At 39.3% G+C, this 72,089-nt stretch overlaps 2 protein-coding genes across 4 annotated transcripts; one reads left to right on the forward strand and one right to left on the reverse strand.

The window, feature by feature from the left end:
- The first annotated feature begins 10,703 nt into the window (after nucleotides 1–10,703).
- Nucleotides 10,704–30,776, forward strand: LOC306873778 (dipeptidase 2-like). Of its 2 annotated transcripts, none has more exons than XM_079423263.1 (11): nucleotides 10,704–10,835; nucleotides 18,132–18,269; nucleotides 18,483–18,609; nucleotides 18,996–19,125; nucleotides 21,556–21,697; nucleotides 21,899–21,968; nucleotides 23,495–23,671; nucleotides 23,826–23,910; nucleotides 23,978–24,053; nucleotides 24,398–24,533; nucleotides 29,560–30,776. In XM_079423263.1, the coding sequence occupies exons 2-11, from the start codon at nucleotides 18,133–18,135 to the stop codon at nucleotides 29,746–29,748; spliced, it is 1,269 nt and encodes a 422-aa protein (XP_079279389.1). In that variant the 5' UTR covers nucleotides 10,704–10,835; nucleotide 18,132; the 3' UTR covers nucleotides 29,749–30,776. The 2 variants fall into 2 exon arrangements, with proteins under 2 accessions (XP_079279389.1, XP_079279390.1); XM_079423264.1 differs by having other exon boundaries at nucleotides 24,398–24,567; nucleotides 29,560–30,772.
- LOC306873763 (solute carrier family 12 member 4-like) lies at nucleotides 30,523–52,134 on the reverse strand. Of its 2 annotated transcripts, none has more exons than XM_079423244.1 (24): nucleotides 51,871–52,134; nucleotides 42,308–42,405; nucleotides 41,935–42,066; nucleotides 41,683–41,829; nucleotides 40,928–40,982; nucleotides 40,666–40,796; nucleotides 40,330–40,571; nucleotides 39,863–40,077; nucleotides 39,497–39,661; nucleotides 38,917–39,015; nucleotides 38,679–38,736; nucleotides 38,414–38,588; nucleotides 37,911–38,029; nucleotides 37,376–37,474; nucleotides 37,046–37,165; nucleotides 36,813–36,917; nucleotides 35,752–35,920; nucleotides 35,347–35,542; nucleotides 35,085–35,254; nucleotides 34,759–34,890; nucleotides 34,548–34,655; nucleotides 33,701–33,888; nucleotides 33,263–33,396; nucleotides 30,523–31,614 (listed from the first exon to the last, which is right to left on the reverse strand). In XM_079423244.1, exons 1-24 carry the CDS (start codon nucleotides 52,007–52,009, stop codon nucleotides 31,523–31,525), a joined length of 3,288 nt encoding a protein of 1,095 aa, XP_079279370.1. In that variant the 5' UTR covers nucleotides 52,010–52,134; the 3' UTR covers nucleotides 30,523–31,522. The 2 variants fall into 2 exon arrangements, with proteins under 2 accessions (XP_079279370.1, XP_079279371.1); XM_079423245.1 differs by lacking the exon at nucleotides 51,871–52,134 and adding an exon at nucleotides 43,703–43,809 and having other exon boundaries at nucleotides 30,528–31,614.
- Nucleotides 52,135–72,089: the final 19,955 nt, after the last annotated feature.

A 72,089-nucleotide genomic window follows, 5' to 3' on the forward strand; every position in this document is an offset into this window, starting at 1 on the left:
TGTTGGCCCAGCTCTGCAAAGACCGTTTTGAATATGTAAGTAAAATATTTTCAGTTAATATCCAGATACCCAATACTCAGAGGGAGAACGTCTCGGTTACATAGGTAACCCTCGTTCCCTGAAGGAGGGAACGGAGATGTACGTCGGACTGACCGACGAATAGGAATCTCGCTAGAGAGGCCAATCTGCTTTGAATGGAACTAAAACGAGCCAATGCACATTGGCATGCAATCTTATGCAGCAGCTGCTCACCTCGCAGCGCGGGTATATAATGAGCAGCAGGTGCATTGCATCTTCAGGTTTTCGCTGAGGAGCCGAACAGGTAAGGCGGCAGCATCAGCGGGGTCCAGCGACTGTGGCGACGGGACGTACGTCTCCGTTCCCTCCTTCAGGGAACGAGGGTTACCTATGTAACCGAGACGTTCCCATTCAGTCGGTCACGTTTGACGTACGTCGGACTGACCGACGAATAGGAATCCCTACCAAAGCGCCACAGGAGCTGCCCCCTTCCAGCGCTCTGTAGCAAGCCTCCTGAACCCCCTTGCTTAAGGACGGGGGGCCAGGGCCAACACAGAGAGTGTCGATCACTGCTGTTCACCAAAACCCATTCACTGAGACTAATGGATAACACTGGGAAAGGGTTTCCTTGGAAAGGACCGCTGCGGAACCACATCCTTCTCCGAAGGAGTTATGTGGAGAGTACATATGGACTAACCCCGTAGGATTGTACTACACATGGAATACTGGGGTGACTCCAACCCGACGAGAGGTGGGTTCTCCCAGAGGGAAAGACACGGGCTTCGTTTAGGAGCAACTCGTGGAATAACACACATGGGATCCCCGTAGGGTCACACATATGGAACCCAGCCTAAATCCAGTTCTCAAGGATACAATGGAGTAAAGGCCTGGCGCCAACGTTCCGCCATGTCTGGCTGCCGAAGGGTGATCGGAGGACTCAACAGGGTCTGCCTTGTAGGGACTCTCTGGAGCAATAAGCGCATGTAACGCAGCAAGCCGACACTAAGCCGAGACTTCTCCGTGCCTCTGACCTGAGGCGAGAACACGGGAGGAGACTGGCTCGACACGAAGGCTATAGAATCTAGCGAACGTGTTAGGTGTCGCCCAGCCCGCAGCTCTACAAATATCTGTCAGCGAGGCGCCACGAGCCAGCGCCCAGGAGGATGCCACGCCTCTCGTAGAGTGGGCATGCAACCTGAGCGGGCAGGGCACGCCTTGTGCTTGGTAAGCCAAGGTGATGGCGTCCACTACCCAGTGGGCCATCCTCTGCTTGGAGACAGCCTTTCCCTTCTGCTGGCCTCCGTAACAGACAAAGAGCTGGTCTGAGGTCCTGAGGCTTCGAGTTCTGTCTATGTACAGTCGCAAAGCACGAACTGGACAGAGCAAAGCCAAGGCTGGGTCTGCCTCCTCCGGGGGCAGCGCTTGCAGGCTCACTACCTGGTCCCTGAAGGGAGTGGTAGGAACCTTGGGAACATAGCCAAGCCGGGGTCTCAGTACCACGTGGCCGTCACCCAGCCAACTCTAGGCACGATTCGTCGACCGAAAATGCCTGCAGGTCCCCTACCCTCTTGATGGAGGCCAGTGCAACCAGCAACAAAGTCTTCATAGACAGAATCTTTAAGTCTGCTGACTGCAAAGGCTCAAAGGGAGCAATCTGGAGTGCTCGAAGCACCAGAGCAAGGTCCCAAGAGGGCAAGGAGGGGGGTCGAGGAGGATTTAACCGTCTCGCCCCCCTAAGGAACCTGACGACCAGGTCGTGCTTACCAACGGACTTACCATCGATGTGGTCGTGGCACGCGGAAATAGCGGCAGCATGAACTTTGAGGGTGGAGGGAGCCAGCCTACGCTCCAACCCTTGCTGCAAGAAAGAAAGCACGACACCGATCGAAGATCTTCGGGGGTCTTCTCGGCGAGAAGAACACCACTCGACAAACAGGTTCCACTTCAAGGCATAAGCACGTCTCATAGACGGTGCACGTGCCGAAGCGATGGTGTTAAGTACCTCAGGGGGTAAGTCACCTAGAACCTCCGTGTCCCGTCCCAGCTGGTGGCAGAGGCATCCGTGAAGACTACCGCATGCCGGGACACCTACTCTAGGGGCACTCCTGCCCGAAGAAACAAGGGGTCTGACCACGGGCTGAAGGTTTGGCGGCATTCCGGAGTGATTGCCACTCGGTACGTGCCGCGTTGCCACGCCCATCTCGGGACTCGGCCGTGAAGCCAGTGCTGAAGCGGTCTCATATGACGCAAACCGAACGGGGTTACTGCCGCTGCGGCTGCCATATGCCCCAGGAGCCTCTGAAAAAGTTTCAGTGGGACCGCTGTACTGCCCTTGAATGTATTCAGGCAGTTCAGTACCAACTGAGCACGTTCCTCTGTGAGGCGTGCTGACTGTTCGACCGAATCCAACTCCATACCGAGAAAAGAGATCCTCTGCACTGGGGCGAGTTTGCTCTTTTCCCAGTTGACCTGAAGGCCCAACTGGCTGAGGTGACTGAGCACCAAATCCCTGTGTTCGCATAACTGTTCCGGAGACTGAGCAAGAATGAGCCAGTCATCGAGATAGTCGAGGATGCGAACGCCCTGTTCTCTCATGGGAACAAGGGCTCCCTCCACGACTTTCATGAAGACGCGGGGAGACAGGGCCAGCCCGAAGGGCAGGACCTTGTACTGATATGCTCGACCCTCGAACGCAAAGCGCAGAAACGGCCTGTGTCGAGGAAGAATCGAGACATGAAAGTACGCGTCCTTCAGGTCGATCGCTGCGAACCAATCTTGGGGACGGATGCACTCGAAAATGCGTCTCTGCGTGAGCATTCTGAACGGTAGCCTGTGAAGGCTCCAATTCAAAACTCGCAGGTCCAAGATTGGTCGTAACCCCCCGCTTTTCTTGGGCACAATGAAGTAAGGGCTGTAAAACCCTGACCTCATATCGGCTGGAGGGACCGGCTCTATCGCGTCCTTCGCCAGTAGGACTACGATCTCCGCACGCAAGATGTGGGCATCGACAGCTTTCACTGAAGTGAAGTGGACACGTCAGAACTTGGGGGGACGCCGGGCGAACTGAATCGCATAGCCGAGCCTGATGGTCCGAATGAGCCAGCGAGACGGACTGGGGAGCGCTAACCAGGCTCGCAGAGACCGCACAAGCGGGACCAAAGGGACCGTAGGCGTACCCACAGTCAAGTCACCTTTATTTATATAGCGCTTTTTACAATGCAAATTGTGTCAAAGCAACTGCACAATATCAAAAAAGGAAAATAATGTGTCAATAAGTTTAAATAGTGTCTTTGCAATCAGGTCGATGATATCGCTGGAAATGAAGCGTCCCCAACTAAGCAAGCCAGAGGCGACAGCGGCAAGGAACCAAAACTCCATCGGTGACAGAATGGAGAAAAAAACTTGGGAAAAACCAGGCTCAGTCGGGGGGCAATTCTCCTCTGGCCAAACAAACCAGCAGTTCAATTCCAAACTGCAGCAAGTCAGATTGTAAGGGCTCAGCTGGTTCCAGTGGTCTTTCCCGATGGCTGTCTAAGTGGCGGGGTCCTCAATGGGGATCTGTCTCTGGCGCTCATCCAGGTGTCTGGCCTCCGCCTACGATCAGGGCCACATACGTCATCTCCCTGCGCTTACGACTGGCTCCACAGCGCCGCTTGGGTGGAGGCTGCTGCTGCGGCGCAGGAGCGGGGGCAGCCGCAGGGAGTCGCCCACGGCGACGAGCAGGCTGAGGTGCCGCCGGCGGTGGATTGGATGCAGCAGCGGACCGCCGTGGCAGGATGTGACTGATCGCATCAGACTGCTTCTGTATAGCCGAGAACTGCTGGGCGAAGTTCTCGACCGCGTCGCCGAAGAGGCCGGTCTGGGACACAGGGGAATTAAGGAATTTGTCGGTATCCCTCATGTCAGCCAGACACAGCCAGAGATGGCGTTCCTGGACCACCAAAGTGGACGTCGCACGACCCACTGACCGCGCCGTAACCTTCGTCGCCCGAAGCGCGAGGTCTGTCACGGCACGAAGTTCCTGAAGAACTTGCGGGTCATGGCCACCCTCGTGCAGGCCCCTCAGTGCCTTGGCCTGATGGACCTGCAACAACGCCATAGCGTGTAAGGCGGAAGCGGCTTTCCCACAGGCCCGGTAAGCCTTGCCGGTAAGGTCCGACGAGTGCTTACAGGCCCAGGAAGGGAGAGACGGCTCCCCCCGCCAGGTGGAATTAGGGCACAGCTGCATAGCAACAGCCTGCTCCACAGGAGGGATGCGCGTGTAACCCTTCGCCGCACCGCCATCAAGGGTGGTGAGGGAGGAGGACCCACCGGCACGGTTTCGGGCAGTAACAGGTGCCTTCCACGTACCGGTGAGTTCTTCATGAACCTCCGGGAAGAAAGGAACCGGGGTGGGTGGCTGAGAACCAGCTCATGCCACCCCGAGGAACCAATCGTCCAGCCTCGAGGGCTCGGGACACGGTGGAGGATTCCACACGAGACCGACCCTGTTGGCGGCCCGGGAAAGCATAGCCATCATTTCCGGGTCCGAATCGGGCACAGCTACCGTACCCGAAGGAGGCAACTGCGCCGACGCGTCATCTCCAGAAAAGTCTGACCCACCCTCCGATGCAGCTATCGACATCTGGTCATCGGGAGGAGGACCGCATCCAGAAACACACAAGTAGAATGTCATCTTTAAAAAGACGCAAGCTCTACTTGTGTAAGCTCTTTTAGGGACTTTGCTCTTTTAATCCGTGCTGAAGCACGCAGGGGAACGGCCGCGGCAACACAGACAGGGATTGTGCAGCCTGTCGTGTGCTCTGTCTCTCCGCGCGCTCTCACCAGCTGTAAAAACAGCTTTTACGCGCTCTTAGCGCACCGTTTTACCAGCCGTGAGAACGGCTTTTCAACTCCTTCCGCTCAAAAAAAGGCACAGACAAGAGAAGAAAAAGAGAGAACTCGACCCCGCTGCTGTGCTGTACGCCTGCACATACACAAAAGAGATCGTCCTGCAGAGACTCTTCTTAGATATCCCACTTCCAGCAGAGAACAACTGTTTGGCTCCGAAGCGAAAAGCTGAAGATGCAACGCACCTGCTGCTCATTATATACCCGCGCTGTGAGGTGAGCAGCTGCTGCATATGATTGCATGCCAATGTGCATTGGCTCGTTTTAGTTCCACTCGAAGCAGATAGGCCTCTCCAGCGAGATTCCTATTCGTCGGTCAGTCCGACGTACGTCGAACGTGACCGACTGAATGGGAAATTCAGTGCCTGGAAACTGTGGAAAACATAGATGACCTACCATGTGACCACCCAAGTCAGATCAATTTCAGGGTTAACATTATAAATAGCATTAGAGTCCTTGAATCCCTAGTGTGTTTACTAAAATAATTTTCAGTTTAGTTTAAGCATTAGACAAGATTATGATTTCAAAGTAAGTTTGAATGTGTGTGCATGTGGACCTGTTTGTATGTGTTTATCTTAAGTCTGTATGCATGTGAAAACAAGTCCTGTGTACAAATACTTAAAAAAATATTTTTTTTTACTGTGCCTTATGGTAACTGTGTGTATGTAATTCTTCGGTAAGTATTGCAAACGTGAGGTTCATCATCAACACACAAATAAACATTTGATCAATTTTAAACAGAAGGAAATTTGAATTTGTATGGTTGGTAGGCTTATTATTCATAAATAGAATTGTTTAGATTCATACATATTATTCTATGCATAAATAGAATAGAATTATTCATAAGTAAGTATTTGGTTTTAAGAGAAGCAAAGTATTGAAGTATAGACCCATAAGGTGACTGGAATGTCATTGTTCTATGCATTTATAGGATACATTATACCTTATATGAGCTTTAAGCCGAGTGCCTGCTATAAATGACATATCCCTTTGTTCAGGTACATAATTCACCTGTATGACCTGATCTGTGAAGGTTCCTGGGAAGATAAAGAGGCCTGTATTTATTACACAGACTTTTGTCATGGAGATGGGCATTCTTTTCCTAAATATGATGTATCATATCCACATGCTGGTGAGACAATCATGTTTATATACTTATTTAAAAAACAATTGATTATGAACCATTGAAAGAGGAATATTTAGTTGTTTAATTATTTTAGCACTTTTTTGTCTTTTGCCTTGTTTCTTTTTCAGCTCTATGGAAATAATTGGTTCTCTGTGGCTGATTTGATTATATTGAGACAGTTACGTTTCTTGTCTCAGGAAATGCAACGCAGGTTACGTCATCACAAAAACTACCTGCATATTTATGATGTTTTGGACAAGAGGTAAGTGTTATGGGACTTTTAAGCCTTCCTCACCATAGTTGGGTAAATGGGGTTGAATAAGAGACTACAGCAAAACATATGCTCCAACACCAAAAGAAAAAAAATCCCCACACCGCTCCAAATGTGTGAAAAAAAAATGCAGTCAGAAATGTTTAAAATTTACCATCCCGCTCAGCCACTGATTTATAAACACTGGCACTCATAGCAGTGTTAGTTTTTTTGTAATTTGGTGCCAAGGTAACATTATATATAGTGTAGTGTCATAAATGTATATTAAATAGAAAAAAGGAAACATTTCTAGGTTTATGATGTTTATAAATGTGGAAATGTCACAGTCTGTAAAAAGGTCCAATTAATAGTTAATAATTCTACTTAATGATACTGAATTTCCTGAAATGTCAGTTTAAGTTTCTCAAACTCGGTTTCTCCCTGTAGTGTATTATTATGCTGTATGCTGGTTTATTTTTGTACATAAGTAAGGTAACAGCTGTTATATGTGCCCTCTGTTTTGGCAATTGGCAGTAATGAAGTGAGAATGTCTCTTGGCAGGTTTTCTATGGCTACAATGGAAGAGCTGGCGTCTCATGATGACAGATGTACTATCTACTGGGAAAAGATGTACACACAGCACACAAACTGCCCTGTGGGCACTTTTTCCACAAGTATGAAAATTACCACATTACAGATAGAGAAGGATTTATTAGTCACAAGGAATTACTTATCCATCCTAGATGATGGCTAAGTCCTCTACAGTATGTGCAGTTGCTGACGCTCGCTAAAGCGTGCAATCACTTTCTTATGTGCACTGTTTTATCGGTTTCACTTTCGCTTTCGAAATCGATCACGTTCAGCAAGAAGGGGAGAGGGTGGAAAGTGGGGGGCACAGTAACTCGTTTGGGGGGACACGGCCCGCGAATGCATCCTGGCTTTACAGTTGAATTCACTCTTCTAATATGATTATTCTACTGAAGGCAGACGACTCGCAGGTAATAGAGTGAGAATTTACATTGTCCATATAAATAGTTTTCTGTTGAAATAGTTACATGTGTAGTCAACATGTAAGGGGAATGTTGAACAGAAACTCCATACCATGTCTGATCACCTCTCTTTGTTCCTGCTCCCCAAGTATACCCCAGTCATCAAACGTGTGAAACCTACAATAAGGACTGTTAAAATCTGGCTGGAAGGTGCTGACTCCACTCTTCAACATAAATTCCAGCACACAGACATGGAGTGAGTTTGCTGCCCAGGCCACCACAAACTCTCAGATTAACATTGACATTTATACCAACTCTGTCCTGGAGCACATCAACAGTTGTGTGAGCAGAGTGACCACACACAAAAAAATAAAAATTTTCCCCAATCAGAAGCCCTGGATGAACAGAGAGGTTCGCCTCCTGCTCAAAGCATGAGATGCAGCCTTCAGGTCTGGAGACCAGGAGGCTTACAGCTCAGCCAGAGCCAACCTGAGGAAGGGTATCTGCCAGGCCAAACTCACACACAAACAGAAGATTGAAGATCACTTCAATTCTTCAGACCCCCGGCGTATGTGGCAAGGCATACAATCTATCACAGATTACAAACCACCTAACTCTGTGCCCCCCTCCAGCTCTGCCTCCCTCCCAGACGAGCTCAACCACTTTTATGCTCGTTTTGATCAAAATAATAAGGAGATCTCACTCAAAGCTGAGCATCAACCCAGTGAACTGCCTCTCACACTCTCCACATCAGATGTCTACTCCACTCTGCGTAAGGTGAATGCACGGAAGGCAGCTGGCCCTGACGGAATGCCTGGTCGTGTGCTTAAAGCCTGTGCGGAGCAGCTAGCTGAGGTCTTCACGGACATTTTCAATCTGTCCCTGGCCCAAACATCTGTCCCCACTATCTTCAAAACCTCCACCATCGTACCAGTACCGAAACACTCCACTGCCTCGGTCCCTAATGACTTCCGTCCTGTTGCACTCACCCCCATCATTGCCAAGTGTTTTGAGAAACTGGTTGCATCCCACTTAAAATCCTGTCTCCGTGCTACACTAGATCCATTCCAATTTGCCTATCGCCACAATAGGTCAACAGAGGATGCCATCTCAACAGCACTTCACTCTGCCCTCACCCACCTGGACAGTCAAAACACACATGTGAGAATGCTGTTCATAGATTTCAGTTCTGCATTTAATACTGTAATCCCCTCCAAGCTGATCTCCAAGCTCAGCCAGCTTGGAATCAGCACACCCATCTGCAATTGGATTCTAGATTTTCTGACTAACTGACCTCAGTCCGTTAAGTTAGATAACCTCTCCTCCTCCATCATCACCCTGAACACCGGCGTGCCACAGGGCTGCGTACTGAGCCCTCTCCTGTACTCCCTCTTCACCCATGACTGTGTTCCTGTTTATGGCTCCAACACCATAATCAAATTTGCAGATGACACCACGGTGGTAGGTCTGATCAAGGATGACGATGAATCAGCCTACAGGGATGAGGTGCAGCACCTGGCTGTGGTGTGCCACCAACAATCTAGAACTAAACACCCAGAAGACAAAGGAGATCATTGTGGACTTCAGGCGGACTAGGAGTCATGCACACACACCCATCTACATCAACGGAGCTGTAGTGGAGCGTGTGTCGAGTTTCAAGTTCCTTGGCATCCACATCTCTGATGACCTCACCTGGTCCCATAACACCTCCACTCTGGTCAAAAAGGCACAGCAGCGCCTTTACTTCTTAAGGAGCCTTAAGAAAGTTCACCTGAATCCCAGGATCCTTGTGGAATTCTACCGCTGTACCATTGAGAGCATACTCACAAACTGCATCTCAGTATGGTACAGCAATTGCTCCGCATCTGACCGCAAAGCACTCCAGCGGGTGGTGAAAACTGCTCAACGGATCACCGGCACCCAGTTAACTTCCATTGAGAACATTTATCATAAGCGCTGTCTGGGCAGGGCAAGAAACATCATCAAGGATGCCTCTCACCCTAACCATGGACTTTTCACCCTCCTTCCATCCGGCAGGCGTTACAGGTGCCTACGCTCTCGCACTAGTAGACTCAGGAAGAGCTTCTTCCCCGAGGCTGTGACACTTCTGAACGCCACACCACTAATCTAACTCCTGCACCTGCTTATTATCACTGCACTGGTCACAGTACTTTACACACATGCATTTGCACTACTCATATTTTGCACAGACTGCACATTGTTAAAGTTATTACAATATAAACTGTCTAAAGTTGTTACTGTACAAAGCACAGTAAACTATTTCTATAAAATATTGCACTACTGTTATTTTGCATAGAATACATTGTTCTATCAATACTTGCACACACTCATCCAGCTGTATTTATTTATTTATTACCACTGTTCTCACGTCTCTGCTGTTCATAATGTGTATATATAATCCCACATTGCTCTGTTCATAATGTATATACAATCCCTACATTGCATTCCTATTTATATTCTGTATATACTCTGCTCAATACTGTACAATACTTTATATAGCAATTCCACTGTACATTCTGTAAATCATATCTTCATTTACTCTGCACTTATATGTATATAAAACACTATATTCTTGCACTTCTGGTTAGATGCTAACTGCATTTCATTAGCTCTGTACTTGTACTCTGCATAAATGACAATAAAGTTGAATCTAATCTAATCTAATGTGCACCCTCACAATGGGGATAGGCACAGAGTGGTTTGGTGTCACAGAGAAATGTGGCACAACTACTCCATCACTACGAAACCGGCGAGAGGTCAAGATTAGCCAGCTGAGACAAGAGCTACGATCCCTAAAACGTCAATACAAGGCGGCAAAGGAGGAGGAGAAAATGGCCCTGGCTGAACTCAGAGAGGTTGCAAGGAGGAAGCTCACCACACTCAGGTTAACAGTGCAAGGTTAACAGTTTTAAAGTGCTAAGAAGATCTGCAAAGAAAAATACAATGTTTATTATATTTCTTTATATAAATATGCTCTAGCAGAATAACTGCAGAAATTTTGGATTCGTAAGTTGACATTTGTCACAAATTTAAGCTCAAATTCTGTTGTAGACCCCTTTTTAAATGATAGTCAGCATGTTACATTTTGGTTTTGCATTATCTATGTAATATTTTTAATGTATTTTTGATTTTTGATTTTTTTTTACATTTAAGCTTTAATAAATCAAACATTTTGATTGATTGTATAACTTTTGACTCATTGTGTTTTCTGAGAACATGACAACTTTTTTATCTTTGTAATATTTTTTACATCATGTATTTATGAAACTAATTCATTAACATGTTAAAGCGTGCGACAAAGTCAGAGAACATTTGTTTTTCCGAAGGCCAGGGTTTTTCACATGTGTGCTCCCAATTCCAGTTTTTGCCAGTGTTTATGTGCCTACGAAGACCACGCGGAAGAGGGCGACACTTCTCCGAAGGGTAAAGCAGCAAGCGTTTTAAACCGAGACACAAGTTCCGCACAGAATAACAGATTACTCCAGCATAAACATCTCTTCACGTTCATGAGTAGCCAACTTTAAAGCAATCCTCCTGACGAGGTGAGTAATAATGGTATTTATAAAAGGCTAGGTATTTTATAGACGGACATTTCAGGCGTGCATGATACTATTTGACATAACGGAGTAGGGGAGACCCTCATTTCGAACACTTTTATTCACTGCTTTTTTTTTCCATTCCCGGTGTTTAGACGGTTAGGTTTACAGTTAGGTTTACTGTAAGGATACGTACACGTAGGCAATGCATTACAGAAATGTTGGACTTCTTTAGTCCCAGAAATAAAATACAGTTAATTGAATGCATTGTTTAAATAGCGAGGCTATTCACACTACATTTGGTTTACATAAAATAGCATGCGTTTAAGCTGTATGCTCAACAACGTTTTCATGTCAGTAAAACTTTTAAAAAAGATACCACAGGTCGACGTTTTTTTGGCAACTGATCTACAGATACTCTTTATCAGTGAAGTGAATGAAAACAAAATGGCTTGTGGGTTTTGCTGACTATATCCTGTTGCCAGGGTGAAGTTAGTAACTGCATTTTTGCAGTTTTTAAGTAAATTTGAATGATCCGGAGATTTCGACAAATCCTGAAATTTACAGAAAAGAAAATTCAGTAAAAAAAAAACTATTTTTTAACATATAAAAATAATGTACTGGCAGAAAAATACCAGGACATTTCCTTCAACATTAAAATGGAAAATTCTGTTGCTTTACATTTTCTTCTGTACTATAAACGGACAATCCATTATGCAGAATCTTCTAAAAAGAATTATAGCATATAGGCCTCTCTTTAGTAGCAAATAAATCCAGCACAATATACAAATTGAACATGGTTTATTTTTACCTCATGTAAACATTCTTCAGTGCATTCAGTAGCTTTTATTTGCCTTTAACAGGTGAAGACAAAAATATGACAACTTAATGGGTTTTAATTTTAAACTGCAACAGAAAAAAAAGGTACTTGTGCAATATTGGTGTTGCACCAAATAGTGGTCAGAAAGAAACTTCACTGCGAAACAGTCAAGTTTCAAAACATTTTCAGATACATGGGAAAAAATACAAAAGACAGGGCTGTCATTAACAATTGCTATAGACTTAGTCAATAGTCAAGTGAAATGCTATTTAAAAAGGACAGTTCACCTAAACATGTGAATTGCATCTGACATGGTACTGCAAAAACAACTCTTGTACAGCATTTGAAAAAAAGAACAAAGATTCATGCACTCATGCCTGACATTTCAATGTGAAACTAAGAGAACTATATAATCTAAATTAAGAGCAGGGCTCCACGTGTTTGTCTGCTTTTAGCATCTCTTACCATGTGCCAGCTTGGGGAAAGTACTTTTTTTTTTTTTTCCTTTTGCTGCATGTTCAGTCCAAGGTCCATGTTCCCGAAGTTGTTCATACATGGGTCTTGGAAGCGTAGGTTCCCTTCATCTGAACCTTTGACCCTCGTTCAGGATTTCTTCACAGGAAGACTGGAAATGACAAGAAATGAATGAAAGAGAAGTACAGAGTAACGTGCAGAACAGGTTGAATCATCAATTCCAGTTCAAACATTGATTATAAAATGCTAAACTTGTATTTCCAGTGGTCTCCAGTTGTATCGGTCATGTGAGCTTACTCATTACTCCACCCCAAAATGGAAATTGTCATTAATCACTTACCACCCCATGTCGTTCCAAACCCGTAAAAGCTTCATTCGTCTTTGGAACACAATTTTAAAATATTTTGGCCCAGAAAAGTATGAAAAGCATTGTAAAAAAAAAAGTGCTTCTGCCAACAGTGGTTCAATCTGAACTTTATGAAGTGACAAGAATACTTTTTGTATGCAAAGAAAATAAAAATAACGACTTTATTCAACAATTTGTTGCATATGCGTCACAGTAGCGTCATTTTGGAGAATATCAGCAGAACACAAACTGCGTACGCTGTTCTGTGTCAGCCGTGCCACAATTCCAGCGTACGTGCCAGTCTCCTCTGGATGTTTGGTTTAAAATAAAATGAAGAGAATATGCAGCTCAGCCACAATGGGGGAGGTAATAACTTATTGAATGATAGCAATCTGGAATTACCAATAACGTACATAAGAAATTATAAACACATTGTAAATTCAGAAAGCCACTGCAAACATTGATTAAATCTTTCCTATACAAAACAACTTCAGTAACAAAGTCAACTCAATAAATGACCCCATTACTAATTTGTCAGTATTGAACATTCCTAAAGGTAAAAAAAAAAAAGGAAGCATATGGGTAGCGAAATTCAATTTGAAATATTCCAAATTTGAAATATGTAAAATGGAAATGCATTGCAATGGATAAAATGGCAATGTAGTTCTGTATTTTAATTTACATATTGCCATACACGCGTCCAAATTTTAGTGCAAAATGAAAATTCAGTTAAATTTACATTTGCTATTTTCTACACTAGTTTTAATATGCAAATTAAACAAAAATGAAAACAAATGTATTACCCAAATTGATTAGATATATGTTTAACATGTCCAAGCAAAAACTGTAGCAAAATCATTTAAATGTGGGTTTTCCTAAATGCATTTAGGAAAAACAGCAATTAAATAATTTTACTACAGTCTTGGCCATATTAAACATCTAATCAATTTGTGTAATACTTTTTCATTTTAATTTCGCAACTTCTAAAGCGTTAAGATGTGTTTTTATTTTGCATATTAAAACTAGTGTAAGAAATGGCAAATGTAAATTATATAATTGAATTTTCATTTTGCACTAAATATTGCACACGTGTATGGGAAAATGTCAATTTAAATACAGAAATACATTGCCATTTTGCATTTTACATTTCAGATTGAATTTTGCTACCCATATACTTCCATAAATAAAAACTGTAACGTTAATAAACAAAACAGAATACAAACCCATGATATGAATGCAGAGGGTGCTTGGGATGCACAATATAGCAGCAATAAAGACCTGTCATTAGAAAACAAAACAAAATAAACACCATGAATGTCATGAACTGCTATCCCTTTAAAACATGACTCACATCGATGTACATCTGACATCCCAACTCTTTACATCAGTCAAGACATTCACTTTTTAAGCCAAAAATTTTATTTTTTACATAATTTTGTGTGCTTTTGTCCATGTAAGTGCGAGAGAGAACTCGGTGCGTTACTGGCGCGAATTCCGCGATGTCAGATCTAGTCGTATAATCTCTTTTAAATAAAAAAAAAGTCGTAATGGTATCTTTTCTTGACAATTCCTCTGCCAGCTTCTGTTGAATGCACACAGCGCTCTAAACAGCTGCTTAACATCACCTCAGTAACGTTAATGTTTTACGACACGCTCAGTAACAAATACACCGCATCAACAATTAAAAGTTAATAAACTTTTGTTAATAAAACTGAAAGGGAGTACACTGTAACACACAACTTAACTCCACGCCGAGTAAGATGTGATGGTGTGCTGAAAATGTTGAATAAGACGGCTCCGACATTAATTTGCCAAACAAGGAAGACAGCAACTAGGTTAACATTACAGTTTGTTACATTTAACAAAATATAATTTACCACGAAAGTGTAAGAACGGTTCCTCAAACCCAAAATCTGACTTTAAAATAACATTTTTAACAAGACTATCTCCGTGAATAATGGCGTCTGCTCAAGCACTGTTTTCGCACCGAAAATCGACTGAGCTTCTTGTTCCCACATTGCAAAACGTAATTAAAATTTTTTGGAAAAACACCTGTAAAAACCAAATATGGAACATTCCTTGAAATTATTACGGTATATTGTACTCTATTTTTACAGTGTATGGTTTCATAACATATAAAACACATTTTTTTAAATAATGGAAACAAATAAAGAACTCTTTTGAAACCACCATATATAAACTAGCACAGTGCCGCCCTGCCCTGCACTTTTGTATGTCTCCTTTATCTAACAAACCTGATTCCACTCATCAGCTCGTTAGTAGAGACTGCAAGAACTTAAATTGAGTGTGTCTGATTAGGGAGACATACAAAATGTGCAGGGCAGGGTATGGCCGCGGGAACTAGGGGTGCTGAAGCAACCCCCGCCGCAGGGCCAGGTCTGAGATTTTTCTTGTGACCCTCGATCATACCCAAGATACTTAATTTTTGTGATAGTTTTTTTTTTTAATTATTTATTAAACTGACCAGAAATATATAGCCTAGTCTAGTACATCTGTATTTTTCTTGCGCTCTAAAAAAAGCTATGAGCTAATCAGTGATTTGTATCAGTGTATGATGAATTGATCTCTTACATTGCATGTAGCCTACTGCACTTTGTTGTTTCTGATGAGAGAATTCGAGAGTGCACTAACCAAAACATGTATCAGAGATGTTAATATTTAGTAAAATCCCCTAAAATAATAGAAATATTAAAGAAAAAGTTATTGAACTAAAATCACAAAAGAACAAATATATATCGGTTCGCATATAACTATCTATAAGAGTTTGGGCTGTTTAATATTAGGATTTTGTAAAAAATCCCCAACCATGGCCCCGCCCTGCAACAACACCACCTAGATAAAATATGTTCCCGTGGCTATGGGCCGCAGGGGGTCCTCCAGGGGGCTGTTTCATAAAAAACGCCAAGAAAAGCGGTGATTAAAGTCCAAAACCTGACTTGAAATAACCTAACAAATCAATCGGGACTAAAGCGGTTTCATAATCGACAATTGAAGTTCACACAATCTGACTAATTCGATCCAGGTTCAATGAGTCAGGATAATGTGACGTGCAGCTTATTCTTAAACCCTTAATGTCGATCATGGATCAAATCGATCCACCATCGCAAACAGCGAATATATCTGTGCTGTTTAATGCATTTGAGACGATGTGGTTTCCTCAGTGCATAACTGACACGTCACAGGTATATTTTTCATCTGTAAATGTTAGAAAGTCATGCAAATATATCCATTTAACTGTCAGGAGTGGGCGAGCGCTGCTGCGCGCTACACAGATGGAGCAGAATAGAATAATAAGAATTCTGAATAAAATATACATTCTGCGAAAATATTTGTTGTTGGACATTAAATGTGACATGAAGAATTTTAATCCTACATATGTGTATTTTTATGATAGCAGTAACTGTAAATCAAATGTAAGCTTAATACAGCCATACTAGCTCATGAGTTAAATGTGTGTTCCTCTTATCAGTTAAAATGTAGTCTGATTTCTATTATTTATTTTCATTTTTAATTCAGTGATTTTAACTTTTGATTTCGTGTTTTTAATGCTTTAATACTTTAAAACCGATTTTAATGTTGTAATAACCATAAAAGTTACAGCTGTCATAAAACCCGAGAGAAAGGCTGCATGGCTAGAAACTGCTGATCAACTGAATGCAGTAGCAACTATGTTAAAATGTTTTCATATATCTTAAAAAAGGGTCATTAGCCTACATTTTGGGCACAATACATTAAATACAGTTGGTTGTAGCCTATTTTTATTTATTGGATTATTTAAGGTGTATTTTCTGTATACTTTTATTTTTGGACTAATAATAAAGTCAACTGATTGTATGTGAGAGAGTCAGTGGTAATATCGATGCGTTCCTATTGTTCAGAGTTAGAGGAGCTCAGATTGTGATTTTCAAATGATAAATGGAGCCAGCCTCCAAAAGGAATCCCTGTCTTGTTGCTGCATTCTCATTACACTATACCACAACACTGGTCCAATCACAAATAACTATTTTTTATTATACTATTGTGAGTGTATTTGCAATAGGATATAATTACAATGAAGTATTCTAGTCTTAACATAGAAATAATATTTTTATGTAACAAATATAAATTATGATTTACTATGTTGTGCACAAAGTAACACACCAAAACCTTTGGTCATTGTATAAAACATTTATTGATACAAAATAAATCAAATCAAATAAAAAATATATATAAACTATATACAAAGAACATTTACAACTATTTACATGCAGGAATAAAAAGGATATTGTTTGGAAGAGTGAAGGAGAGGAGAAGGGAGAGAAAGTCTGGTTCATTCCCTGCAGATTGCTGCCTCTTAAAACTACTCCGAAGGCTCCAAATGTTCCAAATTAAGCAGAACTGTGCTGCTTTCATAAATTAATTTGTGTATTTGAAATTTGACAAATTCTTTCGTCTGAGGCGACAACCTCTGCAGGGAAGGGACCAGACTCAAGAGGAAGAGCTCATCCTCTGAGCATTGAGGCGGCACAGGAGCTACAGGACGGGTCCGCAGTGCTTCTAAGAGCTGCCGCTCCACCTCCGATGGCTGCTCTCTAGGCCTTCTCTGAGCTCTTCTTCTTGGTGGCGCTGTATCAAATGAGAACACATTTTGTACAATGAGAAGGCAGAAAAGGATTAAACTCATTCACAAACCGTCAGTGTTGTGTGAGGCTATGAGTGCTATGAGGGGAAGTAAGGGCGAATAAGGGCGAATAAGCTCAATTTGCCGGCTTTAGCTAGCTTGTAGTCTCAGTATGTAACATTATATATATAGCTCAAATTGAGTAAATAGCGTTTTTTACAATTTACCAGATTGTCCGACCTCCCCACTCACTTTCTTCCAAGCAAGATCGTTTTTGTTCCTGCTTCTGTAGAAGTATGAAGATGAATCATACAGCTCCGGGTGTCCACACACAGCTATGATTATTTTGTCCTCCATTGTTGTTTCGAATTTCTCCCTCTGCTCGCTACGTCGTACTCACGTCACTACTAGCGCAAGCTCCTGATTGGTTAACGCGGCGCGAATATCCGCCAAAATTCAGATTTTTCAATTTGCGCGAATCACGCGTTACGCGCGTCAAACGCCCGAAACGCTCAATTCGCTCCGCCTCATTCGCGTGAATCGCGCCGCAGGATGTCTATTCGCGTCTTTGCATTGACTTAACATGTAAATCACTCGCGCTGAACGCTTCATTTGCGTCTGGTGTGAACGCACCACAGTTAGCCTGCTCCTGACCAGGGTAGTTTCTCAGCATAAGTTGCCACAGTGACTGAGCTTGAGCTATGGTAATTTTGCTTTCGGATACCAAATCAAGTTAAAATAAGTCAGAATTACTGAAATAAGCCTGGCTTGTTTGGTAAACTAGTGAAACTTTGAAACAGCCCCCCGGGCAGGTTTGGGAAGCACTGACCTAACGAAAACAAGCTTTTAATTAAAAAAAAGTATAGTCTATTAAATAGGCTCTAAAATACAACCCCTCTATGTAACAAATAGCCTGGGTCTCCCCTTCATCCATTTAATTTATTTATTGAATTTAAAATCAGCTTCTCAGTAATTGAACTACTCAGCAACAGAAACTATTTGTATTAGAACAAATCTTTGGACTTTTTTTTTTTTTATCAGCATGTTAATATATAAAAAAGAAGGCATCAGAGGTGCATGGATACGGTGGGTCATATGCACCCTTCTCTCACTTCATGGAGTAATATCCGAAACCAGTGGAGCACAGGATATAATGACAAAATATCCACTGATTGATGGGTATGACTTACTTTTTCACTTTCATTCATTTACAAATTATTCATTTTTATTTTTAATCTGTGCTTTAAACACAACTGGTTTATAATATTATATAGCTGAGAATACTGACAGTAGCTAAATGGCTTCAGAGAACGTTGTAGTTGCACCAACTGCAATACAAATGGTATTGTAATGTCTTTTGATTTCACACCGCTTCTCTTTTTCTTTACTCAGACACAATGACCTGGCATTACATCTGAGAAAACACCATAATAACAAACTGAGCACTTTCAGTATGCACAACAATTCTAAGGTGGCTACAGATATTAGTCGCCTCACTGCTGGCCATGTTGGAGGACAGGTGATTTCTCTTGGCTGATCTTGAGTATAATCCAAATCTTTAACCATTTGTAAATTTGAAGTCACAAACCTATATTTGTGTGTACTGTATATTGTGTAGACCAAGTGCTGGGCCTGATGAACAAGGTTTTTCCCAAATTCACACACAGCTTCTAATATTGTACGGTTCCATGAGCAATATATGATTATCTTTAACCATTATCTTAAATTCCACTCTACTCTTCTTATAATTTCTTTAATAAGTCACTGAATTTCACTGAAACTGCTAATTTCTCCCAAAAAATTTTATATTTCTTAGACATTCTTTGCCCACAAGTGAGTGACCAGTTTGCTATTCTGGTTATTTTGTTAATGATTAGAGATAAATAAATCCTTGATATTTGTTAGGTTTTTGCAGCGTACGTGTTGTGCACGGCTCAGGACAAAGATGCTGTTAGACTGACCTTGGAACAGATTGATGTAATTCGTCGTATGTGTACTGAAAACCCAGAGATGGAACTGGTCACCACAGCTGAAGGTACTATTGCACACAAGCCTCCACCTGACAAAGCCATTTCACTTTGCTGTGACTGAACATTTTGAAGCAGGCCCGGTTCTCACCCTCAAACGAAATCTATAGCACCCTCATTTATAGCTGTAACAATGTCATTTCATTGCAGATTTGGCAAACTATCCAGTGCGTTATGGTTTGCGTGAGATTGGTTTCTATTGCAACGTGTTTTGCAGTGTTGAATAATAGCCAGTCACAGACATATCTGTTTATTTCACACAACAGTCAATCAGAGTAATTTAAGATTCCACTCGCTGCTCAAATCACCGGAGTTTTTGCAGACGTTGTGTTCAGTACGAATCTTCTCATTATAACAAAGTATAGGCGCAATGTAAATATAAGAGACTCATTGTGCAATGATCGCGATGAACAAAGATGCATGACAGCTTTTAGGTGATTATAATCGGAGAATTCTTTGCGCAATAGCAATGGAAGGCACTAAAACCTTTATATAGCCTAGGCTATATATTAAGGTTAAAGCACAGTGACTAATTTAAGAAGCACCCTCGGCGATTTGATTTTAGAGCCGGGTCTGTTTTGAAGTTTATACTGAACAGTATACTATAGGGAATTAATGTAATATCCTTTTGTTGTCATATTAACGTTTATAGGTTTGTCATCTCAAATTATTTTTCAAAACAAGCACATTTGTGAGATTTTGAGGGAGATCTATTGCTGATAGGAAACTATGATATTTGTTACAGTTTTGTCTTCCAATGACTGATTGCTTCTAGTACAGACATGCCTTTTATTTCTCAATGTGCTAATCATAATCAATGAAAAAGTGAAAAGTGTCGTTCCTGTCAGTTGAACAGAGGCTTTACCCTATCAATCATATCATGTATGTTTTAGCAGTATCCTTTGAGGGAAAGTTCCCACAAAAATTAAAATGCTATCATCATTTATCATTACTTTTTTCTTCTGCAGATTATAAAAAAGGTTTTTGGAGTATTTATTTATTTTTCACCATACATTGCAAGTCAATGGTCACCAAAACTGTTTGGTTGCCAACATTCTTCAGAATATCTATTTTCATGTTCTACCATAGAGTCATGCAGGTTTAGAATCTCATGAGGGTGAGTAAGCGATGATAAAACTTAGTCTCTTCAGGGAAAGTTTAAAAATAAAAATCTGGAGAGGATGTTGTAAATTCCAAATTAACACGATTCTTGCCTATACTTGTTGTGTAAGTGAAAGGAGAAGAGACTATATGCAAACTCGCAGCTACCTGCCTGAGGACATCCTCACTCAACATGATTGGACCAGTACTTTCCATACGTAACACTGTCACACATCTAGACTGCATTCCACATATTACATACACTACCGTCCAAAAGTTTGGTGTTGATATTTTAATGTTTTTGAAAAAAAAGCCTCTTTATACTACATTTATTTGATCAAAATAAGTAAAACAGTAGTATTGTTTAATATTATTGCAATTTAAGTTTTCTATTATAATATATTTAAAAATGGATCATTTGTGGATCATGGATCATTTATTATCAATGTTGAAAAGAGTTGTGCTGCTTAATATTTTTGTTAAAACCATGATACATTGTTTTCAGGATTCTTTGATGAATAGAAAGTTCAAAAGAACAGTGTATGTTGGAAATTGTTTTAAATAGATGTTCATTAGAAACTATTATTTATGATCAGTTTAGTACATGATGGATTTCACTGAATGCTAGCTGAATTAAAAAAAACAAAAACGTACTGACTCCAAACGTTTGAAGTCAAGTCACCTTTATTTATATAGCGCTTTTAACAATACAGATTGTGTCAAAGCAACTTTCCAATATCAAAATAGGAAAATAGTGTCAATGTAAAATGACAAGATTAAACACTCAATTTTCAGTTAAAGGCATTAGTTCAGTTTAAATAGTATCTGTGCAATCAAGTCGACGATATCGCTGAAAATTAAGTGTCCCCAACTAAGCAAGCCAGAGGCGACAGCGGCAAGGAACCGAAACTACATCGGTGACAGAATGGAGAAAAAAAATTAAACTTGGGAGAAACAAGTAGTGTATGGTAGCAGTGAACAGTATAGAAGTGTCTGCAAGAGTTCTTTGTGAAATAAGGGTAGTACCTGGTATTGATGTTGTGTAACTTAATGTAGAAAGACCTAAGACTAGAAACATGATATTAGATGTGTTTTTCTTTTTTTGGAGAGATAGTTTCAGCCAAATGTGCCTGGCTGAGAAACAGCTACAGTTGTACTCAGCCATGATCGCTGCACATTGTTTGTTCACTTCATTTTACAGGGAGAAATAAAAGCACTAATGTCCATTGTGCTCAGATTATTACTGTTGTGGAGAGAAGAGGGAAAAAGGATTACACATCATTTTATATATTTGTGTCTTTAAACTATTAATAAACAAAAATGTGTGTGTGTTTAAGGAATGAGGAATAGTACAAAGATCGCATGTCTAATCAGTGTAGAGGGAGGCCACTCCATCGACAGCAGTTTAGCAGCACTGCGCATGTTCTACCAGCTTGGAGTAAGATCCATGGCCCTCACACACAACTGCAACACCCCATGGTAAATACTCACCATACATGTACAGCACAAGCTAATAATACTATTCTGTGCATTTAAACAAACAAGTTTTAATACTGAATTGAGAGGGGAGCACAAATACAATTTATACTGCATACTTCAAGACATACTATCCCTGAATGTTTTATTGGTCCATTTCATATAGTTACATTATTAAACTTTCTCCAATAATGTCATGTGTAGGGCTGAGAGCTCATCTAGTTATTACACATATTACCAGCAGAAGAATAACAGCCTGACAGATTTTGGCAAGGTAAGTTTTTCTTGATGAATCAGTGGTCAATAATAAAAAATAAAAAAAGTAAAATGGATGTGGATTAAAATCATGTAAGAAGATAAAGTTCAATGCAAGATAGTTGAATCAAAGTTACTCTTGTATTTAGTGGGGAATTTAACCTGGTGTTAAAGGCCTCTTTCATTCTCTTCTATATTTGGAAATCTCTGTCTTGTGTCCCCTTTTTGAACCCAAAGTCTAGAGACAAAAAATACAAAGTTCAAGTCACAAAGTTTTTTGCTTAAAAAAATAGCTTTGATCCTGGAGTTACTAATATATTGAAGATGGTGATTTGTATATCCTGTTTGCACAGTAGATCATCATTACCTTTAAGGAACAAAAATCTGGAGCATATGTGTGTTAAAATTGCTAACAAATTTGTACCCATGCACAGTGTTGGGGGTAACGCATTATAAGTAACGTGAATTACGTAATAATATTACTTTTTTCAAGTAACTAGCAAAGTAACGCATTACTTTTTAATTTACAAGAAAATATCTGAGTTACTTTTTCAAAAAAGTAACGGCAGTTACTTTTTTCCCATTTATTGACTGACAGTGGGGCTGTGTGAACATGCTGTTACTGTAGTTCTAGACTAAACGTGAATGTGCATTAATTCATCCCACTCACAAAAAACAGATTTAGTATTCATCAAAATTTATTAAAACTGTGAAATGCAAACTCAGAATATGACGCAAACCTGCAGTAATTAAATATGTTAAACAACACAAATGTATCTAATCTCATGTTATTAACCAATGTCTTTGCTGCTGACCTTTGATGATCCAGTTCAACCATACTAATAAGAAAAAATGACTTTAGATAAACTAATAATTGTACTTCATTGTTTTTTTTATTGCTGAAGAGTGTTCAAAAAATGACCTTTTTCTCTTGTGTTCTATGGTACAAACGCGGATTTCCTTTTCCTTCAGCCTGAGGTTTATTCATTACACTTTTTGGTGTGGAAGGGCTTTTACATTTGCTATATTTAGAACTTCTTGTATTAAAAACAATCAAGCCCTGCTCATATTTAAAAAGTAACGCAAAGTAACGTAACATTACTTTCTATGAAAAGTAAATAAGTAACATAATTAGTTACTTTTTAGGGAGCAACACAATATTGTAATGCATTACTTTTAAAAGTAACTTTCCCCAACACTGCCCATGCATGACATATAAAAGATATCTATCCAATATATTTCATTACAATATTGAGCACAGTGAGCCCATATGGTATATGAATTAAGTACATGGGAAAAACTTCTGCACACTCTTCATAAATGATTGATGCATTTACTTTGTTTTTGAAGTATAACATGACTATTATCAGAACCTATTTTGTATTGATTTACCTCATAGAATATTCAGTAAAAATCTAAATGGGTAAAGTTCTACAAATTTACCTTACCGACCCTGATATGTTGAATTGAACTAAGTGGATCAGAACTAACTGCTTTACACTGGTAATTAATGAATTTAATCATTCTCTAATTGACTCTCCCCAGGCAGTGGTGAATGAGATGAACAGGTTGGGAATGCTGGTTGATCTGTCCCATAGCTCATGGGAGACAGCCATAGCTGTGCTGAAACATTCTACTGCTCCAGTTATTTTCAGCCACTCCTCAGCTTATGCTATCTGTAACAATATTCGCAACGTACCTGACGACCAGCTGCTGCTGCTGGTGAGATCTCCATTTTTTTGCTGCATTAGACTTAGTCCCCCCCCCCCAACCTGTGTTTTGGCAATAAAAAAAACTTTTTTAGTAGTTTTTGTCTACTTTTACCAGTATGAAATATATGATATTTTGAAAAGAACAAACTTTGCTTTCTTTCTAGAAAGAAAATGGTGGGCTTATCATGGTGAACTTCTACAGCAGTTTTATAGCATGTTCAAATAACGCAAATGTGTCTGTTGTGGCTGGTAAGACACTAGATTTCTTTTTCTTTTTTTTTGTTTTTGGTTTTAATTTGAAATGTATACTTTTTAGATCATTTTGATCATCTAAAGCGGGTGATTGGAGCTGAAAGCATTGGAATTGGAGCAGACTTTGATGGGGCACAAGGGCAAGTTAACATCTCATCTACATCTCATCTAGACATTACCGAATTTGTTTACACACACTTCTTTGCTTTGTTTATTTATCGTACCTCCACGGAAACCATGCTTGCAGAATTCTGCAGAAAACGTAGATTTCTGCAGAATTTAAACAAAAATTTTGCATATCAATTTTTTAGCTATCAATAACATTGTAGTACTCTCAGCACCAGTTGACACATTGTACAATATTTAAATAAATTCAGAAGAATTCATATCCCCAAGAACCACAAAGAAAAGCATGCAGATTGTGCCTGTGGCCCTTATCTGTATGTCTGTGTGCAAGTGTTTATGTGTGCCTGAATTATTACAGATTCCCTAAAGACCTGGAGGACGTCTCCAAATATCCAGCACTAATTGAGGAGCTGATATCAAGGAACTGGACTGAGGAAGAGCTGGCGGGAGTGCTAAGACTGAACTTCCTCAGAGTGTTCCGAAAGGTTGAGAAGGTTGGGAAATTAATTCATTTCCCAGTTCAATTAGGTCAGTTAAGATATGTATAAATCTTGACCTCTTTAGGGGCAGCATAAATAATATCAAGTCAAGTGAAGTTGAGCTTTATTGTCATTCCGCTACATGTGGGGACATACAGTGGAACGAAATGTCGTGCCTCGCAGGACCACGGTGCTATATAAATACAGACATACAACAATGAAGTAAAAAACACTATAAACCTATACACAACTAACCTACTGAGAGATTTAACTATAAGTATACTAATATATATATATATATATATATATATATATATATATATATAAGTATTTACCCTATACAAACTAAAAGAATAAAGGATACAAAATACAAACTACACGAATGCTTCACAAATACTGTACATGTGCAAAGAGAGACATTTTGAGTCAAGCAGCTGGTTGGGGAACAGTGCAGGATGATTTGTAGTGCCTGAGCATGTAAACATACATATATTACTGAGTCTTTTGTGGGATTGTGTACACGCAGCAGTGTGTGTAAAGTGCCTAGTGCACATAGAGGAGAGTGTGTTACTACAGGTGGTTTGTACAGGCCCACTCACCTGTGTGCAGCACACTTCGAATTGAAAAAAGTTCCATACAGTTTTTTCTTTGGTGTGGTAAGGTTGGAGGAGGGGAGGGGGGTCCATGTTTCAGGAGGTAGGGGTTTGCATGGGGTTTCAGAGTGGGGCGGGGTGATTTGAGTTCAGGGCTCTCACAGCCTGGGGGAAAAAGCTGTTGAGCAGTCTGGCAGCGCGGGCTCTGATGCTCCGGTACCGTCTTCCTGATGGTAGGAGCTGGAAGAGACTGTGGGAGGGGTGGGTGGAGTCCTTCACGATGCTGTTGGTTTTGCTGGAACATCGTGTAAGGAAAATGTCCAGGGTGGAGTGGAGAGGGGCACCGATGATCTTTGCTGCTGTGTTCACTGTCCGCTGGAGTGTCTTGCGGTCAGCAGCACTGCAGTTCCCGTACCAGACAGTGATGCAGCTGGCCAGCACACTCTCAATGGTGCCTCTGTAGAATGTGGTGAGGATGGGTGGAGGTAGACCTCTGTGATGTGCACCCCCAGGAATTTAGTGCTGCTGACGCTCTCCACAGTCGAGCTGTCGATGGTCAGTGGGGGGTGGTCAACGTTGTTTCTTCTGAAGTCCATCACAACCTCCTTTGTCTTCTCCACATTGAGGGACAGATTGTTAGTGCCACACCATTCAGCCAGCTGTGCCACTTCCTCTCTGTAGTGCGTTTCATCGTTGTTGCTGATGAGACCTACCACTGTTGTATCATCAGCAAACTTGATGTGGTTGGAGCTGAACTTGGCAGTGCAGTCGTGGGTCAGCAGTGTGAAGAGCAGCGGGCTGAGCACACAGCCTTGTGGGGCCCCTGTGCTCAGTGTGGTAGTGCACGAGGTGGTGTGGCCGACACGGACTGACTGAGGTCTTCTGGTTAGAAAGTCCAGGATCCAATTACACAGGGAATTGTTAAGGCCCAGCAGGTTTAGTTCATTTATGAGCTGTTGTGGGATTATTGTGTTGAATGCCGAGCTGAAGTCAATGAACAGCATTCTAACATAGGAGTCTTTATTTTCTAGGTGGGTAAGAGCCAGGTGGAGGGTGGGGGAAATTGCATCATCCATAGAGCGGTTTGGGCGGTATGCAAACTGGAGCGGGTCGAGTGTGTTGGGGAGGCTGGTTTTGATGTTGTGCATGACTAGCCTCTCAAAGCACTTCATCATGATTGGAGTCAGTGCTATGGGACGGTAATCATTTAGACAGGACACAGGTGATTTCTTTGGTACCGGTATGATTGTTGTGGATTTGAGACATGTGGGGATGACTGCCTGGCTCAGCGAGGTGTTGAAGATATCTGTTAGGACATCTGTCAGCTGTGCAGCACAGTCTCTCAGAACGGCCAGGTATGTTGTCAGGACCCGCAGCCTTGCGTGGGTTAATCCTAGATAGGGTCTTCCTTACGTCGGCTGGAGACAGACAGAGCACCCGGTCGTTGGGAGGTGTGGGCAGTTTTTGTGCAGGTGTGTCCTTCTGCATTTCAAACCGTGAATAAAAGTGGTTGAGTGCATCGGGGAGGGATGTGTCCTCATCACAGGCCTGTGGCGTGGGCTTGTAGTCAGTGATGGTCTGAATGGATTGCCACAGGCTCCGTGTGTCTCTGCTGTCTGTGAAGTGGTTGTTGATTTTTTTGAACATATGACCGTTTTGCATTTTTGATGCCACAGGACAGACTGGCTCTTGCTGTTTTGAGGGCTGCTTTGTCTCCTGATCTGAATGCTTCATCTCTGGTCTTTAGCAGCCCACGAACCTCTGCTGTCATCCATGGCTTCTGGTTTGCACGTGTGGTGATGGTCTTGGTGACTGTCACATCATCAGTGCACTTTTTGATGTAAGCAGTCACAGTTTCAGTGTACTCATGCAGGTCTGTGTGGTTGTTGTAGGTGGCTGCCTCTTTAAACATGTTCCAGTCTGTGTCCTGGAAGCAGTCCTGCAGTGCTGAGGTGGCATTGTCTGGCCATACTGTGATCTGCTTTTGAACCGGTTTGGCGAGTTTGAGAAGTGGTCTATATGCTGGGATTAGCATAACAGTGATGTGGTCTGAGTACCCGAGGTCGGGGCGGGGTACAGCCTTGTAACTTGGCACTTCACAAACATAAGCTCCACCAGCGATGAACAGTGTTTTGATAATACCACAGCATTGTTACACCAGTCTTTGTTGATATACACACACAAGCCACCTCCGCGGGTCTTACCAGATAGTGATGAATCTCTATCTGCTCGGAAGCTGGTTAGCCCGTGCTGCTGAATGGCGGAGTCCGGGATGTTGTCGTTTAGCCATGTTTCGGTGAAAACAAACACACAACAATCCCTTGCCTCATGCTGTGTAGACCGACTGAGTTGAATTAAGTCCTGTTTGTTTTCCAGAGAGCGAATGTTTGAGAGCATGAGTGTTGGAAGAGCCGGTCTTGTGGGGTAAGCTCTTAGCCTAGCTCGTATACCTCCACGCTTACCGCACTTCCGTCCTCTCTCACACCGCTTGCGACGCTGCCTTGTGCGGGTAGCGTCTGTAGGCGAGGCCGTGGTCTCGAGGTCCGGCTTCAGCAGTAAACAAAGGCCTCATAGCTTCTCAGTAGCCGTCGGTGAGAGTTGATGTTCGTATGCGTTGCTGATATCCAAAAGACTTTGGCGATCATAGATGAGTTCTGGGGTGATTTCCTTACGAGTTAGCGGTAAACTGACACTATTTGGAGACGAACAGACGACATTAAAAGACATAAAAGCACCGTCTTTGGGACCCGGAGCAGCCACTGCGTCTGATCGCGGCGCCATCTTAGTTCCAAAAAAACACCCAACATACACCCAATGTACACCCAACCTTGCAATTGAAATTAGTAAACATAACATAGCAAACATATACTTAATGAACATAGGTTTGTTGTGATATTGTTTTCTCAACCACTGACCACTGGTCACTTTGGTCATAATCAGCACCTGTGAATCTCATTTTGGATTTCTGTAAATATAGCAAAGCGTTAAACTCTGCAAAGGTCATCCCTTTGGCTGTTCTTTGTTTTTGGAATTGGATAACTCCACATTCTTACATTATCTTGTTCCTCAGCTTCTTCCTTTCTTGTACTACAATGGATATCTTTACAGCCAGATGGAAATTCCTTCCAGTTCCTTTTATTTCCTTTGAAAAATTCTTTGTTCTGCTCTGTGATCCCCATTAATTTATCTGATCACATTACAGCCACTATCTTCCACCCTCAGTTAACCCTCTTCTTTAAATTATGGTTGTTATTGCAACATCCACTTCACAAAACACCTCTCTACCTTATATATCAAATCTTCAAACAGACCATAGAAAATGTATCTGTTACATCAGGGCTGCCAACTCTCAGATTTTTGACACTGTTCTCACGCCACACGTCCAAAAACATTGGGAGCAAAGAGAACACTGACAGTGAGACAGAGTAGGCAACACCATGAGACAGGGAGTTATTCTGACCAATCAGGAGAAATATAGGCTAATTGTAATTTATTTCCATTCATGCTGAGTATTCAGCCTCCCTCTCATCTTGCACTGTGAACGCAGGCAGGTCATTGAGTTATAGTTACGCTCTGGGTCTTAACTAAGTTTAGGTTAGTAACGAATATATTCAGTATACTACAAATAAATAAGATAGCGTTAGCAAAGTAAAAAAAAATTGCACTGTTGCAGCAGTTGATCTACGTCAAACAGTACCAGTCCTCAAACTAGTACCACTAGTCAGACAAAATTATGCTTACAGGTTTTGTGTTTTTTTTAAGACCACCCAGCTTACTCCAAGCTGAAATGAGTTGGCGGCCCTGATATAAATATAGTATGCATACATATGACACCTTACCATCCTGTTCTTGATAATATATGATTCCTCCTTATCCAAATGCCACTGCACTGGTTCAGCTTGTTATGTGTTGGTTTCTGTTTAGTTCCTGTCTGACCTTATTTGGTATTTCCTGTTCTCGTTTTGTTAATCTTCTTTCATTTAGATCACCTGTTTTAATCAATCATCTTGTTTGCTCCTTTGTTTCCGTTCCTTTATAAGTCCTCAGTTCTAATAAAGACTCTTTTCATCTACTCCTTCGTCGTGCGCCAGTTACTACAACCACGTTCCGTGACGCAGCTCATTTAATCTGAGATTTTATTAACTGTAGCTGCGCTCAGTTTGGACCACAACCAATGCAAGAAATATTTTTAAACCCTGTTGTCTCTATCAGACTTATGTATCACTTTCACAAACAATTGGCATATTTTGGTTTTAGTTCTAAATTGGTATCTTTTTATATATTTGTGTAATTTCAAAAAAATGTTTTTATCTCATTCATTTTAAGGACATGTGTACTGAAATAAGTGTTACATATTCTTGCAGTTTGTATGTTAGAAGTATTTCCCTCAGTGTGGTCAAAGCACATTTGGATATACGTTAAATATTTCTCTCTCTCCATATGTTAAGGTGCGTGATGATATGCTGCACATTTTACCCAGTGAAGCAGAAATCTCACTTTCGGAAGTGAACAAGAGCTGTCGTGCGATGCTGGTCCATCCAGGCAGGCCTGAAAGTAGCCATCGAAATGGAAACACTACATTAATGCCTGTGAAAGCCTTAATCTGCTTCATATTACTTTGTATCCAGATACAGTAATCTAACAATGAATCAACCAGAGACCGTGTACAAATTAAATGTTTACCACAGACTGCTTAGCCAACATTTGATTTAAAATCTCAAGACCAGGAGTACATCTGGAGTACATTCGCTGGCTGAAACTGACACCTTTAGGCCTTTGACAGTTTTGGAAACTTATGTTTGGTAACAGTTTATGAAGACTGTACTTTATAATTGTTTCTTAATATGCATAGGTAGTGTACAGATCACATGAGATAACAAAATGAGGTAACAAACAGCACTGTTGCCTTATTTTGTGCTTTCTTAGCATATCAGTAAGAAGCATCTGTTTCTTTCGATCTGTCTGGTACTTCACTTTCGCAGAAGTAGATATGAAAAATATAGATAGTAGATATCATTTCTTTTTATATTTTTATTGAATAGATAAATATTGTATGTATGTTGAAATCAATTAATGTATTATTAAATTATTTCTTTCCAAACACATTTCTGGCTTACCGTTTGGACTAATAAGTAGTCCCACCTCAAACTCTGTTGAACTGCTCAAATGTAAAGATTAATCTTCTGGAAGCACCAGAGAGTCACAGTGTATACTTACATTATCATCAGATGACACTGTCTATCAATAATACTGTATACATTTATTATAGAATGAAAAAATACTCATCAACTTAATGCAATACCACCCGTTTTTTTTTTTTTCTCCCTAGCTTCTTTTTTGTTAATCCATAAGGTGTGCAGTTAAAGGTTGTCTTCTCTGAAGCAAAAATAAGATCATATAATACATGTACCATGTTCTGCAGTTCATAGTGCACTTTATTGTAACATTGCATTAAGTGTTTAATCTTTCTCTTTAACATGAAACACTGTACAGATCTAAAACTATACAACCAGTAAAAGATCATCGCCTTTATATCCCAGATATAAATGTTGTTATTCAATAGAGTTTTCCATATTTTCTTCTATTTGTATAACAAATGTATGTAACAAATGTCTGTACAATAATCATGCCCTAAAAAAATAATAAAGACTTTGTATCGGTATCCAAAATGTCTCATTCCCAATATGAGTTGTGTACTAAATTGTAGTATGTTGAAAATGAATGGTTCATTTATAAAGAATCTTTCTCTTAAAAAAAAGTTATACAATGCAGTTATAAATTACAAAATCTATCCATCCCATTTCAGCTCCTTTGGTTATTTTCTAATGCAGTGGGGAGTTTTACAAATAAATAAAGAAGACAAAATAAATAAAAAAATACAAGCACTCAAATGGCAATTTAAATTTAGCACTTGCATTCTGAATGGCAGTCTTGTACCAGGAAGCACTAGATCTGTTTCTTGGGCAGTGAAAGTCAAGATAATCATATGTGCTCATTTTTTTAAATAGTTGCCCTGTACATAATTTTTTGCATGGCAATTTTTTTTATATTAAAAAACTGTTAACTGTTGTGAAATATTTGTCTTGGCTCTGACCCAAACCACAATATTTTCTAATTAACTGTTAGAATGCTTGAAAGTGTAAGTTTCTACATCAGCGATTTAAACTCATCACGGTTGACAAAACCTAAAATGTTTTAAAGTGGGATTGTCTACTTAATGTCATACGTAAGCAATGTTTTTGCCCTGAATCATCTGTTATTTTGTGCAGCAAACATGGCCTGAATTCCAAAGTGATTCTGAATGTTATGGTGTGAATGTGGAATGGGTTCAGTTAAAAAAAAAGTTTTTTTGACTTGCACTAGATATAGTAACAAACAGTAACAGTGGTCTATGTACGTATCTTTGGCCATTCAGGAATATATGGTGATGACCTCACAACCTCCACCTCTTACAAGCAGCACTCTCTCTAGGCCTTCAGTCAACACCTCAAGAAATTCCATATCTGAAATCTGAGTTAACGAAACAGCATGAGAAGTAGCGATACATTTATACCAAACAGAGCATATTTTCATGTTGGATTTATCTAGAACCCGAATTCCAGAAATGTTGGGACATTTTTAAAAATTTGAATAAAATGAAAACTAAAATAATTTCAAATCACATGATCCAATATTTTATTCACAATAGAACATAGATAACATAACAAATGTTTAAACTGAGAAATTTTACAATTTTATGCAAAAAATGAGCTCATTTCAAATTTGATGCCTGCTACAGGTCTCAAAATAGTTGGGACGGGGGCATGTTTACCATGGTACAGCATCTCCTCTTCTTTTTAAAACAGTTTGAAGACATCTGGGCATCGAAGTTATGAGTTTCTGGAGTTTTGGTGTTGTAATTTGGTCCCATTCTTGCCTGATATAGGTTTCCAGCTGCTGAAGAGTTTGTGGTCGTCTTTGACGTATTTTTTATTTAATGATGTGCCAAATGTTCTCTATAGGTGAAAGATCTGGAATGCAGGCAGGCCAATTCAGCACCCGGACTCTTCTACTACGAAGCCCTGCTGTTGTAATAGCTGCAGAATGTGGTTTTGCATTGTCCTGCTGAAATACACCAGGCCTTCCCTGAAACAGACCTCGTCTGGAGGGGAGCATATGTTGCTCTAAAACCTTTATATACCTTTCAACGTTCATAGTGCCTTCCAAAACATGCAAGCTGCCCATACCATATGCACTTATGCACCCCCATACCATCAGAGATGCTGGTTTTTGAACTGAACGCTGATAACACGCTGGAAGGTCTCCCTCCTCTTTAGCCTGGAGGACACGGCGTCTGTGATTTCTAACAAGATTGTCAAATTTGGACTCGTCTGACCATAGAACACTTTTCCACTTTGAAACAGTCCATTATAAATATGGCTTCCTTTATGCATGATAGAGCTTTAGTTGGCATTAGCAGATGGCACGGAAGATTGTGTTTACTGACAGTAGATTCTGGAAGTATTCCTGGGCCCATTTAGTAATGTCAATGACAGAATCATGTCGATGAGTGATGCAGTGTCGTCTGAGGGCCCAAAGACCAGGGGCATCCAACAAAGGTCTTTGGACTTGTCCCTTACGCACACAGATTTCTTTTGATGATGTTATGCACTGTAGATGATGAGATTTGCACTCTTTCACAGATTGGAGAGCCTCTGCCCATCTTTGCTTCTGAGAGACTCTGCCTCTCTAAGCCATCCCTTTTATAGCTAATCATGTTACAGACCTGATGTCAATTAACTTAATTAGCTGCTAGATGTTCTCCAGGCTGAATGTTTTCAAAATGTCTTGCTTTTTCAGCCCTTTGTTGCCGCCGTGCCAACTTTTTTGAGACCTGTAGCTGGCATAAAATTTGAAATGAGCTCATTTAGTGGATATAAGTGTAAAATTTCTCCATTTAAACATTTGCTATGTTCTCTATGTTCTATTGTGAATAAAATATTGGCTCATGTGATTTGAAAGTCTATTAGTTTTCATTTTATTCAAATAAAAAAAAAAAAACGTCCTAACATTTCTGGAATTCAGGTTGTATATCTCACTAGAAACTAAGCACACCGGTAAAAGAAAGCTTTAATACAGTACTTAAAGTATATCATTTTTTGGGAAGGATACAGTTTTCATCTCCCTCAGGGTTGCGTGGAGGTCCCGGCATATTCAGCAGCACGAGTCTGGCATCATGGGATCTATTTACAATAACCTCATTCAGCTTCACAGCTGTGTGCATCCGCCGAACATTAGATTGGTCACTGTAACAAAATGTGTGGAATTTAAAAAAATAAATAAATAAAAGAAACAAGGACCTTTGAGGGGTTATAGGTTATTCCACACTGAAAGTACACAAGCATACACCGACATAGTTTACTTATGTAAAAAAGGCAAATACAACAAGGAACAGACGGCAATGATCCTCTCCTCTTTATGCTAACTATAAAAAACAAACAGGTCTATTATACAAAGATAAAAAAATAAAACCTACTACTTTGTACCAAATACTGTGTTTATAGTGTGCAGTGGTGGCATTCCTGTTCTCTTTCCTGCTTGCCTACTCACGGTTTAATGCTGATTAGTTCTCTGAAGTTTTCTGGTGCGTTGCTTCGGTTTCGTCTTTCCGCTTCTATTTTTTCATTAGTCCAGGTCATTTGGTTTTTCTCAGGTAATACGTCAATGGTTTCCTCTTCTTCATCTGAGTATAGACTTCCCATTCTTATCAGCGAGTGTCTGTCCTTCACTAGCTGGGCCTAGAGTAATGAGACCACACTTAAGAGAACTGCTACTGCTGGTATTTAACTTTTACAGTCAACAAGACATTAAATGTGATGCTAGCATAGAGCATCAGGTGTGACTCCCCTAATTTTGTCCACAAAATGGGTTGATTTGATAATGAAATGCATTTTGTACATAAAACAAGTTGTTGGGATGACAAAATACTGGCATATTTATTCACACATAACAGTGTTGTCAAAAAAAGCATAAAAGCCTGCACACAATATCCTTAGAGAAAAAAAATCCTTATTCAGAAGCCTTTTTTTTTTTTACTTTGCTTTTATGCTTTTTTATATTTACATTTAGTTCGCAAAATGCATGCTGACAAAATAAGGAAATTATTTCAACTTAAATGGAAAACACTAATTTTTATGCACAATATTAGTATGCAGTTTGGACTTTTTTGCACAAATGATGCAATGACTACATTTCGGTAGATAAAATTATATGAAAATACTTAAATGTTACACAAATTATTTATTTATTATATATTTAAGTAACCACTTCAGGGTGTATTGTTTTTCATTTCATACATACTGTATTCAACATATTATAATGACTTCTGTATTATTTTGCTTTAGGTAAGCTACAGTGCAACACAGAAGAGACATTTCACAAGTAAATATTGCAGTACCTCTCTGTCTCTCTCTGCACAAGAGAGCCTCATTTGTTTTAACATCTGTGACCTCTGCTCCATCATCAGTGTTCGCTCATACGTATATGCTGAGATATCACTGTCGTGCTGCAAATAACAACATTTGACATTAAATTATAATGGCATAAATACTTAATGTCATGGAGTGGGATGTGAAGTGTTAATAGTAAAGCGAAAGTGTTCTGTATACCATCTCAACCACTTCCACCTCTGCTTCTAATCTGAGCTGGTACAGGAAGGTTGCCAGATCTTTCTTCATCTGAATGCTGTTATCGTCCATTTGAGCCACAGTGAAGATGCGCATCTTACATTTACGCCAGACCTGAAGTACAAGAATCCAATATATTGTGCTGATTTATTGATTGTCAGAACAAATATTGCCAGTGAGTATCTAAAATATTAATTGAAAAACAAATCTATTAATTTAGATCAGTCTTATTAATTCTCATGAAGTATTTTTCTATCATTTTAATTCCATAATTTGTATTTTAAAATTAGTAATGGCTAATTGTTCACCTTATGTTGTTTGAGAAGGAAAGGCAGCAGCATGAGCATTCCACCATCATGGACAATCCACCACACATCAATATATCCATCAGAAAAGCGCTCATGATTGCTGGGATAGAATGACACATTTTTGGGGACCATCAGAGCCAGGTGGGCAGCTGTAGTACACCGGACTGTATCTACAAGTGAGAGAATATGAAAGAGGACTAGATTAACATCAGACTTTCTAAGGACTGTGCAGGCAAATAACTCAAATAAACCTTGTTCTTACTAATAAAGGTTTTCCAAGCCCGTGGGTCTTCACTCTGTCTCCAGCCATATGGCCAGCCCATAACGACTGTGTTATGTTTCATGCCTCCCAGACCGCAGGACTGGATGAGGTGTGCAATCCCCTCTCTCACTTTGGAGGTGACCACCACCTGACAGAAGCCCTTTACCCGCTCAATCTCCATCATGTTCTTTATTGCCTGGTGGAGGGTACAGAAACCAAATGTAATTAAATGTTGCCTTTGCTATCTCTCCTTTGCACACTCCAGAGAGGGTGATATAGAGCTCTCTGAGAGACAGTAGACCTAATTTCATACATAACCATCATTGTATTTGCATCTGTAATTTAGGATCACAGTTACAGTCATGGTGATGCTAAAAGTGCATGTAAATCAGGAAACTTCCTCACCTGTTCTGACGCTTGAGTTTCTCCGTAGCATTCCAGGAAGTTGCCTTGTATCACTGATCCTACAATGGTTAGACCTTTTCCCGCCTTTAGTTGTGAGGCAAAGGTAAGCATTCTGGGATACTTCACATGCAGGTCCTCATCCAACTTCAGCAGAACCAACAACTGTGGCCTATTAACAATTAAATTTTTATGTGATTTTAGTGTAATAATTTATATATAAAAAAATAATAATTAAAATAAAGTATGGGTGTATAGTATCTAATATAATAGCGTTTCAATATTGCATGCCTACATTTACTCAGTTTTGGCTCAGAATATATATATATATTTTTTTAAGAATTACTTTTATTCAGCAAGGATGCATTAACATGGATTAAAGGTCAAAAAAGGCTGACCTTTTGAATTTTCTATTAATCAAAGAATCCTGAAAAAATGCATTGTTTTTCACTAAAATATTAAGAAGCACAACTTTTTTCAGCATTCATAATAATAAGAAAAAATGTTTCTTGAGTGTCAAACCAGCATTTTAGAATGATTTTATTTTATCATGTGGAAAAACAGCTGCTGAAAATTCAGCTTTTCCATGACAGAAAAATAAATAAAATAGAAAACAGTTATTTTTGGTTATAATATTTCACAGTATTACTGTTTTTACTGTATTTTTATGATCAATAAATATTATGATCAGCCTTGATGAGTATTAGAGAATTTGTTTTATAAACATTAGGTAATCTTACCAACTTTCGAACGGTAGGGCAATACCAATATGCTACTGTTAGTACAAACACTGTTTGAAGTATGCATGCAGGAGTATGTAATTTAAACAGTATCTTCTAGCTTTTATAAACATTATTTAATTAAACTAAGTGAAAGTGTTTCCAGGTCATTATTAAATATGTGTCCAGGAAAAATATCAGCTGATAATATTTTAAGTTAGCATTTTATCTACACTTTTTAATCTAATTCTTTATATATATTTTTTAATAGTTTTGGTTTATATAATGTATTCTATGTACATCAGGCAATTATCATGGAAAACACATTGTCTGTGACAAACTAACCTCCAGTTTTTGGTGTGGGGTGGTCCAGCCTCCAGGCGAAGAAGAGCGTAACGGGCTGCACTAAGAGACAACCCGCGAATCCCGTCCCCCCATTCCTTCTCTGCTCTACAAGAGAGAAAAATATACAAGCCAGAGATTTGTAAACTAAAGATGGAGAATTCAAGTGACTCTTCAAGTACTTTCTAGTGATATACTGTATGTTAGTTTAATGGATGTAATGGGAAATCACTTACCCCTGATACTCAATGTACTTGTAGATCATACCAGCAATGCCCATCGCTACAATGGCATAGTACCAAGAGGAGATAAACATAAGGGCTAAACACATACTCATGCCAAGAAATGAAAGAGCCCTGAGAGGGAGAGAACAGAGAGCACATCATAAAAAATACCCATTATTGTTACAATAGCTGGAATTGTTATATTAAAGGTAGTTTTTTAAATAATTGCAAGAAATGTAAAGTGAATATCAAGGGCTAAATGAGAGTGAGTTTTAACATCACGTTTGACCTGAATTAAAATGTGATTACAAGAGAAGTTCTCAAGACCAGTGACCAATTTACCAGTGGTAGTATCTGAACCGAGGTCTCCAGTTTGGTGTTCTTAAAAGTGTTTGTACTGCACACGCCAAGTTTACAAAAAGATAACACATCAGGAAAAACCTGTAAAGTGAACACAAATATATCCATATTAGAAAAAGTGTCATGTAATACATGCAATGACAATTAAGTTGAAAAAACATTTTGACCTAAAATAAAACATGAATAAGAATCTATATTTCTGGCTGAAAACCAGGACTGCTGTGAGTTGGTGGTAGTGACAAGAACATGGAAACATATGTGCTGTTTGTACCGACCCTGTAAGTTTCATAAGAAGCAAATGTAAATTGATCTCTATCCTAGATTTTACCAGTAGGATCTATTTGCAATATAATTTATTGTATGTATTTACAGAATATAAAATGATTAAATAAAAATAACATGTAATTGCATTAACATGCAACATTCAATATAAAAATGGCATCTTATTATGCAATTTTGATCATTTATTTTGAGTGACAGTGATGTTTCTGTGTGAATATTTGTGCTTTGTCCTCACATGGAGAGAATAGGAGCAACCATATCCAGTGATGCAATGAGGATGCCGAGCTCTGCTATGAGTCCCGTCAGCAGCAGGGCCCACGTGGGCTCTCCATTAGCTTTACCGTGTCCAAAAACCTGTGCGTGTGCAAACACATGGACACACAGGGACAGAAAGCAGCAGTCAGCTGTTAGCATCACATTTTAGGAAAAACATTTTACCTATGACATGCAAATGCTTTCTTTTATGGCTTTTGTGGTTTGGCATTCCAGAAAAGGAAGTAAATATAATCCAGGAGCTCCATTTCCTGAAAGTCTTCTCAACTTCATCAGTCATGTTATAAGTTTCAAAACACAGTAGTTCTACAATACATTACGAACACAGATAAAAGATAAGCATGCTGTTATTTTATACTGTGTACTCATATTGAGACTGTAATTAAGTAAATAACCATGGTGAAAAAAGATGTGGAGTGTTTATTTGATATATTCTTTGCAATCATTTATCAGGAGCTCTCTTACTCTTAGGAAAGGAATGATGTTATCTTTAGCAATGGCTTGCAGGAGGCGAGGAGCTCCTGTCAGAGACTGAAGTCCTGCACCCACTGTGGAGAAGAAGGAGCCAATCACAATGACCCAGGGAGAGGGCCAAGACAGTGTGCCGACCACCAAGTTTTTATTAACGGCATCTCCAAACCTAGAAGGGATACGCAAGAACACATGAGACACAACATGCTTGTTTCCATCTAAAAATGCTGTATTTGTAATCTCAAGAATCTCTACTTACTTATCTCTCAGCACCACACCCTCAATACAGGCCCCAAATAGAACCACAGAGCTGAAGTCTGTCAAAGGAGTCAGGGAATCCTATGGAACTTTGAATGCTAAATAAAATTGCTCTTGACAAAAAAAGTTTTTATAACACAAAAATAACAAATGAGTCCTAAAATAATACACTGTCAATAAGAGTAATGGTTAAATTCTTGTTTTAAACATAATATCTGTAACAATAGCAAAAAGGATACAGACAAGAGAGGTAGTTGTAATAGCCAGGATCGTCCCTATTGGTATAGACTTCTGTGCATCTCTTAGATCTCCAGATCTGTTTGATCCTGCCATAATGCCTGTTTCAGAGACACAGAGAGACAAAATACTGAATTTCAAGACATTAACATTCAAGACTACTGAAAGTTTTTTTTAAGCAAGAGTACAATCCATTGAATGCACTGCACTTCTATCCATCACAGCCTAGTTCTCATTCCCATCAAGAATAAAATATGGTGCTACCCTGACTAAGGTCTATAGCTGTTCTATATCAACTGTGCTGCTTACAGTTGAAGGAGTAACTGAAAAGAGATACTCTCTGCTTCTGATAGTGACACTTGTACAGTTTGTGTATACTTTATTATTTAGTCTTTTTTGTCTACATTTAACAAAGGGGGTTATATGTAGTAATATTAATCAAATAACCAAATGTTTGAATTTTGCATGTAGCATAAAGTCTATTACACTGCTGGACTCCGTGATTGTCCTATCAGAATAAAAGCAGGGAGCTGTGTAATAAATAAATATATTTGTTAACCAAAGAGGACAGATGGGTTTTACCTGTGGCAGAAGGAAAGAAGATTCCCACTAAGAGGGTGAAGGACGTGGCGATGTCAGCAGACACATAGAAGCCAAAGGTCTTCATTGAGCCATGGACATCAACAGAGGACAGACTTGCCTTTTCAAGTATCTGCCCTTTCTCCATGTAATCCCCCCACATGTTTTCTACACACATACACATGCAGTTCTAAGAAGTTCTAATAAAAAAAATTTACAAAGCTACATATTATACATGTTAAAAAGCAAGTGCCTACAAAAGGAGAGCCTTTTACACCATCTTTAAATGTATGCTGTAATTTTCTTATCTGAACGTTTTTCTTTCTTTTTGGACCTAGATGATATTCTGTGGACCATATGTGTCCTTACCTTTAATGATGCCACTGGCCAGCCCAGGAATGCCCTGGATCTCTGTAACATTGTTCTGGAGGAAGTACTCGTCACAATGAGCACTACTGGAGTTCTCGGCGCTGCAGAAGTTCTTCCAAAGCTGGCTGGGAACCGTGTCATTACCGACAATTACTGTCTTCCAACAGACATCAAACAAATCACGAACCAGTGTGCGATTTCCTAACATGCAGATCCTACACAAATTAAAAGAAAAATCCTGATATACTTATCTGCATCCAATTGTATTTCATTCTGCATCATAAGAAAACTGTGTAAACTATTGAAAATAAATAAAAAAAACAGCTCATCGCAGTTCATTTTTTTGTACTATTAAGAAAAATGAAGCTATAAACATGTATAATATATAAATCATATAAATTGGCACAGTCTTATCGTTAATATTACATTTTATGTATTGACTATAAACATGTAACTGAAAAACTTACGGAAACTCAGGGGGGTGGAAGATAGATTTGATAGCTCCGGCATAGATGGAAACAATGGAGATTATGACACAAGCCAGGAAAAGGGAGGCAAATTTATTGACATATTTGACCCCCACAAAGACAACCACAGCCATAAGGCTCAAACATATTGTGCCGTATACCCGCATGTTATTCAGCATCGCACCACTCCCTGCATGAATATCTGTGGGATGGAATATGGCAGCCTGAGGAATCAGGTATTTCTGTAGACAAACGAGTTGATGAATGATTATTTTCAGAGCTGGATCATTTTGGGGTTTGGATAATTGTGTGTTGTCATAATAAAAGGAGACTGACCAGAAATATTTCAATTGCTCCCAGTATGTACATCGCAGCAGCGAAGGTTGTGCCCAAATAAAAACAGAGACCAACTGCACCACCAAACTCAGGGCCCAGAGACCGAGATATCATGAAATAGGCCCCACCAGCTGCCAATTTAAAAAAAAAAGGAAATAATCATAATTAAATCAAAAATTAAAAACCTAAACTAAAACCTTCAATACTGATATTTCTTGTACAGTGTACAATGTTATAATACAGTATAAACATTTAAAATTACCTGGAACTACACCATTTGTGGCTATGGCACTCATCGAGATTGCCGTTAACATTGTCTGTTAAAACAAACAAACAAGTAAAAATCATACATTTAAACATTTTAACTTTATTTTATGTTAAACATCATCCTGCTTTCCAAATATCAAACTCACTGTGTGCACTAATGGCGGAGTTACAGAGTTCAGACACTGCCTGCCTTACTAATCAATAACAGCTACATTTGAGGGTTAGCCAGTGAAAATAAAATAGCAACTAAATCTAATAAATTAAGTAGATTTGTGTAATCCGTTTGATTCATGTAATCTCAAATTATTTTAATGCATATTTTCCAGGCTAATGCATAATAGGTTTTAATGTAATGTAGAATGCGCTTGCTATTTAAGTTAATATAAAGCTTGCATGCTTTAAAATGCTAATTCTCAGACACACTGTATGAGAAAAGCACACAAATAAAATGATTTCACACGACCTATGTTACACTGCTGTCTGACAGAAGATACCAGAGAATTCAGCCTTGCACAACCAGACTTAAGAACACTTTTTTCACACTCTGCCAACTACTGGTAAATTGTCAGTGTTAGCTTTTATTGATTGGTTTACTATTTCTATTACTTCTTATTATTTGAAATACTGTCTGTATCTTGTTTTGGATATGTCAAATTGCTTAAAAACAATGTTAGGCTGCTTGTTTACAGGACAGACAAGGGAAAGCAAAAGTAGGAATGTATTTGTGAGGGTGTGTCTGCAGTAACTCACACAGGAACAGCACATGAGAACGATCAGGAAGGATTGGACGACACCTGCTGTTCCTACTATCCAAGTGAGACGCAGAAAGAGAATCACACCGAAGATGTTCTGCAGACATGGCAGGTACACTCCCATCAGTGTGCCCATATTCGGAGACTACAGAGAACAAAGCAGAAGAGAGAAAAGTCTTTCAGAACAACATTGTTGCAGATGTTTTGGTTAGAGTGAAAATATAATGTTGTGAAAATAACACTTTATAACCTTGGGCATTTGTCTTCTGGATGCATCAGCACTTTCTGCCTCTTCATGTTCTTTGGCTCCCTGAGTAACATTTGTGTAACTGACCAGCCGACTGAGAAGAGATGAGACCTTCGGCCGGATATCCAACTCTTCCTATGGAAAGATACACCTCAGCACCAATCATACTAAATCATAATTCTACACATAACATAACATGAAAACTATTCAATTTTTTTAATGTGGAATTTGGGAATGCTATTGAGACTTTAGATTATATTTAGTGGGAAATATTACATTTAGCAGCGACTTACAAATGAGGACAACAGAAGCAATAAAAACCAACAAAAGAGCAGAGAGAATTACAAAGAGAAGGCAATCAAAATTAAAAATGAACCTCAAACAGGGCCAAGTTTTTGTCATAGTAGTCATTCCTCTTAGATGCTGAGTCTGAACTGCTGAGGAAAGGACTGTCTTCTTTATGATTGCCATGACCTGCAAGGGGACGACATTTCAACCGCATTTACTGGATTTACTGGCATATACATCATTCCAGTGGGTGCACATGGTGTCCATTAGCTTTTTATTTTATGTGTTTCTTTATTTTAAACCAATATCTTATAATTCTTAACTTGCTTTAATTTGCTTGTATTATGCTTTTCCATAAATTGTATCATCACACAATTATGAGTTATTTTATCTAGATTGGTTTAATATTTACTGCCCATTCAACTGATAAAGGGATTTTTCTTCACCAGAGAGAGAGAGAAAAAGAAAGAAATGCAACCATTTTTAGTGTACCCCCCCCCCCCCCCCCCCCCAAGAATAACTGTAAGCTTTTGCCCACATTTAATTATGAAATTTCCCGTCCTACGCCCACTAATTAAATGCGACTAATGTCCTATTCTTTACACTCTACATTGTGTCATTGTGTAACAACTGAATCAAATGAGATCATTTTATTTTTATTTTTGGAAAAAAAATGCTCCTCAGATAAAAATTTATATAATGTATCAATATGAACTGGTGGAGTGAGTGAAGAAATTAACAAATACTGAAGCTTAATTCATAGTCCTTCATAATTGTTTCATTTAATAAGAAGTTCCAAACAAACAAATAGGCCTAAAGACTTGCAGCTGCAAGTACACTTGAACCCTTTTCTAACATTGGCACCAAGCATTAAACCCATTTTGTTTTTATGCTTCTCTGTTTGTTTTTTTTCTCCCTCTCCCTTTCTTTTATTCTTATTTTGCCCTTTAATCAGGTCACTGAATGTGAACACATACTCGGTTTGATTGTTTTGTGTCCTCACACTCTCTGCTCTCAAAACAAATGTCAATACAAACACTGCTAAAGGCACCCAAATATAGTGCCAGTCTTAATAATGCATACCGTGATAGATAATAATTTGTCAAGTGCATCATGATTTTGCAGTTTGGTCTGTATATCTGTATCCTACTTAGACACTTTTTGCACTAGAGTCTGACACCCACATTGAATACTGTGCAGATTTAGTGATGTTTTTGTTTGTTTGTTTTTTTTTTGCTCTAGGGTAGAATTCAGACAGTAGAAACAGAAGATAACAAAGTGGAGGTGATATTTCAGAACCAGACATAGGGAAGGGATATATTCCTTCTAACGTTAGTCTACATCACCGAAATTGCAATTAATTAGTTCATAAATGTAACCATATAGCATATACTTGCTCACAAATACATAATAAAAAAGGATAGTAACTGGTGTAATTTCAAGATTAAACTGAAATCTCTTGCTTGCTATAGGTCTAACTCACCTGTGTCCTGGATTAATTTGCCATTATAGGTAGAGTTTGCATGAGCATTGTTGTGGATCAGCATGTTGGTCTAGGCAGGCAGCACACTGTCTATATCCAGGTCAATGTAAACTAACTGTTACTGAGAGAGCAGGGGGGTGATCAGAATTTATGCACAAACACACACACCCTTGCCAATGGTACATTTGCTCAAATGTGTGCACGCGCACATACACACACACACACTGACCCTCAGGTTCAAAAAGCATCCACTGATAAATCAGAAACACTGCTGCACACTTACACAAGAGATTCAATATGTGAGCAGGGCCTTCCATAAAACTTTTAATGCAGAATGTTAACACATTTTAAACACTTGTTTAATAAGATGCCTGAAAATACAGAAAACTGAATAGCCATTCTCCAGTGATGGAATAATATATTTGAGTATTATCTTAATTATCTGAGAAATCTGGGATCTAAAAACGAATATTTAAATTAACTATTTATTTGGTCCAGAGGTGTAAAAAGTACTCAAAAATTTTACTCAAGTGAAAGTACAGATTACTTGTGTTCACGGTGTGTGTGTGTGTGTGTGTTCACTGCTGTGTGTGTGCACGTTGGATGGGTTAAATGCAGAGCACGAATTCCGAGTATGGGTCATCATACTTGGCAGTATGTCACTTCACTCACTCACTTCAGATACTCAGTGAAAATTTAAAAGTATCTGACCAAAAACATACTTGAGTAAAGGTAAAAAAGTACAACTTTAAAGTATTAAAAAAGTAGAAGTACTTTTTTTTCCTAACTGATATACAGAAGTTTTGTTAAAGGGAGAAAACAAAACAAAATGCACAGGTCAGACACATATCTAGTGCAACAACAACATTTAAAATGCAGCACAGTGGAACACACACACATACTCACACAAATCCTGGGAAAGGGATTTAAATTAAACTCTATCCTTTCCACCCTCATGCCATCATATATATATATATATATATATATATATATATATATATATATATATATATATGACTTTCATTTATCAGATGAACATAAACTAAGAGTTTTAGAGAAAAAATAAATCATCTCTTTGTATAATGCAAGTGTATGGGACGTCTAAAAATGAATATTACAGTTCCTCAACCCCTGTTAATGAATCAGTGTCTTAAGTGAAACGATAAATACAAAAAATACAAATACCAATATTTTAAACTTAACCGTCGTGTTCACTTTGTGTGGTTTCTGAAGTGGTCCTGTCCCCTTGCATTATACAGACTAAAAATATTTTCTTTATTTCATCTGAAGAAAGAAAGCGATAAACATCTGGGACGACATGAGGATGAGTAAATGATGAGAGAATTTTCATTTTTGGGTGAACTATTTCTTTGAATATCAAAATGTGATTCAGAGGCTAAAACATATCCCATACAGAATACAAGAATGTGTTGAATTAATGAGGAGAGTTATAGAATTAAAACATACAACATTAACATTTTGAAAGGCCAATTTTTGTGTTGTCTATTCAACATCATTGTCTAAAATAGGGATGGGAAGCGTTGATCCTGGAGGGCCGGTGTCCCTGCAGAGTTTAGCTCCAACCTTAATCAGACACACATGAACAAGCTAACCAAGGTCTTCAGGATACAGGTAGGTATTTTTTTTTTCCAGGGTTGGAGATAAACTCTTCAGGACAGTGGCCCTCCAGTATCAACGTTCCCCACCCCTGGTCTAAAAGGATAATTAAACTTTTAATTGTTTATTTGGGGCATTTAGAGTTTTTTTCTCAGCAAATATTGCTAAATAATTATTTGTGACTAATTAGATTAATTAATGAGAAAATCATGTAATTATTAAGATAAAAAAAATATTCATTTACAGTCCTAATTGCTACTCAATGTGTCATATAATGACATATTATAAATACAACTTATCCACCTGGTAAGAACTTCACTAAACATAAATTACAATTTGTTTATTATCTTTTTTTTGGAGATGTGTAACATTTAATAAAAACAAACATCATTCCCACAAAAATATTAGGTAACACTTTATTTTGATAGTCCACTTTAGACATTCTACTAACAGTAAGTAACTTTGCAACTACATGTCAACTAGCAGTCATTAGAGTATTAGTAGACTGTCTGCTTAGTGCTTAATATCTGCTAACACTTTATTTTGATGGGTCCACAACATACTACATACTGACTATTAGAAACGTTGTCAGTATATGTCAACTTATTCTACTAACCCTAAATCTACCCTAACCGTCTACTCTGAGAGTTAGTAGACATGTAGTTGCAAATTAATGAGAATTAGTTGACATGTAGTTACAAAGTTACTTATAGTTAGTGGTGAACGTTTGAAGCCTGGCATTTAGCTGATGAACTTCACAACTGAAGTAGAAATGTGTGTGCTTGATGTGTGAAAACAATGATCACTGGTTCTCACATCAAGCATGCACATTTGAACTTAACTTTACCATATTTATTGTGCATAAGATAAAATAAAAATGTAAAGTACTTTTCAAGATGAAATAAAATTGTAAGGAGTAAAAGTACAGTTTTTTTTCCCTCCAGAAATGTAATCAAGTAAAAGTACAAGTAACCAGTTTAAATTACACTTGAATAAAGTACAAATCCCCCAAAATAATACTTAAGTAAAGTAATCAAGTAAAATTACTCAAGTATTTTACACCTCTGATTTGGTCACTAATCAAATAAGTACATTTGTGAGAGCGAACATGTTCACTGGTTTTAGACATGCTAAATACTATGACATCCTAAAATTTATTAAAAAGTTTTTAGTAAATATAACTCAAATTTAAAAAAAATATAGCATCTTCACCAGTGGTCTCCAATCAATACCCTAACATAACTGTATAAACAAACAAGAAGAAAATGGTAAAATGCTGCCATCTAGCGTTACTCGTGAACACGTTTTCTTCCCTCAGTCTGTGAGATAGCATGTTGATCGTTTTTAAACACTTCAAAGATGCTTCCTGAGCAAGAAATGTTTGAGAAGAACTGATATGTTTACCAGATATGTTTATCGGATTGCTTCTACACAAAGCCTAACAGAAATGGCTTGACAGCCCCCACAGAGAATGTGTCTTGCTGTGTAACTGCAGGAGCTTTATGGCGGCAGGTCTGAACACGTTAACAGGACTGTGCCAAAGGCTGCATATCAAAGCCAAAACTGCTAACCTCACACTGTGGTGTTTAGAGTGAACTGAGAGACCTTACCATATCAACATTTATCCAGTGGACAAGAACACTTATTTACAGTAAATATTGTATAGTAATACATTTAGAAGCTACACAGTCATTCGTTTTCACCAATTTGAAAACATCACACACATAAGCTGTTATTGCACAGTACAAGGGAAGACTCAGGCACATTTGGCAACCAGCTGTAGAAAACAGCTCTGTTCAAACATCTGTAAATGTTGTTCAGACAATAGCCCAAAGGTAGACCAGATTTACTGAAAATAGCGATTTACCTCCAAAGTGGAATATTTTGAAGAGACAAAACCACTTTGTGTTGGAAAATGCAACAGCTGATATACATCAGGAAGAAATGAACTAGCTATTAAGGAGGTTATGTGTTAAATTGGCCAAACATTCCAATTATTAAATATTTAAAGTCTTCATTAAGAGGCAGTCATGCTGTTTAGGCCAATTTAGCCCTTTTTGGCAATGTAATGTGTTATGATGGCATACTTGGTTGCTTGACGTGATTGTAGTAATCAAATCCGGTGTGTAGCCTACTGTAAGTGCATTGTTAACAGCATGCATGTTCACTCATGTGTACCTTTGTCTGTGATGTCTTGTAGGCCTATTAGTGTTTTGAGACTAACCTTTGTGCTCATAAACAACTGTATAACTCACTCTGTTTGTCCTGCAAAGACACATCACTCTCTCAATCTTTCATTACAAGTAAACAGCTCTAGTGAGCATCTTAATAACAGTCAACAGTAGTAATTTAGTGTGATGTATAGGAGACTTGGGAATTTACTGACTTTTACATTGTATTAATACCAGTTATACATGTTTCATTTTAGGACTACCAATGGCTTTAACAGTTGGCTTTAAATGTTTAAAGATAATGTCATTTACACAAACAAGCTTTTACCAGAGTGTTTTTAAAAACAAAAGGTGTGGACTGTTACACAATAGCCCATCACTGGTAATAGCCTTTCTGAATTAGATGAGTGCAGTTGAATAAGTCTGTGGAATTGGACCCTGCTGGGAGAACAGAATGTACGAGGGCTTGATGTGCATTAACAAGGGAGAAGAAGCTGTACTGAACTGATGAAGTTCCAACAATTAGAATCATTAGCAAAAGACAGATCAATACTCAAAAGCACTATATGAAAACATTGCACTACAAATAATTACCAGACTTTTATTAATGATCATAGTTTAAAAAAAATACAATATACTTTAAGATATAAGTCAAATCAGCACAAGGCCAACACACTGAAAAAGCCTAAACTGTGCTTTTCCCAGCATGTACTGTGGCATTAATGGTTAATGGCAGGCTATTGCATTGTTTTTCCCTTCACAGGTTTTATTTACCTCTTTGAATTTATCTTTTTTAGTAACCTGTTATCATGTGATGTCAAGATTAATTTGTTCCTCTATTTAAAATTATTATTATAATATAAGTTCATACAGCTTGCAACATCAAGAGTTACTTTATCTAAACAGGCACACTACTGTCTTGTACACTCACAATAGTTTGTGACTGGTAAGATTTTTTTAAAATGTTTTTCAAAGAAATTTTCTCACTGTCATCACAATTTTCTGACGATCATCATCATCATCATCATCAAAAAAAAAAAAAAAGTATTGGAAAAATGTATTTGATTTTTTATATTCCTGCACAAAAGTGCTATAGTGAAATATATTCTTGGCATGTCCAGTCATTCACTGTTTTAGGAAAACATACATAGGACATTAGAGGCCATATTGAAAGTGATGTGACGTGGCCAATATGGTTACCCATACTCAGAATTTGTGCTCTGCATTTAACCCATCCTAAGTGCACACACACAGCAGTGAACACACACAAACACCGTGAACACACACCCGGAGCAGTATTGAAGATATCCCATTAGATAAGTATTGTAAATTTAATCTTGTAACTGTGCAAAGTCACTATTACGTCGTACTTTGCCCTGCTGGTTTGTTTTCATATTTATTGCAGTTCTGTTCTCTCTTCTTTTTCCTTTCTATTTTCTCTTTATGGTAGATCATTCATGTTCTGTAAGCACTGCAAAAATGTATCCTGAAATGCATAGCAAGTCAGTTGAACTGAATGTAATTTCTTCCTTCATAATTATGTGCTGTATCTTTGCATCCCTTGACAGAAAAAACCCCAGTAAACAGTAATACTGTGAAACAGTATTACAACATAAAATAACAGATTTTATATTAATATACTGTAAAATGTAATTTATTTACTTGATGGCAAGAATAATCCTTCAGAAATCATTCTAAATGCTGATTTGCTGCTCAAGAAATTCTTATTACTATCAATGTTGGAAACAGTTGTGCCGCCTAATATTTTTGTGGAAACTGATACATTTTGTTCAGGATTCTGATGGATAGAAGGTTCAAAAGAACTTCATTTATTTGTAATATGAATCTGTTTTAACATTATACATGTCTTTGTCACCTTTGATCAATTTAAGGCATTCTTGCTGAATAAAATTAATTTCTTTTAAAAAACTCATATTGATCCCCAACTAAATGTTAGTGTAACTGTTGCCATGCTGGCAGGTTTTGAGAGCTTGATTATCACTTTTGATGACCCCTCAGTAGGCTCCAAAGTGGATCAATGACTGCCTTTATACTGTATCTATTTATTAGCTCTGTTCCTGATCTTAATAAATCCACAAAACAATTTCATATATGAGATTAGTAAGAGATAAGTCAGTTTAAGACATTCTATGCCTGTCAAGTACAGCTGTCTTTCAACAAAAACTACTACAGGCTTTCTTAGTGGAAGAGGATCTATTGTTACCTTAAGAAGCCAGAGACATTCTTGATCTTAGGGACTGCCAGGCAGCTCCCACTCGAAAGTATAATGATGTTGCTTTTTCCGTGTCAAATAACAACTCCTTCAGGTTATAAAGAGGATGACCTCTTTGTGTTAAACCTACTCAGAAATCCATAAAAAAATGATTCCAGTTGTGTTAGAAAATTGTTTGTCAAAGAAAACCAGCTGGTATATCATCTTATCAGCTACAATAAAGTTGTCTTTCCTTAGCTAACACTAATTCTAATGATCTCTGGCAGCTTGTTTTCAGGACTGTACTGAACAGGTAAAAAGACTCTTTATCTGTCTTCCTTCCTCTCTTCATCTATTTTCCTGTAAATAACGTGGAAATAAGGCATGACGTGGTTCATGGGTTTGACTGAGAGCTGATGCTTTTCCATTACAGGCCTGTTTCAACACAATGACCGCAGTGTGTAGTCCTGCTCTAAACATCGCTGAGCTGACACACTAAAAAACAAAGTTAGCAGTGTGAACACCCTCCTTCTGCTCTGCCCCTCCTAAAGTTAAACGATCCAGCAGTGAGACTGTCACATAAGACAACTCTTCTTCATCAACCTACAACCTTGCTTACACAGAGAAAATCATATTGGCCTCAAGAGATCTACAACCTCAATGACCTGTGCTGTGCTGTGATGACACTCTCAAATCTTCAGAAGACCTTCTATTAGGCCAATGGTTTGAGGCGACTGCTGAATTTTAATTCACAAATGCAAATAGATTAAGGTAAAGCACAGGATTTACTCAAGTCAGACCTGCTCTGTCATGGACAAACACATCTTCTACTAAGGAAATTATAAACTTAGAAATAGGATTATGTAACTGTACTTCTGCAAGTATTCCAGCCTGTAATTTCCATCCTCAGAGAGGTTGAGAGAGAAAGATTGACACAGAGAGAGATATTTTAAAGAGCCAGGGGTCACAAAAATGCATGGGAAATGCATGACGGGAAAATCACTGTGTATATATATTCTTTTTTATGTTTTTCATATTTTCATACTTTCATTTATATACCACTCATCATTTACCTCGAAAGTTTGCTGTCTATTTGAGATGATGAGGTTCTTTGTTGTTGTTGCAATGATTAATTTATGTCTAGTTGTATAATTATTACATATATGGAAAGCTGTATGGCAAGAATCTGCATGCACACATTTTCTTTATTTCTTTTTGTTTAATTCCTGTAGCGATTCATTCAATGATTCACTTTGTTCATTCATTTTAATGTTCAAGTTCATCATTTGTTCTGCAAGATATCATTAATTTTTTACAAAACCTATAGGCATAAACATGACAAGACTGGATCCAGTGACCCTCTCTTGACCATACTAACAGTAAGCCGTAAGTATACAGCACATTGGCTATATATTTGTATGTGTTATGGTGGGCATATGCCATTTACAAAAGCCTCACTCCCAAATTGGCACCTTTTTACCCGAACACACAAAGGAAAAAAGGACATATGTGTCTCCACAGACCTGGTGGTCTCTCCATATGCCAGTTACAGCTGCAGTAAACAGATGCTGATGTCTTTTAATCATGCCTTAGGGCTGGACATATCTCTATCTTACCATTTGTTTCTCTCTTTTAAAATGCGCTATAGAGAAAGGAACAAGATGGAGGAAAGAAATGCCAGTTAAACCCTCAGCTGCTGTCTTGGCACAAAGAGAGAGGGCTCCATCTTTTGGGTCTATGAATACTTGAGGCCTGTTCCATTATTGCAGACCTCCGGTTCCGCCTCTGCTTTGGCTCTTGATTGTTTTCCTTTGTCATCACAGTGGTGTCCGGCATGTCAGCACTGTGCCGAGAGTCCCGATGTGAGTTACTCTTAAATCCCTCCCCTTATATCAAATGTACGTCATTTTATAGAGACACAACTTTGCCAACATGATAAAACTCCCTCAGAACTTTCCAAAAACTGGGATGTGAGTAGTCATTGGGTCCTGTGACGTTACTGACTGAACAATTGCCATGGTTACCGTATTGCTGATGGTTTGAGGATGATTGTCAAGAATATTAGGGTTAAATCAAACTTTTAAACTCAGCTCCCGAGGTAGTTAAAACCAAGTTTACGCCTCAGGGACTGTTTTTCACAAAGTGATAAATGAAAGAAAAAAACTTACCATCTGAGCTAACTGTGTCTCCATGTCCAGGGTATCCTCCCTGTCCTGTGTCTCTGTAATCCACCCAGTTTATTCCCTCCAGACTGTCATAGTTGGACGGAGAGTTATCCTGCACTGGTACAACGGTGAAATGGGGCATATTTTTATCCGTTTAGCGTGAGTTTCTGTCTCAGTCTTTCTCTTCTTTTGGCAGATAGCACGTTCCCAGCTGAACTCTCCCTGAAATCTCCAACACATTCCTCTAGTCTTCCCTCACTTCCTCTCAATCCATTAGCATAGTCCCCACCTTCTTTCCCTGGTCCCTCCTCCTGTTTGGACAAATAGAGAGGCTCTGACACTTTGGCCTGTCTCACAGTTTCCCCCTGCTCTCTCAGCTGTGAGTCTCGCTCTCACTCATGTTTCCTGGCTTAAAATGTGAATCACAATCTTCATGAGGAAAAGAACCAGTATGTGTGATGGGTTCTTTCATTCTTCAGCTGTTAAAACCCAGATCTTTTACATTCTTTGTATGAAGATTGCTTAAAGTATAATATTATACCATCTATATGCTAAAATCTCTCAGGGAAAAACTTCTATGGACTTTGTATGCACTTCAAAAGGAAATGGTAAATACCTTGGCAAGGCACAAGTGTACACACAGCAGTCTATTCCAAGTTAATAGGTAACAGCTCTTTCATATACATTCACATAATAGTAGTAGTTTTAACCTAGACCAAATGGGGTGCACCAAAATTTAGACATCCTATTTTTAAGCATTAGCAGCACATCTGCTGATAACTAGGGTATATAATTTTGTGATCATCTTTTCTTGCAAGATTCTTGTCTTTAAGTGATACACGAGGGTGTTGGTATCTGTCATTTTAAACATTTCCTTTCAATGAACTGCATGTAACAAGACCACAAAAGATGTGGGACCATTTTAGTAGTCTGTAATTAAGGTTTCCATTTTTGGTTGCCTAAGGCCAGGTCCTTCTGTCATCCTGCCCAAAGCAAGCTAAATGCGTTCGCATTTTTAAGAGACTATAAAATGTATTTGAAATAATCTTTTGTGTTTGCAGTCTTCAAACACTTGTGTATTTTGCATTTAAATTATACAAAAGCTTGGGGTCAATAATTTTGAAAATGTTAAAAAGTCACTTATGCTCTGGAAAATCTGGAATTTAAAAATAGCTGTGGACATCTTTGCATTTTGTGTTTGAACAATAATTTACTAACAAAATAATGAATAAAAAAGCAAAACAACTCTTTATAGTTTAAAAATATTTTAAAATGTAATTTATTCCTGTTATGACTATGCTGTATTTTCAGCAGCAATTTCTACAGTCTTCAGTGTCACATGATCCTTTAAAAATCATTCTAATATGCAGATTTGGTGATAATGGTAATATATAGAACAGTTTGATAATAATGGTACATACATTGTAGTAAGAATTATTACTTCAACATTTTAACTAGGTATGCACGTGTCAGAGAATCACAGTCACCTGCACCTTCGTTAACCAGATCCCAATCACCTGAGTACTGATTCCCCGCACCTGTCACCGGCTAATGAACAGCACTATATCCACTCACCACAAGCACTCCTTCCTCGTCCGGTCTACCGTTCACTACCCGAACCTAGCCTGACTTCTAACCTTGTCTTACTTGCCTGCAGACCTCCAGATCACCCCCGCTCCAAGTCTCCACCGCTCCTAGTCTCCACCGCTCCTGTTCTCCACCGCCCCTGGAACTTCCATGTCCTGGTCCTCCCCGCGGCAGTGCGCACCGCCGACTTCCCTTCCTGGATCCTGTCCCCGCTCCTCCACTCAGCACTCACCCTTGCACCAATTCTAATAAACCCTGTATTGACTTTACTCCTCCGTGTCTCCTAGTCTGTTCGTGACAGCACGATATTGCCTCACAGCCGAAACAATATATATTTCCTTTTGTTTGGACAACACCAAGTCTCTTCTGTACAGAGATTACAAACAAGTTTTTTTTTTTTTTTGGCTTGAGCAAAAATCTTACTTGTTAGAACTAAATAAACATTATTAAAGTTCAATGAGAATACACTGAAAGCTTTGAAAACAATTATATTATAATCACTGCAGTCTAAACTTAGCAACTACCTTATTAACTATTAATAAGCAGCAAAATGGGAGTTCTCTTCGGGGCGAAGTTTACCAGAATCGGGTTCTTCCCTTCGAAGAGCAGATTTGGAGATTTGGCCAGGCACAGGTGGACCTCTTCGTTACTCAGGAGACAGCGCAATGTCCCCTCTTTTTCTCTCTAACTCATCCAGCTCCATGCTCTGCTCCCGGGAGTTCTGGCGAGAGTGCGCCGGAACGAGGTCAGTCTACTTCTGGTAGCACCATTCTGGCCGGGCAGAGTATTGTTCTCGGACCTGATTTCTCTCCTCGATAGCTCTCCATGGGGGATTCCCTTCAGGTGGGATCTCCTCTCACATGCGAAGTTGTGGGGGTGGCCCCTGAGGGGGCGCAACTCATAGCTTCCGGTCTCTCAACCGAAGTTGTTGAGACCATCCTCCAATCCAGAGCTCCCTCAATGAGGAAACTGTATGCCTTGAAGTGGAAACGTTTCACTTCATGGTGCGGAGACCGCCAGCTCGGCCCAGTTAACTGCCCAATTGGTACAGTTCTGGAGTTCCTGCAGGCCAGACTCTCCGCAGGGTTGACCCACTCCACCTTGAAGGTTTACGTGGCGGCAATTCGGCCTACCACACCTCTCTTAGTGGGCAATCAGTGGGTAGACACCCCCTAGTTACACGTTTCCTCCACAGCATGAGGAAATTGTACGCCTTGAAGTGAAGTGTCACTTCATGGTGCGGAGGTTGCCAGCTCAATCCAGTTAACTGCCGATTGGTACAGTTCTGGAGTTCATGCAGGCCTGTTCCTCTGCAGGGTTAACCCACTCCACCTTGAAGGTTTACGTGGTGGCAATTCGGCCTACCACACCTCTCTTGGTGGGCAATCAGTGGGTAGACACCCCCTAGTTACACGTTTCCTCAGCGGTGCGCTGAGGCCTCCAGTACGGCCAGTCATACTGCAGGCCATCTGTCCTCCTCACTTTTGGGAGCCTGACCAGCAAAAGCATAACTGTATGTGCTCATACGTCCACAGAGCTGCCATGTGGAGAAGGATTGCAAGTTTGCTACGGTCCTACAAAGCAGACCCTCAGTCGGTGGATTTTGGATGCTATCAACACTGCCTATGAGTTCTCTCAGCTCCCCTTGCCGATGGGAGTCAAAGCTCATTCGACACGAAGTGTGGCGGTCTCCAAGGCCTTTCTCGCAGGTGTCCCAATACAGGACATCTGCAACGCTGCGGGATGGTCTATGCCCCTGACCTTTTTCAGGTTCTATGGCCTGGACATGCGGGCCACTCCAGGTTCTTCCGTCCTCTCGCCTGAGATGTGCTCCGCAGGGATACACACTGGGCAGGTACTGGTAAGGCTGGCAGCGTGGATCTCTCGTTCCCCTAGTGTCTTCGGACGCAGCTCGAGTTCCTGAAGAGGAACGTCTTAGGTTATGTATGTAACCCCAGTTCCGGTTTCACCGCACGTGCTTTTATGCCAGCTGGTCATTACTTCCGGGCCTTTGCTTGGAAGAAAATATAGAGGCCGTACCTCTTGGAACTTTAATTGAATACTCCTGACTTTTATCAAAAATAAATACTTGATTTGTATGGTTTTGTAATATCTGTGTCACATATTTCCTTATGTGTCATGGTACATAGGACTCTTATTATAGAATTTGATTACAGAAAAACTGAGTGGATTAAAACATAAGTAACAGGCTGGATGTACATTAACCTTACATCTTAACACCGCTTAAAAAAAAAAAAAAAAAAAAGAAAAAAAAGCAGATCATATATTTTGTCTATAGCCTATAAAACACCTTCGTGAATAGAAATATTTCAATACATGAGGATTATGAATGGGATTTTTTTTAGCGAGCCATTAAATGACTTGAGACTCGACTCGGACTCGAGACCAAAGACTCGAGACTTGACTCAGACTCCAGCGACAAAGACTTCAGACTTGACTCGGATTCCAAGTTAAAGACTCGTGAACATTTCTGCTCTCAGCACATCCTGAATTTGCTGATTTCGCTAAACTGTTCAACAGACAGGCCGTCATTGGACTCCGTCACTGAAAGCGAGGCTAGTTGGATACGATTGTGTTGAGTGATATCCTAACAAAGAATAGCGTCCGCATCAAGGCGAGCTATTCTAATCGGCCTACTGCATATTAAATTACTGAGGTAGGTGCCGTTAAGTCAATTAGAGATTTACGCGAGCCTTCAGAAGGTTTAATTACCTTAGACCAGCAGGCTAACATGTTGTGATGAGTCTCAGGGTTTCATCACTTCTCAGCCATAATGTCAACGGCCATCACCCCACCAAAGGCAATGAGTCGAAGATCAGGGAGGTTGCATGCTTTATGATGGGAAAAGGTTGGCCCCGGCTCAGCCTGCAGCGAGACAACTCCTGCCCGCTGTGCCTACTTGCATGAAGGAAATGTCCCGCTACTGGTCTAGCCCCTTTAAGGGTAAGCTCCCTACCAAGGGGTGTTCCATGTTGGAGATTCAAGGGATGGGGGAGCTGGGGTTGGTGGGACCACCAGCGGTAGAGTCTTCAGTGGCCTATCACCTCCATCTGAATCGGCGCTCTATTTCTGCCTCCTCTAAGATTGCACTGCAGAGTAAAATGGAGCGGTTGACCGCATCGATATATTCAGAGGATGTATAAATATGCGGGGCAGTCCGTGTGCTTGCTGAATGTGGTAACTCTACTTTCAAGCGGAGATCTCGGAGAAGATGGGATAGCAGCTGGACTCAGGGTGGCCGAAGCCAGCACTCTGGGATGAAATTTGCGTGGTAAACGATCTGATTCTGCACTCTTCCCACGCCATGGTTCAAGGCTGTGGCCGCGTGATGGGCTTGGCTGTGACAGGTGAGACAGCGTTATGGCTAAATATGTCAGGCTTGGGTGACACACAGAAGTCAGAGGTAATGGATGCTGCATACGATTCTAACAAAAGGATGTTTGGCCCAGCTTTCCAGAAAATGAGGGAAACCAGCACCCTCAAGAAGCAGGAGAATGAAGCATTTAATCTCTGCTTGCCGCGTAAGCAAGGCAGCGAGAGGGAGACCGGTAGGCACTAGGGCTCAAAGACCTGCTCACAGCGGGCAGCAAGCTGGTCAGCGCTCATGACCGGATGGGCCTTGGGCAAAGAATTCTTTTGCGGCCGTGGCGGCTAAAAACCGTCCGTCCAACCCCGAGGAGATGAAGAAGTGTGCGACCTGATTCGCAGGTATTCCGCGGCCCTTCTCTCTCTGCCCGCAAAGAGAAGAAGGTGGGAATACAGCCCTCTTGTTCTGAGTTCAGTAAGGGTCCGTTCGGTAAGCTCTCCTCAAAGTCAGAGAGAAGAGGGAGCTCAGAGTCATGTTCAACAGTGTCACCAAGAACTCACACAGTGTTTTCAAACACTTTTCATTTTGGGGGAATTGAAAATAAAGAATGAATTATCGCATCAAAGCCACGGGTTGAGGGCGATGTGCTCCCAGAGTTTGGAAAACACATTAATAAATGTTGCAATATCGCAGATATGTTCCAGAGATACAAAATTCAAAGATAGAAGACGCGCTCCCCTAGTCTCACCGCTGGAATAACCAGTTGGTAAGCATGCGTGATTCACCCGTGGGTTACGTCAACCATTTCACGGGGGTATAGACTTCAGTTTGTTGTGAAACCACCTCGATTCAATGTGGTGATTGTGTCAGTGGCCGAGGGAGAATCGGCTCGTGTCCTGACGGCTGAAATAGAAACTCTTTTAAACAAACGGGTGATCAGAGTGGTTCCCAAGGAGGAGAGCCGTCAGGGCTTTTATTCTAGATATTTTGTAATTCCAAAGAAAGGGGGCACAGCCCGTCATCCAATTCTGGACCTTCGTGTGTTAAACAAACACCTACGAAATTATCAATCCAGAATGTTAACACACAAAGCACTTTGTCAATCGATTAGTCCAAATGATTGGTTTGTGACAATCGATCTGTCAGAGGCTTATTTTCACATAGACATTTACCCCTCTCACAGGAAATTTGCATACCGAGGCACAGTTTACGAGTTTCAAATTATTCCATTCGGGCTATGTTTAGCTTCAAGGGTTTTTTTCCAAATGTGTGAAAGCAGCCCTGTTCCCGTTAAGGACCAGGGGAATAAGAATATTGTTGTACATAGATGATTATCTGATATGCTCGTTGTCGAGAGAGCAAGCAGTGAAAGATGCAGGGATGGTGTTAAATCATCTCAGCAGCTTGGGGTTCAGGATCAAAATGAAAAAGAGCTGTTTGGACCCCCCCACCATACAGAAGATCTGGGGCTCAGCATAGACTCCCTCTCTTATTGAGTCACACTGACAGAGGAGAGAATTGCGTCTTTCACACAATGCATCGCCTGCTTTCAGATGGGGAAAGTAGTTCCGTACAGACTGTGCTTACGAATGCTGGGTCTAATGGCTTCTGTGATTTCTGTAGTACATTTCGGGCTGCTCATAATGAGGGATTTTAGCGTTGGATCACGCAGTTACATCTGTGCTCTCGGCGGCGGTGAGAAATACTCATGCGTGCGTCAGAGCGCTGAGGAATTGGAAAAGTCCCGCAATTCTCAGAATGGGGATTCCCCTGGGGGTGGTGTTTTCGAGAGTCACTATTATGACGGAAAAGGCAGTAGCGGCATCCTTAAAGGCAGTAGCGGCTCCTGGCCGTAAATTTACGTAAATTTTATTTAGCTGGGGCATTCACGGGATTATTTTGTAAACTTTATATTCTAATCTCTGAACACAAAATTTTGGCAGAGATGTCCTTGCGTTATCCTGTGGGTGGCGCGCTAATGTTGATTGACAGGCTCGAAGTAATGTTACACGCATAAAATGCTGTATAACAATTGCCTTAATATAGTATTTATCACCTCCAAATGTTGATTTAGAATGTTACAAGTTGTGGAGCAATTCGGGTGAGGAAAGAAAGATCATGTCTATTCACAGAATAAACAAAACAAACACAACAGAACCATATAAAGGCTATTCATGTGAGTACATTTAAACTAAAGGATTTAACGTATGGCCTACTTTGTTAATTTGATCCCCTACTAGAAAAAACAAACATACAGACATGCCAACTAGTTACTGACATGATGCAGACACATAGCTGAAGCAGATTGATATCGTCTTGGTGGAGCGAGGTTCACGTAAGGTAACGTTAACATGAAAATAAGCGGGGCAGTCTCAAATCTGCCACAATGGCTCTCAATTAGAGCGCGCTGCAGTTCCCCTTTTCACCACAGATTTACGTTGCAAAATTGTGGGGTGCTGTTGAGCTCAAGAGGTCTCAAGCACCGTCTGCCCCACTAAGTATCATGTATACATGCCTGCTAAAGCCATGCGCGGGATTTTAATATATACTGCTTTCTTTACGACTTAAAATAGTATAGAAAATCTGAAAAATATTTGTTGCAGAATGCTGAACACATTTACAATTTATCATTGATTCAGTTAATATAGAGTTCTATGTTTTGGAAGAATTTTTTGGTGGGGCTCTGCCCCACCTGCCCATATAGACGAGCCTCGCCTGCTTAAAGGGCTAGAGAGCAACTCTAATGGGCAGAGCTGTGAATGGAGTGTGGCCTCCGTTGTTAACTCACAGACATATAAATTATTTGGAGTTGCTAGCAGTGTGGTTAGCGCTGACATTTTCTGTGCTTCATCAAAGGGCAGCATGTGCTAGTGAAAACAGACAATTCCACAGTTGTTGCTTACATCAGTCGAGAGGGGGGAACGCGCTCCCTTCAACTACATCAGTTGGCAAAGTGGCTGATCATGTGGAGCGACAGAAGAGGATTTGTGAGAGGAGGAATTTGAATGCAGCAGGTCTGCCTCCATCAGTCATTCATACTATACAGAGTGCAAGAGCCTCCTCTATCCGCTCACTTTATAGCAAAAAATGGTGAGTCTTTGAAAATGGTGTGAGCAGGGTCATATTGTCCCTTTCAATGCTCAGTAAGGGATATGTTATGCTTTCTTCAAGATCGTATAGATAAGGGGAAGGCTTTCTCCACCATTAAGGTGTATTTAGCAGCTGTTTCAGCTTGTCATGTAGGTTTTGGCAAGAAATTGGCAGCTGTTGTCTTGTCAACAGCTGTCTCACTGGATCATAGATGCTGTATCTTTAGCTTATATCTGCAAGGGTATTCAACCGCCTAAGGGCTTGAGAGCCCACTCCACTCGGGGGATGGGTACATCATGGGCCTTACTCAGGGGAGTTTCTGTTCAAGATATTTGTTCAGCAGCAAGTTGGGCTATGCCACATACTTTTGTGCTGTTTTATAGACTGGACATGTCTGAGCCATCCTTAGCACACGCAGTGCTGGGAGCTGGCAGGTCAGTGCCTATTTAATTGTTCTGTTAGATAGCAGTGATATGGATGCAATCCAGGAGGGGTCTATATCTCCCAGAGTGAAACACTGAGTGAAGTTAGAAAAAGAACGATGGGTTACTTAACGTAAACCCGGGTTCTTTGATAACAGAGTGAGGTGTTTCACCAGCACTTCCCTCCTTGCACGGGTACGGGAAGAAATCTCTCTATAATGACTTTGGCAGGGGTCGACCTGACTGATATAGGTGAGACGGAGCTTGATCACATGTTGACCAGATGACAGGTATGACACAATGACTGTCAACGACAGACGTTGTGTCAAAGGAGCTTCCACAGTTGGTCACGCCCAAAGTGATTCCCATAGGGAAACACCTCACTCTGTTATCAAAGAACCCGGGTTTATGTTAAGTAACCCATCGTTTATTGAGGCAAAAGTTGTAGTTAAAGCTGCAGTTTGTAACTACTTTTGGTTAAAAATTATCTGAAATCAATATTTGAGCAATTACATAACCAGCTAGTGTTCAAAACTATTGCCTTGCTTTAGCCCGATTCACAATGATAAGCTTATAATAATGTTTTCTAATTTGAGTGGTACGGGTAGGTTTTCACGGGAAATTCGAGTATGGCACTGCGTAATTTTCTCATGTCTGTAAAAATAAAGAAGTTGTCCCAGTTACTAGGCTATCGCATGTGAGGATCCTGCAGGTGGAAGATCGTTTATAGCCTTTTATCACAGCAGCTAGAATAATTAAATGTATCATTTTGATGGTGGATTGTAATCCAGAAAGGATTATGTGTTTATGAAACACATGTGAATGAAATTTAATTATATTCCAGTTTTAAATGCTTCTGATTACAGATAGCCTGGGATTACACAAGATTTGTTTTTTTAAAGAAAACCAGTTCGATGGGAACATAGTTTGCTTTTTGGGTTAAAAGAATTTATTAATATGAAATTTGAATGGCATGACAATTAGAGCTTAGACTGTACAAAAATTGAAATCTACATGCTAATACTCATAGTCACACAATGCTGATGTTGTCAATATTAATAATTTGAGAATAAATTATAACAATAATAATACTTTGCACGGTTTGATGTGATATGAGCTAATCAATCTTTAGATTTAATCACCATTGGTAGTGCGATTTATGGTAATGCTTTTTTCCTCAGTTGGGCAGAACAAACGTGGTAGACTTGTTACTTGTTCAGATGGCAATATACAGTGAAAATTCTTATTTGGGTCATATTTCCAAGACATAGGCTACAATCTGTGATTGCGAAGTACAGTAAACATCCACACCGGTGCGGTGATTGACAGCTACACATTCACCTCAAAACATTAGATTCAAACATTAGATAGCCGTGCCAACTCACAACCCCACGCAAGCAAGATAATTCTGCAAGCAGCTGCCATTCCAGGTTTTCAAACAGAGATGACGACAAAGAGGCAAAATTTACGGACTGCAGCTTTAAAGTGCTCCTATGGATAATGAAAGGCTCATATTTTGGTTTTGGGAGTCCCCAACAACAGGTTGACATGCATGCAAGTTCTAAAAAACACTTTCATTGTCTTATAATATGCATTTATTTTTACCTTACTTGCTCAACGACTCCCAAACGATTCGCTCAACGATTCATTTTTCCAAACCCCTCCTATGTGTGATGCTAAATCTGCGGTGATTGGTCCGATCGGAAAACCGCTATTTTTACCGCTCCAAAAGCGGTACCTAGTGGCAAAGAATGAATTTGCATTTTCATTCAGACCAACGCGAAAGCCCAACAAGTGGGCGGGTAATATGCTAATGTTTCATGTTAAGGTCAACATGAAACGGCTTGGGATTCATTTTAAAAACGACTCGTTTCAATGATTCAGAGTCACTCTTTCTATTGAGAGACTATTGAGATAACTTTAAACACGGTTCACTTTCAGATTTAAAACTTTGCAGGATGTTTTCATTCACTTTAGAGCTGTGTTACACACTGCATGAAAGGTCATTTTCAAAAATCCATAGCCTAGGGGCACTTTAATGGTTTGTTAATATTAAGAATTGGACCTTAAAATAAAGTATGACCAAAACAAGCTCCTTGTATTTAGGTTTTCATAATCTACACACACTTCACAACAGGTTACACATGGGTGATGTGTATATCACACAGTTCTGAAAGCTGTTGACCACCTGTGGGTTCACTCCCACCTGTCTCAGTTTGAAAGAGAAAACACCACGATGAGCCAGGCACCCAGTGTTGTATTCACAGAACAAAAGGAAAGCCTGACAGCTAATATCTTCACATTGTGCTTCTGGTGCCCTCTTATGTCAGAGGTTTTCATGCAGCTCTCATTGGAGACCATATGTTTTGCCTCAAGCCATACAGCTAACACATGGTCTCTTTATCCTGTTAACCTTCACCCCCATTTGGGGCCTCGCAGGTGAAAATAACCTACCTAAATTAAAATGGTAACAGTTTGTGACAAAGTGTGCTTACACAAACAAATTAGGTATCTTTGGAAAGAAGACACTCTAGGCTTTACTATCTATCATCCAGAGTTGATAATGCTCCAAAAGATAAAAAGTTATAGACATTGACGTGCCTTGAAAAATGTTTTTCCACACTGAATGTTTTTTTTATTTCATATACAAATACATTAAATAAGTCCTGGAGCAATCCAGAAAAGTAATGGATCGAAAGCCACATGTCTCATGAGTTCATATTTCAAATTTGAAGAAGATACCATGAAAAATTAGATTCCTGCAATATTTTTTCTGAAACTATTTATAATCCCCCCAACCCCTCTGTTTGAGGAAAAATAACCACCAAATGGATTGCAGAATTATACAAGCTATTTTAGTCATTATACATGTTCCTGCATAATTTTTCAATTATAAAATAATAGAAAGATTTATTTGAGCACTAAAAAATACAAAAATAATTATTTGAGTAATAAAAAAGGAAAAAAAAAATTAGAAAAAAAATGCTTTGTATATAGTATACTGAAGTATACTGATTGCCAGACATGAAGTGATATTGCCAGACATGGTCATACAGTCAGTAATCACACGCTGATGTGCTTCCATTCAGATGATAATCATACAGATGGGCCATATAATTAATAATAGCTGATCAATGAATCACAATGATAGCCATCATAGAGTCGGTAATAAACACGCTGATGTCCGTCCATACATATTATAATCATGCAGATACGGCCACATTCCCCACACAATACACACACACATATATAAAAAGTGTAGAAGAAAAAAAAACATTTTTTTTATGGATAAAGCAGATCGCTAAGTTACGCCCCGCTCAGATGACAGTTGCGTCACAGCGTGCGTCAGAGCTGGCAAGAGGGAGCGCCAAATTCAAATAATCTATATTCCGCTTTTCTGAGACTTTTTTTTCCGTGGACGGTCTCATTCTGTTTGTAAAACTGTATGCTACAACACCGTGTTGTTTTTTTACCACCAAGACACTGTTTTTGAGCGTAATTTATTCCATAACGGACGCGAACAATAACTCTCTGAAGAAATTAAACGTAAACAAAGGAATATTCATCCTTATTACAACGTTATTGTTTCGCTGGACTAAAAGTGCTCACTGGGATGTTGTTCTGTGGACCCTTACCTCTCTAACTAAACTGGGATTTCAACAGTGGACGCGTTTGTGACTCCTTATTACAATGATAAAGGTACGTACTGCTTTTTTACTCTGCCTGTTTGGATGTGTACTGCTTACACAAGTGTAGCAAATACATTCCTTATAAGCTTTCCATCGAAAAACAGCGATCTGTCGTCGATGCTTGAGGCTTAGACCCTCAGAATGATATATAGTTTGTCAAGATTAACTTTGTCCCGTTTCATTTATTCTATTAGAAAACAATGACACATGCAAACAAAGAGCGTTCAGTGCGACGTCGCTCTGGTGAACATTAACAGGACAAGAAAAATAATAAATAAATAAAATGCAATTATAGTTTGAAGCAACTAGTTAAAATAAAATCCTGCCTCTGTTTCTATATATAAACTGAAACTTAATATTGGTTTTGGACAAGTTATACTGTAAGAAAAACTAACATGCTACTGGACCAGTTTAGACATGTAACAATATTCTCCTGCAGGGCCTGGCGCTCTCCCTGGCAGTGGCAGGTCGTAGCGCCACTTCCGGTGGCATCGCCAAATGCTGCCAGGTCTTTTCTGGCAGCTGCCAGATTTCGTGACAGATGCCACGTTTTTTTCTCGCCGTTTTTGGTGCTGTTTAAAACTACACTGTTCATGGTGGCGATCGATGGTGTTTTAATAATGCAAAGTTCCCACAGGTGTGTTATTTATTATGATTGTTTTTATTATTATAATACATTTCTATGTATCAGCTGCCAGAGTTCGTATCAGGAGTCACGATCGTTTATCGCCGTTTCTGCTGTAAACTACACAGTTTTATTTTTAAATGAAAGATTTGATGATGCATATTACATACCAGCAAGCAGATGCGATCAGAATATGAACCCAATAAGCTAAACAGCATTTTCCCATAAAGAACACATAAGGAGTGCTTAGCTGTATAGACAGTATATATGCACGTGTATACCTACTATACACAGGTGCGTAGCCAACATTTCAGAAGTGAGTGGGACAAAAATGTTATTATATATATATATATAGGATACTGTTTATAAGAATATAGGAAACTTAATTTTTTTCTCTTATGTCTTTTAATTGGCTTAGAAATCAGATACACTGTTGGACAATAACCAATAAATGATTTGTTAATGTACTACAAACACTTTTTTAAATTCATTTTTATCAAATATAAGACAATAGTTTTTGTACTGTAATAAATGCTATGTCAGGTAGCACTGAATTGTTCATAAACTTACCTGGTAATTTACCATAAAATCACCTGGAGATGATTGAAAAAAGTACAAATAAACCATATATGGTATGCCTTCATGTTTCCAAAGGTTTCTGCCTTTTATTCAGATCATACAGTGATAGCTGGATGCTTTTGTCCATATGATATTAGGGATTTCCTGGTACTTTGTAAGTTATTACTTCAATATGAGTCTGTCTTGCACTTTCCAAGCCCTCCGGCTTCGTGTATGTGTATATGTTGTCACATTTCCCTTAAATAAACATTACACTAAAAAGGCCAAATACAATTATATTTTGTATTTTTACACTGTGTAATATTCTGTTTATCAAAACCAATCAATGTCATCAAGTTAGTGTTTTTACGTATTTTTACATTTATTCCAAAATAATAACAAAAGTAGTAACAATACAAAAATTTTTTTTTTGTTAACTGATGTTCAGCTGTTCTTTTTAACTTTTCCAGCGGGTGTCGCTGTTGGACAATTACTTTATACATACTAGTTTTACGCTTTTAATGTCATATTTTGTAATACTTGCATTGGTTTTTTTGTAATATCGATCATTTTCTCATCCATTTTTTTTTTCTCTAAAGAGTCTCTGCCTCCCTTGCCTTGACTGATGGCAGGCAACGACTGATGACAGAAGCCGTACAACACACAAACATCAGAAATTCAGTATCTTAAATTATGATCCTTGCGGCTTTGAGGTTATGTACATTTTTGCAGGTTATTTTACATTAATTTCATGCATGAAAATTAATAAAGTGATGAATGGAAATTGGGCAGTTCAATTAAGTATAGAATTTTTGAAAAGCTAAAAATTAAAATGGGCAAATGTGGGATCACCGTGAAATGAAATGTTTTTTATTACAATTTGTAGGCTATAGCCACAGTTTTACTACAAATAGCATGCTTAAACTATGGTGAGTGTAGAAAAACGTTTTATTTGTTGCAAAACAATGTGTAATTTTCATAAGTTTTGTTGCAAATAATTTTTACTGTTATTTTACAAAGAAAAACGGTAGTAATGTATTTATAATATTTATAGAAAACATTCATTGTTAGAAAAGATCATTTATGTCATGTACTGTAAATGCTCTAGGCCTACAAGTTTGAGGCATTAATTGTAACATTTGTATATACACCAAATATTTTGACCATACTTTCTTCTTTCACAGCAGGAAAACATTTTGTGAGAGACACCAGGACTGCAGCTGACTGGTGCAGAAATAGAAATTGGGATGGAGAAATACAATTTCCCAGTGTCCTTTCACTGGAAAAGGAGGAACAAATTGCATGCCAAAGCAAATTGCAGAGCTGGATGGGGGACTATGATGAAAGTTCTCCGGTGGAATTTTTCACTTTTGTATTTTTGGAAAAAAAAGATTATGAGGTGTTCTGCACAGAAATGATTGATAAATCAAAGTACAAAATCTTCGCCAGATTTGAGGAAGAATAAGTCATCATAAGTCATAAAAAATCAATCAATGATCAATAAAAAAAAAATCAATAAACAATGGTCTCATGATTATTTCTATATATATATACACACACTTCCTATATATTTGTCTCCATTTCTCACTATTAACTAACTATTGACTTTTGCCTCAAACTCCCAATTAGCCTACTGTTCAGGTATAGGGTAAGATGTAGAATATGGTCACGTATAATACGGCATTAGTATGTACTTTATGAGTATGTACTTTATACTAATAAACAGCTTATATAGTAATATGCAAGCTACTAATAACTAGTGTTATTAAATACATAAAAAAATATGTTTGTGTGTGCGAGCGCGTGTGCATATACAGTACTGGCTAGCGGCAGCTGGGCACTCATTATCTGTGTGTATGTTCTTTATGGCAAAATACTTATGCAATTTAGCTTATTGGGTTAATATTCTGATCGCATCTGCTTGCTGGTATATAATATGCATAATCAAATCTTTCATTTAAAAATAAACGGCGACAAACGATCGTGACTCTTGGCACTAACTCTGGCAGCTGATCCATAAAAATGTATAATAATAATAATACTACAACTACAACAAAAAACACCACCGCACGCCACTGAGAACAGTGTAGTTTTTACCGAGCAAACAGCAAAAACAGCGAGAAAAACCATGGCATCTGCCACGAGAAATCTGGCAGCTGCCGGTGGCATTTGGCGATGCCACCGGAAGTGGCGCTACGACCTGCCACTGCCATCCTTTTGTACATTTTGAAATCTTGCACTAACAGCTATGAATGTAATTTCATGAAAAGAAAGTCAGGTTGTCTCTTAGTACAAAATGAAATTGCAGCCAACACCTTTAACATTGACATTTATTAAGTAAAGTTGCAGTTCTAAGTAAAAATGCAGTCATTATTTTGTTGTTGTTATATTTACAATATAAAGTTATTTGTAGCGTTTTCAGTTGCACTGATTAAACCATAAGGTCCCAGTAAAGCAAGTATCTCTGATTGGGCCCTGTCTATTTGTATAATGCCATATATTCTGAAGAATTTTTCCTTAACACTGCTACTGTTAGTTATTGCAACTACTCTAGTTCCAGTAGTTTTAAAAACAGAGCTGCTGACTGTGGTGTGTTGCTTCAGGGATTCTGTCCAAGCACATAACTGCTGAAACTTGTGCAGCTTCACTGTTATGAAATGTGTTATTGTCATTCTCACAGTGTTCAGTAATGCAATTATATCACTCTAGCATACAGAGTGAAATATTGTTTTTGAGTGGGAACATAAATAATTGCTCATAATACTTGTATATTATATAATTAAATCTAAGTGTAATGTAGTCTTTATTCTCAAATGTAGATCAAAGTGCAATTTGAACCATTGCACAGTAGATGTGGCTAATGTTCTTCTATTAAAGTCAACACTTAAATATTGCCTACTTCCTCCAGCAATCACAAGGGGCGATGATTGTGTGTAATGTACCGTAAACAGTGAAGTGTGACACCCTCATAATTCCATAAAGATAGATGCAATCATATTTCTTATCATTTTTTTTTTTTTTTTTTTGTAGAAACATTATCTTAAATTCTGTATCTCACTGGACCTAATTCAATTGCTTTTTTGAGGCTGATTTTATAAAGGGCAGATTCCCAGGAAGTACATAGGGTTCCAGACTGTATTCTTAGTTAGGTCCTGTTGATCTGACAGTGAAGAACTGTCTGCCCTAAAGGACATGCTCGGCCAAGCAAGTGTGAGGCCCATCAGTTCTGCACTCCTACAAAAGTGAGAAAAACATGTCCTATTTTTCCAACTCCTTAATCACCCAGTCACGTGAATGACTTTATCCTGCATCTGCAGTCTTCAAACTCTCTTCTCAAGCAGTGGTGTATATGTACCTGAAAGCTATACTTAAGTAAAAGTACAGATATCTTACCAGAAAATGACTTTGGTAGAAGTTGAAGTAACTGTTTAGAATATTACTTGAGTAAAGGTCTTAAATTATGTGATATTTATTTTTTAAATCTCAAGTGCACTTAAGTATTGAAAGTGAAAGTACAAGTAAATGCAAAATAGAAAAGAAGCATATATATATATATATATATATATATATATATATATATATATATATATATATATATATATATATATATCAGTGGGGATTTCTTTAAGACTGCAAGGGAAGCTCGGCTTCCCTTATAATGTCAAAAAATTAATGGCCAAACATGTACTATTGTGTTAACATTTTATTGATTAAAAATGCGTTAGAACACGTTCATCTCAGAGACGAGTTCGTTCAGAGTCAGCTACATATAGCAGGTGAATCGATTTCCTTCTCATATATTCCCGTAGCATCACTGTATTTGCCTGTTGAAGCCCAGCGTCCATTTACTTCAATGGGGTTGCTTTGAACAGTTTTTTTCAGTGCTTCAAAACTAGACGCTCATTGGATAAATGCTGCGATTATGTCCCGCCCCCGGACGCTCAGCGTCTCTGGGGGTGAATGGAGGAGTGGGCGGGGCTGGACTCCGGGCTTCTGCGTGATGATTGGAGGGTCTGTCGAAAGACTATTCGAGCCAGTGTTGCCAACTTAGCGACTTTTCAGACCACCCTAGCGACCCTTTTCCCCCAAAAGTGACTAGCGACAAATCTAGCGACTTCTTTGACCAACCTTAGCGAGTCTCTGTGATCGCTGGTACTGCCGCAACGGCGCGAGGTCAGCGCGCACGCACCTCTTTCTCTGTTCAGTGAGCGGCTGAGAGGAGCAGCGCGTTCAGTTCAAATAGATATGAAGTGAAGTGACATTCAGTGAAGTGACATTCAGCCAAGTATGGTGACCCATACTCGGAATTCGTGCTCTGCATTTAACCCATCACGCGTGCACACACACAGCAGTGAACACACACACACCGTGAACACACACCCGGAGCAGTGGGCAGCCATTTTATGCTGCAGCGCCCGGGGAGCAGTTGGGGGTTCAGTGCCTTGCTCAAGGGCACCTCAGTCGGGGTATTGAGGGTGGAGAGAGCGCTGGACATTCACTCCCCCACCTACAATTCCTGCCGGCCAGAGACTCGAACCCGCAACCTTTGGATCACGAGTCCAACTCTCTAACCATTAGGCCACGACTTCCCACGATATTATGTTGCTTCTCTAATTTTACATGCAAATATAGCCGAAATCACAGCACAGGAATTGTCTTGTCTTATCTTGTGTGTATTATTTGATTTAATCAGACGACGGCTCGATTATAAATTAGGATTTTTGTGCAGACTAACTTGGGAGGGAGAGCTGGTTATGTATTCTTAAAGGGCTGCGTTTCAGTCACTATTTCATATTTATCCAGTTGACTGACAACATAAACAGTAAAATATATAAAGGAAAACAGTTTTATTGAGAATTTGGCTGCATTAAAATACAGTATGAGCACAGAGAGACAAACAAATGTAAAAGGCATTATGACGCGATGACGTAATTAATATGCTAATTAGCGCATGGCGTCATCTGGCGACATTTAGCGACTTTTCAAACTGGCTTTAGCTACTTTCCATCGAAAGAAGTTGGCAACACTGATTAGAGCTCAGTCCCATAGTGGACTTTGCAAGTGTAGTCAAAACTGCAGACAAACTGCTGCAACCTATTTCTTGATAATTGCTGGCCAATTTTCATTATACATTTCACACAATTATACACCACATTCCTTGTTTCAGTTTAACCTAATTCCCACATTTCCTCCATCGAGTTTAATGTTTTTTTAGATCGTTTGTTCATTCATTCATTCATACAGTAGGCCAGGCGGTGAACTAGCCAGCTAGCAAACTGCACACGATGGCAGAATGTACGTATAAATAAATTGACAATTTTTATGATGTAGGCCGAAAATGAGCTTCCCCTCTTTGAAAGACCAGCAGCCAGCCGCCACTGATATATATATATATATATATATATATATATATTCATACGTAGCTTGAGTAGCAAGACTGTGTTCATTTTTTAACTCTTTCTTCCATTAAGAATTAAGATTAAGAAGCACTTCATCTGGCACTTAGTGTCTTTCCTTCCAACATAGGAAAACATTTCTGGAATCTGCATCTGAAATAGCATTTAGATGTATTTACACAGTTTAATGTATCTCAGAGGGGACATGGAAGCATTTATTTATTTTGCAGTTGCAGATGCATAAATAGGCCTAATGTTTTGTTTTTAACATAAAACGTTGAATACTGATATTTAAAATAATTTAAAAATGTGAAATTGAAACCTCCAGTAGGTGGCAGCAAGTGACTGTTTATGAGTGAGTCATTGAGGTTCAACCTATTCATTCAAACGGCTTATGACTGTGTTAATGAGCGAATCACTGAATCATTTTTATCAACCGATTCCAAAAAGCTGATTCATTCAATAAGTAAATACGTCCATTGCTCAGATACGAAAAACAGTGCTGTGATCTTTGTTTGGAACTATTTTCGTTGGCAAAATTGAGCAAAAACAAGCAATATTATGCCTAAAATGTAAGTAACTTACTGGTTTACTGAACTTGTATAACATGATTATTAAATGTGTTAAACTGATATCTGAAAAACGGTAATCTTTGTGTGATATACAGTAGATTAAGCTAACTATAGGCCTATTAAGTTATATAAATATAAAAAGCATACAAACGCATTTTTGCCGTCTACAATTTAGAATACCTCGAATTTTGAGTTTTAATAGACTAATAAATCAACGTGCGCGCACTCTGTGTGTGATTTGGTGATATAGCTAGCCTATTTGGTAATGTCAGATCCATGGGCGTAACCACCATATACTTTGGGGGGGACGTATCGTGTTTACGAGTTGAACGGCAACACAAAGTCGTTTTTACTAGTGGGAAACGCGAAATTTTCTTTAAACTCCGAGTTCTGGGCGTGTCAGTGAAAAAACGTGTCGGATGCAAGGGACGCAGCCAAAGACTGTAGCTCTGCAGCGTCTGCATTGAATACATTTTTTACTACAATAAAACTATATAAGTTACATATACAAAATATTATATTATTGTATAACTAGAATATATAATGATTCAGTTTACATCACTCATAAATTAAGCAAGAACACATTGATGCACATTTATTCTCATTTTGTAGATGTGAGAGTTAAAAAAAAATAAAAAAAATCGTTGAATGTTATGTAGAAGACAACTCGTAAGTACGAACGTCCCAGGAGGACTTGAACGCAGCAAACCTGCTTTCCTGCAGTCTTCTGACCTTTGACTATTTTGTAGTAAGTAACGAATATGCTTCGGAGAAATGTATCGGAGTAAAAGTATACATTTTAATTAGGAAATGTAGTGGAGTAAAAGTAAAAGTTGGCTGAAATATAACAACTCCCAAAAATACTTGAGAACAGTGGTGTAATGTAATAATACTTCGTTACATTACACCACTTTTCTCAAGTCACATGGCTTTTAAACACATCTGAAATGAGTCA

The sequence above is a fragment of the Barbus barbus genome (genome assembly GCF_936440315.1).
Source record: "Barbus barbus genome assembly, chromosome: 1".
NCBI classification, from domain to species: Eukaryota; Metazoa; Chordata; class Actinopteri; order Cypriniformes; family Cyprinidae; genus Barbus; species Barbus barbus.

Bases quoted from the DNA above. Each gene is read 5' to 3' on its own strand.
- LOC306873763 (XM_079423244.1), bottom strand. From the start codon at position 52,009: ATGCCCCATTTCACCGTTGTACCAGTGCAGGATAACTCTCCGTCCAAC. The intron at 39,662-39,862 runs GTAAGGACACAT...GTATGTGTGTAG, and splicing joins GGCCAGTGGCATCATTAAAG to AAAACATGTGGGGGGATTAC. The intron at 35,921-36,812 runs GTTAGTTTGTCA...AATTGTTAATAG, and splicing joins CCCCACACCAAAAACTGGAG to GCCACAGTTGTTGGTTCTGC.
- LOC306873778 (XM_079423263.1), top strand. From the start codon at position 18,133: ATGTTAATATATAAAAAAGAAGGCATCAGAGGTGCATGGATACGGTGG. The intron at 19,126-21,555 runs GTACTATTGCAC...TGTGTGTTTAAG, and splicing joins ACTGGTCACCACAGCTGAAG to GAATGAGGAATAGTACAAAG. The intron at 24,534-29,559 runs GTTGGGAAATTA...CCATATGTTAAG, and splicing joins TGTTCCGAAAGGTTGAGAAG to GTGCGTGATGATATGCTGCA.